The 72,089-nt window shown below is 33.0% G+C and overlaps 4 protein-coding genes and 1 pseudogene across 4 annotated transcripts; 4 read left to right on the forward strand and 1 right to left on the reverse strand.

Annotated features, from left to right (window-relative positions):
- The first annotated feature begins 12,964 nt into the window (after window positions 1-12,964).
- On the forward strand, window positions 12,965-14,510 carry LOC107148872 (olfactory receptor 9K2-like). The gene is given in 2 exon segments (XM_015493605.2): window positions 12,965-13,001; window positions 13,004-14,510. Coding segments are annotated over 2 exon segments (1,005 nt in total). The 3' UTR covers window positions 13,972-14,510.
- Window positions 14,511-22,701: 8,191 nt separating this feature from the next.
- LOC125616619 lies at window positions 22,702-23,293 on the forward strand (annotated as a pseudogene).
- A 1,986-nt stretch (window positions 23,294-25,279) lies between these two features.
- Window positions 25,280-25,735, reverse strand: LOC107148873 (SOSS complex subunit C-like). Its single transcript, XM_048802431.1, has one exon. It carries the CDS (start codon window positions 25,647-25,649, stop codon window positions 25,335-25,337), a length of 315 nt encoding a protein of 104 aa, XP_048658388.1. The 5' UTR covers window positions 25,650-25,735; the 3' UTR covers window positions 25,280-25,334.
- A 7,689-nt stretch (window positions 25,736-33,424) lies between these two features.
- On the forward strand, window positions 33,425-34,465 carry LOC107148765 (olfactory receptor 12-like). The gene has a single exon (XM_015493488.1). It carries the CDS (start codon window positions 33,425-33,427, stop codon window positions 34,463-34,465), a length of 1,041 nt encoding a protein of 346 aa, XP_015348974.1.
- Window positions 34,466-49,327: 14,862 nt separating this feature from the next.
- On the forward strand, window positions 49,328-50,276 carry LOC107148874 (olfactory receptor 12-like). Its single transcript, XM_015493606.1, is given in 2 exon segments — window positions 49,328-49,639; window positions 49,641-50,276. Coding segments are annotated over 2 exon segments (948 nt in total).
- The last annotated feature ends 21,813 nt before the right edge of the window (window positions 50,277-72,089 follow it).

A 72,089-nucleotide genomic window follows, 5' to 3' on the forward strand; every position in this document is an offset into this window, starting at 1 on the left:
ACCTTTAAACAAATGGTGGTGGGAAAATTGTATTCATAGGTAGAAGAATGAAACTAGATCTTTACCTCTGACTCTGCATAAAAGTCAACTCAATTCCCTTCCAAAGGATTTGTCACTGATATACAGAAATGCCTTTGATTTATGGGTGTTGATTTTCTATCCTGCTATGTTGCTGAATTCATTTACTAGTTCTAGAAGTTTTCTGGTGGAACTTTTTGGGTCTTCTAGGTGTAGAATCATATCATCACCAAATAGTGCTAATTTAACTTTTTCTTTTCCTATATGTATTCCTTTGATTTCTTTTGTCTAATTTCTCTGACTAGTGTTTCAAGAGCTACGTTAAATAGAAGTGGTGAAAGAGGGCATCCCTATCTTGTTCCAATTTTTAGAGAGAATGCCTTCAATTTTTCTCCATTTAGAATGCTGTTAGCCTGAGGCTTAGAGTAGATAGCCTTTAAAATGTTGAGATATGTTCTTGTTTTTCCTACTTCTTCTAGGGTTTTGAACATGAAGGGGTGCTGTATTTTGTAAACTGCTTTTTCTGCATCTGTTGAGGTGATCATATGATTCTTATCTTTGAGTCTACTGATGTGATGAATTACATTTATTGATTTCCTTATGTTGAACCAAACTTGCATCCCTGGGATGAACCCCATTTGATTGTGGTGCACTATCTTTTTGATATATATTTTTTTATTTGATTTGCCAGAATTTTATTGAGAATTTTTGCACCTATGTTCATTAGAGATATTGTTCTGAAGTTTTTTTTTTCTTTGATATGTCTTTGCCTGGTTTTTGAATCATGGTGATATTGGCCTCATAGAATCAGTTTGGAAGTGCTGCCTCTTTTTCTATTTCCTGAAATAAATTGAAGAGTATTGGTATTAGTTCTTCTTTAAAGGTCTTGTAAAACTTGGCTGTGTATCCATCTGGTCCTGGGCTTTTCTTGGTTGGTAGCCTTCTGATGGCATCTTTGATTTCGTCGCGTGACACTGGTCTGTTTAAATTGTGTATATCATCCTGATGAGGAAAACTTCCCCCTTTACAATAGCCTCAAAAAAATACTTGGGAATCAACTGAAATAGGTGAAAGATCCATACAATGAAAACTACTGAACCCTAAAGAAGGAAATCAAAGTACAGGTATGAAGACACAAATTGGTTTTAATATACTGTGTGTTCAACCAGAGATATGAAAAATTGTACTCTATATGTGTAATAAGAATTGTAATGGAGTCTGCTGTCATGTATAAATTAAAAAAATTAAATTAACAAAAAAATAGAAACTATGAGACTAAATACAAAAGGAAGGTACACAAACATAACACACTCTTTGGCATTTTTTTCCCCTGCAGGTTGTAAATTTACAATCTCAAAACTTCTGTGTGTGCATCTGGAATTGAAAAAATGAGTAAAAGTGTGGTAGATGTTGGAGGTCACCAGGTTTCTTACTGTTGGAATGAGGAATTATGGATTAGTAAAGGAAAAGTCTAGAGTGAATCATGATATGGGAATAGGAGCTGGAGACATGAGTGTGAATTTGTCGTAAGGTCAATATAGATAAAGATGGATGAATGGTGAAATAGTATTAGACACATATGTATGCATGGCTTAGCATGTGTATTTTCTAGTTGTTTGTTGAGATATCCTAGAAGCAATGCCACCCAGTAGCAACAAGCACATCTAGCATTCCAACAGTGGTTTCTAATAACATTCCTAATCAAAGAGAAATAAAGAAAACAAACAAACAAATATAAACAGGAAAAACTGCAAAACTGGCAGTTTTTTATGACCAGGCAGGGAGCATCCGAGAAAAGTCTTAAGGGTCTTGCATGTTAAAGCATAATGAAACTTTTAGCAAACACAACAGATGAGACATTTTAAAGGGATACAGGAATTAATTTGATAGAGCTTCCAATGGTCAAAGCTGCAAAACATAAAGCAATAACTTAAAGAATACAATTTGGGATTATATTTCAAGTCAAAAAATAAGTATGTGCAAGTCTATAATAAATAATGGTTGACTAAATAAATAAATGGGCAAGAAGAGACACATTTTGTCAAGTTCTCCAAATCTAAGGAAAGACCTTCCAGTCTCAAAGAGGTAGAACATCTGCCTACTTGAGTATAGGATCCCACAGTGAATTGCTTATAATATAGCATCGCCTATACTATTGCTTATAATATAATATTCTAGTATGGAAGGTGAGGGAATAACTTGATAATGGAAAAACCTTAAAAACACTCTTTCAGCCAGATGATCAAGCTAATATCATTGATAAGCCTTGTTGGTAATATATACTTACTGGTTTAGTATGATGAGTCAGTTCATCTCTCTGGCTTTCAAAACCCATACCTACACTTTATCTATGAGCAAAACATCATACAAAAACGAATGGAAGTTGGGCATGTTGGCACACACAGGTAATCCCAGTATCTTGGGAGGCTGAGGCAGGATGACTGACAGTTCAAAGTCAGTCTCAGCAATTTACTGAGGCCCTAAGCAACTCAGAGAGACCCCATCTCTAAATAAAATATATATATTTTTAAAAAGGGTTGGGGATGTGGCTTAGTGGTTAAGTGCTCCTGGGTTCAATCCTTGGTACTAAAAACAAACAAACAACAACAATAACAAATAAATGGAAAGACAGTGTATAAAATACCTGACAAGTGTTCCTCATTGTTTTTAAGATGATCAAAACAAAAAACAAAAGGAAATCTGAGAAGCTGTCAATATTTTTCAATTGGGGCTTTAAAGGTATAAATAAAAGTGGAATTCATTATGGTACATTCACTATGTACATAGTATTATTTGATCAATAATATTCTACAGTTTTTCCCTTATCTCATCCCTCATCCCTCTCCCTCAATTTATTTCCTCTACTCCACTGATCTCTCTTTTGTTTTCCTGAGAAACCTCTCCCCTCCTTATGTTGCTCTAGTTTTCACATATGAGAGAAAACATTTGACCTTTGATTTACCGGTTCTGCCTTAGTTCTCTAGGCATCTTGTTCTTCAGTCTCATCCATTTACCAACCAGTGCCATAATTTCATTCTTTTTTACGACTGAGTGAATTGTTATTGTGTGTATATATATATATATATATATATATATATATATATATATATATATANATATATATATATATATATATATATATATATATATATATATATATATATATATATAGTAAAAGATAGTGATCTAAGTTTATTCTTCTGCCTCTGTGAGATCTATCTATCTATCTATCTATCTATCTATCTATCTATCTATCTATCTATATCTTCTATTCTAGTACAAAAGTTATATATATAAATTTTCTTCCATTCATTTATCCATTTGATGGGCACCTGGGCTTGTTCTACAACTTGGGTATTGTGAACTGATCTGCTACAAACATTAATGTGGCTGTTTCACTACAGTATGCTGATTTTGTTCTTCCAGATAAATACCAAGGAGGGTGATAGCCAGGTCAAATGTGGTTCCATTCCTAGTCATTTGAGGTATCTCCATACTACTTTCCAATGTGATTATACTAATTTCCAGTTCCACCAACAATGTATGAGTGTACCTTTGCCCCCCCCCACATTCTCACCAGCAATTATTATTTATTGTCTTCATGATTATTGCCATTTTAACTGAAGTGAGATGAAGTCTTAATGTAGTTTTGTCTTGCATTTCTCTGATTGTTAGGAATATTGAACGTTTTTTTCAACTATTGACATTTGGATTTTTTCTTTTCAGAAATGTCTGTTTAGTTATTTAGCACATTTTATTGATTTTTTTGGAGGGGGTGAGTTTTTGAGTTCTTTAAATATTCTGGATACTACAAATTTACTAACTCCCTGTCAGAGGAGCAGCTGGCAAAGATTTTACATGATTCTGTAGGCTTTCTCTGTATGTTCTTGATCATTTTCTTTGCTGTGCAGAAGACTTTTATTTGCTGCCATCTCACTTATTGATTCCTGGTTTTATTTCTTGAGCTCTAGGGTTATTGGTAAGAAAGTTGGTGCCTGTGCCAAAATATTGGAATGCAGACCCGACTTTTCTTCTAGCAGTTGCAATATGTCTGGTTTAACTTCTAGATCTTTGATCCACTGTGAGCTGACTTTTGTGCAGGGTAAAAGATAGGGATCTAATTTTATTCTTCTGCCTCTGGATATCAATTTTTCCAGCACCATTTTTTAAGAAGAATATCTTTCTCCAACATATGTTTTTGCCACCTTTGTCAAAATGACTATTTCTGTGTGGGGTTTTCTCTGTGTCTTCTATTCTAGTACACTGTTCTTTATGTCTGTTTTGATGTCAATACTGTGCTTTAAAAAAAAACTATGGCTTTGTAGTATGATTTGAGGTTGGGTAATGTGATACCTACCGCCTTGTTCTTACTGCTGAGAATTGCTTTGGCTATTCTGGGTCCTTTGTATTTCCATGTGAATTTTATAACTATTTTTTTTTTCTGGGAAGAATGCCATTGGTATTTTGATAGGAATTTCAGCAAATCTGCAATTACTTTTGGTTATAGGGTCATTTTGATAATTTTAATTCTGCTTATCTAAGAACGTGGAAGGGCTTTCCATCTTCTAAGCTTTTCAAGTTTTTTCATCTGGGTTCTACAGTTTTCATTGCAGAAGTCTTTAACCATCGTGGTTTGGCTTATACCCTTGTATTATATTTGATAGATTTTTTAAGGTTATTGTGAACAGGACTGTTTTCCTGATTTATTTTTCATCAGATTAAATTTCGGAGTATAGGAAATCTATTGATTTTTGTATAATGACCTTGTATCCTGCTACTTTGTTAAACTTGCTTATCATCTCTATGTCTTCTGGTAGAGTTTTTGGATATTCTCCCTATAGGATCATGTCATCAGTGAACATAGGTAATTTGACTACCTCTTTTTCTAGTTTTAACCCTTTAATTTTCTTCTTTAGTCTGATTGCTCTGGCTCAAGTTTTCAATTGCAATATTGAATAGTAATGGTGAGAGTAGACATCTTTGCCTTGTTCCTGATTATTGAGGAAATGCTTTCAGGAATTTTTCTGTTTAGTATGATGTTGGATTTTGGTTTTTCACATAGAGCCTTCCATAAAACTATATTGTATAGGAGTGGTGATTGAAAGTCATTGTCTTGTTCCTGATTTTAGTGGAAATGCTTTCCATTTTTTCCCTTCAGTAAAATGTTGGCTTTAAGATTGTGGTAAGTAGGCTTTATAATGTTCTGGTAAATGTCTACTATACCAACTTCTTTCAATGTTTTTATCACAAATAGATGCTGGATTCTGTCAAAAGATTTTTTATGTACCTATTGACATCATCATGTGATTCTTATCCTTAAATGTATTTACATGGTAATTTACATTTATTGATTTGCACATGTTGAAACAAGTGTGCATCCCTGAAATGAAACCCATTTTTTTAATGTGTTTTCTAAGAAATTTTTAAATTTTTTCTAGTTAGTTATATATGATAGTAGAATGCATTTTGACACATTATACATAAATGGAGTATACTTCTCATTTTCTGGTTGTATGTGATGTAGGATTACACCAGTCATGTAATCATCTATACACATAGGGTAATAATGTCCAATTCATTCTACTATCATTTCTACATCCACACCCAGTCCCCTTCATTTCACTTTCCTTTGTCTGACCCAAAGTACTTCTATTCTTCCCTAGGCTTTCCCTTATTGTGAATTAGCATTCAAATATCAGAGAAAACATTCAGCCTTTGTTTTTTTGATTTGGCTTATTTCACTTAGCATAATATGCTCTAATTCCATCCATTTACTGGCAAATAGCATAATTTTATTCTTCTTTAAGGCTGAGAAAGATTCCATTATATATNATTCAACCCATTTATTGATTCTTGATTGGATCTAGGTATATTCCCTCCCTTATCTTATTGAATAATTTGAGGTCTTCTTTAAACATGGATAGAACTCAGCTGAGAAATCATCTGCTATTTTCCTGGTTTGGAAGGCTTCTCTTAAAAAATCATCTATTTAATTAATTTCAGCTCTGATCTTAATTATTTCTGATCTTCAACTGATTTTGACATCAGTTCATTTTGCTTTTCTAGTGCCTTGAGTTATAACATTAGAATATATTTTTAGGATCTTTATTAGATGCTGCAGTCTGGCTGGGCACAAAATCACAAGCCACCACACACCTTGTAGATTCAAACAGCAACTCTTTATTCTCGAACTGTTACTGGCACTTTACACACGTTCTGCACAAATCCATGTTCTGGGCCAAATCCACACACTCCACCAGGCTCTGAATCCCAAATGCTCTCTGAATCCCGCGAGAACTCAACAGAAACTCAAGGAGCGGGTGTGCCTGAGGCAGCAGGATACGCCCTATTCCCAGCAGGGTACACCTTAAACTTGGAACCGCCCTAAACCCAAGGAGCCGGATACTCCCTAATCCCAGCAGGATACACCCTAAACCTGGATCCGCCCTGGTCCTTGAGCAAGGTTACATTACATGCAATGTCACTGCAAATGACCTGGGTTATGCCATGCATCATACCTACTTGGCAATGGCTCTCAGCAATTAGAATATTTATTTAGAATCTTTATTTAGAATATTTATTAGGAACTTTCTTTCTTTTTATGTTAAATGCAGATACTTAATCTTAGTCCCATTTCTGATAGTATTTATAAAAGGTACACTCAATGTGAATAATATATTCTAGACTCAAAGAAAAAAATAAACTCTTCTTCATTATTTAATAAATATCAGTTTCTTAGGAAGTCTCTAAAATTCACTATTTTGTATTTTTTAAAAATTAAGATTCTTGATATTATATGTTGTGCAATGTACATATCAGTTGTATAACTACAACTAATATTATATGTTGTGGAAAATTAACTTTAGGTAAAATAACATTCCAAAGGTAAATGTAGATGTCAGACCACAGTGGAGAGTAGCTAACAATAGGATAGGATTTATAAATGCTGAGAGGGTGAACTAGTAGCTAGGAATTCACAGTAATTTTCTTAGAAATGAGTGGAAACCTTTAAATTTATTCTCTGAAGCCAGTATCACCCGATGCCTAAACCAGAGAAAGACATATCAAGGAATTAAAACTAAGGACTATTATCCTTGATGAGAAAAAATGAAAAAAATCCTTAAGAAAATATTCAAGCTACATTAAAAACTACCTTAAGAAGATTGTATACCACAATCAAGTAGATTTCATTCCAGGTATGCAAGGTTGGTTGAACATATGCAAATCTGTAAGTGTAATTCATGATGTAATTACAGTTAGGAACAAGAATCAGATGATGATTTCCATAGATACAGAAAAATTTTTTGGAAAATCCAGCATTTCTTTGTGACAAAAAGACTGAAATGAATTGGGAAGGCAGGAACTTCCCTAACATTGTCCAGAAAACCTAAAACCAACATTATACTGAATGGGGATAAACTGAAAGTATTTATTCTAAAATCAGCAATCAGACAAGGATGTTCACTCTCACTACTCCTATTCAATGTAATATTTATAAATCTAGCCAGAAAAACTAGGCACATGGAGGACATAAAAGTGTTACAAACAGGAATGAAAGATGTCAAATTATCACTATTTACAGAGGTTATGATTCTATAATAAGAAAATCCAAAAAGTTTCACCATGAGAATTCTAGAGCACATAAAAAACTCAGCAAAGTGGAAGGATACAAAATTAACATACAAACATCAGTAGCTTTATTACATGAAAGATGTCTCTGTTTAATAAGAGATTAAGAAAATAATTTCAAGTAAAATGGCCTCAAAATATAAAATAAAATAGAACCTGTGAATAAATATAACTAAGAAATTAAAATACCTTTACAATGAAAATTATAGTATACTAAAAAGAACAAAATTGAAGAATTCTTTAGAAGATTGAAGCATCTCCCATGTTCTTGAGTAGGCAGAATTTACATGGTTAAAATGACTATGTTCCAAAACTGATGTACATATTCAATGCAATTCCTTCAAAATACCAATGGCATTATTCACAGAACAATAAAAAAAATTCCAACTTCAGTTGGAAGAATAAATGACTCAGAATAGCCAAAACAATTCTGACCAAAAAAAGCAATGCTGAAGGCATTGCAATATCCAACTTTGTATTATATTACAGAAGTATAGTAACAAAAACAGTGTGGTACTGATCTAAAAATAGAAATAGAGATAAATGTTATAGAAGACAGATAAACTCACACAGAAATAGTCATCTGATGCTCGACAGAGGCACAAAACATACACTGGAGAAAAAACATCCCTTTTTATAGCAAATGGTGGTGGGAAAACTAAATATATGTATGCAGTAAAATGAAAACCTCTCTCTGTCTCTCTCTCTCTCTCTCTCTCTCTCTCTCTCTCCATGAAAGTCAACTCAACTTGAATCAAAGAGATAGTAATTAGACCAGAAACTCTACAACTGCTAGAAAAAAAAATCTAAGTGTCAACAGTAGAACATATAAGCAAAAGCAATGATTTTCTCAATAGGATACCTAAAACTTTATTCTGGCCACGGAACTATACAGGGAAGTGTTCCTCTGGTGAACAAACTCCCAGGGGGCTATGGGGGTAACTGGCACCCCTTTCCCACCCTTAGAATGCTCTACAGTTTCTCCTAGGTACTAGTAAGATAACTAATACACAGAATGCCTAGCTGCTGGAGCAATGTTCTTCATGAGGAAGCTCTCTGATAGAGTCTTATCAGCCTTGACCTTGATCTCAGACACTCAGCTCCTGGGAATAAAGGAATTATCTTGTTAGACAACCACAATGTATCACTGAGCCTAAAGTTGTCCACATAACAGTAACTTTATACAATGGACTTTCTTGAGAGCTCTAAAAAGCTCCTAGTATTGCACATTGCAACTTAGTATGTAACTGAGGAATAAGCTACATAATGTTGCTAAATCTGTAACCTGCCTAGTGATACAATGAACAATATGTACTAATGATGTCAATGATCTAAAGTAACCTGTGGATATAAATAAAGCTAGACGCTCACTCTTGCAGCTTTTGCTTTTGCCCCTGCACCTTGCTTCTGTCTCCTTTTATTGTCCTTATCAAACAAACAAACAAACAAAAAAAACAAAAACAAAACAAAACAAAACAAAAAAGATGAAGAAGAACAAATGGGAGGCTTTAAATTAAAAAGCTTCTGAACTGAAAATAAAACAATCAAGAGCATGAAGAGAGATCTTACAGAATCAGAGAAAATCCTTTCCAGCTACTCCCCAAAAGGAGATTAATATCTAGTATACATAAAGAACTCAAATAATTTAGCACCTAAAACACTGATAACCTAAACAGTAAGTATGCAAATGAGCTAAACAGACATTTCTGAAAAGAAATAACAGTGGCCAAAAAATATATGAAAAAAAATGTTGAATATTTTCAGGTGTTAGGGAAACAAAATCAAAAGCACACTGGTGACTTACAAGTAAGACAAAAAATTTCCCTTAAAATATATTATGAAATATAATATTTCCTTTTATATCTATTTCAATTTGTTTACCAAAAATTATGTTATGATGTTAAATTGAAAATGTGACTTTTCAATGTAGAAATTAAAATGGAAAAATCCTTTTGGTTCCTACCTAAGCATTCACACAAGGAAAGAGGAAACCTTTTGTATTATTTAAGTCCTATTATGCTCTCTCTTTTTAAAAATCTAGAGTCTCTATGGTCCTTATGGACTTGGTTCTGGAACCTAGACATGTAATAATTAACTTACATTTCCTTCTCTCCCAAAGGTGACTGTCTCCCAGAAGGCAAGAGAAATCTCAATGCTGCAATTATTGGGAAAAGTTACACTGTTATAATAAACCCAAAACCCTTAAGAACACTGAGGCTGATATTTTTGCAGATTATTAGATTCCAGATGGTTTAGGAATCTGAACCTCTACTTACATATCCACGACAATCTATTCTCCTTCCTTAAAAATATATGAGCACCTAAGAATGCAGGAGAGAAGCTATTCTGATGTTTGATTCTTGAGGTTCACTTTATGTAACTATAGAATATAGATCCTGTTATTATTTCAGTTTTGGCAGAGCATTATTAGAAAATTCACCTTGATTTTCTCCTGAGATAGACTACATAAATTCTCAAGAAATTAACTACTGAAGGAAAGCATAGTTGAAAAAATACAGATGAGAAAAATAGGTGACATTTCTGTATGACAGAAATTGAAAATTAAGATAATTAACATTCATTTGGGGGAAGAGTTTTATTTTATATAACAATCATCATTTTCCAGTACTTATAGTTGTGACACAGCAATTAATTAACTTTATGTTTACCTTTCTAGAATTAAAAAAAAAGGAAAACTTTGGACTCCTCTGCTTCATCTTTAACAGATCTGATCAACTACCAAATAACACAAGGTAAAAAGTAACTTTTAAAACACTTGAGCTTTTAGCAAATAATTAGCCACAAACTCATTGTTTGTTTGTTGGCTACTTTGGGAAGAACCTCTTTTTTTTCAGGTAAAATGTCTTAAGCCATACATTTACTAATGTTTATGATGGTATAACATTCATAGGTGATATTTATGATATGGATTTATTAAACATTTCTTTGATTCTGCATACTAATTAGATATACTTTATCTATAAGTATTTATTGATTATTTGTCATTTTCCAGACTAAGAATATTATGCTGATAGTAAATATACAATGAACAAGTTGATTTTGATATTAAGGAAATTGTTATCAGGTGAGGAATAATGAATATTTAATAGTAATATTAAAGCATGATATTTGAAAAAGTTTCATAAGAATAAACCTTGAAAATTAAAGGAATTTAGCAAAATTAAAGGAAGACAAATAAAATATACTGCTTTTCAAAAAATGATACTTCATAACTACTCAGGCTCTCTTTCACTACTAAAGTAAGCCACATCTCTCCAGACCATAAAGTATGACATAATTTAAAATCTTGTTTCTTCATGATAAAGTAATCTGCATAATTAACTTTTCTTAGGATTGGTGCATATTTTATTTTTAGTTTTTAAAACTGTAGTGAATCATGATAACACATTATGCCATTTTTCTCTTTGTCCTATTTTTTTTTCCTCAGGGAAAATATTACATTGCTCATAATTTTCTTCATTTTCTATAAACCTTAAAAAATTATCTGATTCCTTCCCTCAACATAGAATGGTTTAGCCTCAAAAGCCCATTTGCATTTTATTATTATAGAACTGCATCACTCTTGTTTCTGAAATTACAATAAAAGAAATCATGGCTACATTTATTGAATACTTTTCTGTATATGGTGTCAAATGATTTGTCTACATACATGATTTTGTATCCACAAGAAAGGTTTGAGAATTTTATTGCTCTTATCTGCCTTTTCTGTTTGAATACTCTACCCAACAAGGTACAAACAGTACTCTACCCAACAAGGTACAACACAGCACAAATGCTCTCTACACAATAAAGAACTCTCTCAAGGTCTAATTCAGGAAGTGAGAGAAGCAGAAGTAGAACCTAAATCTGTCCTAACCTAAAACCCATGCTGACCACCACAGTATTTCATTTTCTTTGCTTTCTGCATGCTCAATTATTATTCAGCTTTTAACTACACAGTAAACATTTATTGATATGTCATTGGCCAGGCACAGAATATATCATGATGACAATATATGGAGAACAAGTTATGTCCTATGTTAAGAAAGATATTGTTATGTGAGGAATAATTAATATTTAACATGAAAATATGGTGATAACATCTATTATCCTTGGGAGGTATTTTGACCCAGATGGGAGAATTAGGAAATTTATTTTAAAGATAGGAAAATTTAACATGAAAGCACCAGTAGAAGTCAGGTAAAGGAACAGAAACACTTCCTTTTAAAAGGCAATAGTTTTAATAAACCATTAAGAATGATTAGGAGAATGGATTCTGGAGACAAGTTTCTTAGCCTTGAACTACATGCTGAACCAGCAGGTGAATTTCAACAGACTTTATTTCTCTGTACCTTACCTGTAGACATGGCAATATAAAAGTATTCACCTTACATTATTATTGCATGGATTAAACAAGCTATTATGAAAACCTTAAGAAAAGTGTCTGACATATTTAAAATGCCTTATATATGTTTGCTGCTATTACTATTACCCATACAGAATGATGGATAGTCCTGAGGGGAAAGAAAAAAGTATACCATGTTCTTAATACAAGGAGTTCAAATCGATTTAAGCTGTCTAATCAATTAATGGTAGTTATGAGGATGAATCAGGATACATAAGAATGCAATTAACAATTCCCTCATATTCATATTTTGTTCAGTGTAAATTTCTAAAGTGAGTCTTCTGAGGACCTCTCTTTAAAGAACTATGAACTGTGAGCTAAGGGAATGCAAGTTTTTCTTTTAATGAAACACTATTGATGTTGCATCTGGGAGAGAGATTGTCATATTTGTAATTGGTTGTGCACACCTTTTATTTTAGTGAGTATACAAATTTAGTGGGTATAGAATTCAGTTTCCATGACCTACAAAATGCAATTGAATATCTTAAATAATTAAAAAATACAGTCACTTTATTTATATCTGTTAGTACTATACATCAAACCCACAGGTTTTCCTAAATGTGGTTACTAAAGACCCCAATATCTCCAAGTCCAGAGTACCTAAAGTGCTTCCTGAATGAAATTCATCAAATTATTGTGCTCTCTTCCTGTTACTGCTCTATGATACTGAAATTATTATCTAAACCAAAGGGGGAAATATGTAGATAGTGGTATTTGCCTATGTGAAAATTGTTTTGGTAGAATTCAATTACAGGCACAGAAAAAATATTCTACCACTCTAATAAGGGGAAAAAATTAGATTCAAAAATCATTAGGTTGAATTCTATTCAAGTCACAGTTTGTCTATGAGGATAAAATTAATAATGATTTCAGAATAATCTTGTAAATCTAAATACTGTAAGATGATTTATAATGCTAAGATCAAAGCTAAGAGTGTATTTGTTTACTTTGCTTATGCCTCTCATCAGGTGTCTTCCATGGGTGACAGGGAAACAAGCAATCACTCAGAAATGACTGACTTCATTCTCATAGGCTTCAGGGTGCGCCATGAGCTCCATCTTCTCCTCTTCCTGATATTTCTGCTTGTCTATGTCATGATCCTTCTAGGGAATGTTGGGATGATGGCCATTATCATGATTGATCCCCGGCTGAACACACCAATGTATTTCTTCCTAGGCAACCTGTCTTTTGTTGATCTCTTCTATTCATCTGTTATTGCACCCAAGGCCATGAGCACCTTCTGGTCTGAAAGCAAGTCCATCTCCTTTGCAGGCTGTGTGGCCCAGGTCTTTCTGTTTGCACTCTTCCTTGCGACAGAGGGATTTCTCCTGGCAGCCATGGCTTATGATCGCTTCATTGCCATCTGCAACCCACTCCTCTATTCTGTTCAGATGTCAACACGTCTCTGCACTCAGTTGGTGGCTGGATCGTATTTCTGTGGATGCATAACTTCAGTTCTTCAAACCAGTATGACATTTACTTTATCTTTTTGTGCTTCTCGGGCCATTGACCACTTTTATTGTGATATTCGCCCACTTCAGAGATTATCTTGTTCTGACCTTTTTGTCCACAGAATGCTCTCTTTTATCTTGTCTATCATCATTATGTTGCCAACCATCATAGTCATTATTGTTTCTTACATGTATATTGTGTCCACAGTTCTAAATATTCGCTCCACTGAGGGCCGCAAGAAAGCCTTCTCCACTTGCAGCTCCCACCTGGGAGTCGTGAGTGTGCTGTACGGGGCTGTCTTCTTCATGTACCTCATCCCTGACAGGTTTCCTGAACTGAGTAAAGTGGCTTCCTTATGTTACTCCCTAGTCACACCTATGTTGAACCCTTTGATTTATTCCCTGAGAAACAAAGATGTCAAAGAGGCTCTTAAAAAACTTCTAGAGAAGAAAAATGCTATTCTATGATTCTTATTTCTGTTCCAACAGTTGTATTGTGGCTATAACACCTCTTGTAACCAGTAATGTTATTCTCCCGATCGTGACAAAAATACTCTTAGTATCTTTTTCCAGGTGATATACCCTTGCCAAATATTACTTTTTACCCCTCTGAGACATCATTAATCCTGAAAGTCCTGGATATGGGAGATGTTGTGGATGTTAGGGAAGAATTTTTAACAAGGAACTCTTTTACTCATCTCCAATATAATTTTATTTCACCAAATCAATGTGTATGCCATAGTGTTGAACAATGTTTCCATACTTTATTATACCATCCAAACAAATCCTGGTTCTCAGAGCTCCATGACTCAGGACTCAAACAGTGAGGAAACTACTTCTCCAGAAGGTGAGAGAAAAGGAAAAACAGTCCACTGATAATCAGTATCCAACTGAATGCCTTGAACACTGGGAAGGTTGAAGCACATCAGATAAGGCCAAGAAACTGAATTGGAGCTTCAGGAGAGTGGGTGTTGGGTCTGGGGGTAAAATATAAGGGTTGAAAAGACCTATAAGTGTTGGAATTTCTTGGTGGGGGGAACCCCAGGATCAAAGGGGCAGCCTGTCTGGGGCAGAACCCAGAGGTATTGGAGCAGTAAACTGGTACATAAAAGTCATTGTCTGCCAGCCATGCACAAGGAGCTCAAAACATAAATATGTCTGTGAGAAAGGTTGTGTAAACTTTGACCAGGAGCTTTATATTTGTGAATTCCAGGCAGAAACAAACACAGGAATCCAGCCGATGCCAACTGTGAGCTCTAAATTGAGTCTAGCAAATCTGGAAATTTTTGGTATGGAGACCATTTTACCCGGGAAAAATACAGATCAGAGAGACCATAGAAAGCCCATGTCCCCCTTTCCCACTCCATTGACTTGGCAGTGAGCAGGATATGCATAGGGAGAAACCAAATAAGGCAGAGAGAAAGAGATTAGTGCTCCAAAAGCAGCTTTGCCTATGGGTAATACAGATCAGAGTTGATACAGAAAGCCCTCAGCCTCTATCTACCCCTCCAATTGAACCAGGATCCAGCAGCACACAGAATCATCAGAAAGCAGAAACTCAATGGGATAGAGTGACTGAGCTCAGTGCTTGAAAACACCCTTTGGGAAACAAAAAGCAACAGAAAAACCTCCCTCAGTATCCCTGAAAAACAGAACCCTCGAAGGACAGACTTCCTCAGCCCATGGATGGTGCCCTGTGGAGAGTAGTGGGATACAGCGCTAGATGCATGTTGATTCATTAATGCCCCAAAACCTCCTCATAAAAACACCTGGGGAAATACAGACCAAATCCCTGCCCCTGAGAGCTTCACTTGCAGTGATACATTGTGCAAATTCCAAACAAAACTCAGGAAATCAGGCTGCCAGCATCTTCCAGAGCTTTTCACACCATCCCACTGAGAAGGGAAGCTGAGAAACAGAAAGGCAGTTGGCACAGAAAGCAGACAAAAAAACCCTTTCCTTGACTGTTTTGCTATTTTATTTTGTTAAGATTTGATTTGTTTTTGAATGTGTATTGATTAACAAATGATGGACAGTTATGCATTTGTACACATACATATTTGTTTTTGTTGCTCTTTTTAGCTTTTAACATTTCCTTAAGGAAGCTTTTCTTTTCTTTTCTTTTTTTGTGCTCTGTATTTTTTCTGGAAGACTAGGTCTTTGATTAGTATATTTTTGGGTTGACTTCCTATTGACTCTCTCATAAGTCAGTTTTCCTTTGTTTCTACTTCTCTCTTTTTCTTGCCAACAGCCAAACTCTATTGTTCACTCTCTCATTCTTCCTTTAACTCTTTTACTTCTATTGTTAAAATTCTTGTTTTTAAAATATTTTTTAAGGTTTTCTCCTCTTAAAAGACATACTATGTCAACCCTGCATATGCCCTACTCACTTCTAGAATCTACAAACCTTTTTCTGCAACCCCATCTCTTCTTCTTTTCCTGTTGAAAAACTATGTTTAACTGGATTCTTTTATGTATTCATATATCCTCATTTTTTTCTCATTTCCACCATTTTATTTGAAGTCATTTATTTTTAATGGATAAATACTTCAAATACTAAGATGTTTGATTAGTGTATATAGATTTTACTTTTTTAAACTTTTATTTCTATTCTTATATTTTTATTTTATCTTTTAATTTTTTAAAAATTTTCTGTTGTTATTTTTATTATTTCCTTTTTCTCACTTATTGTTTTCCTTCAACTCTCTTTCTCTTTTTCTCTGCAAAGAGCAAACCTCTATTGTTCTCTCTTCCATTTTTTCAAAAAAATTTTACCTCTATTTTTGTTTCTCCTCATAATTTTCACATCCTATGTTTCTTCTGTTCTATCTCTGGTCATCCCGTAAAATTGGAAACCCTATATAAATTAACTGTTTTTTTTTTTACCATGGGCAATAACTGATCATATTGTTTCTGAGTATTGTAACAATCAAGATTGTAGATTTCAGTGTAAGAGCTATTTTGTATAATGCTATAAATTGTTTGCATCTGTTGTTGTTACTATCTGACTCCCCCTAAACTGTGAGGTACAAGAAATCTTCAGGGACTCTATAATTCCATTATGTAGAAACCCTACTGTCTCAAAATCAACTCTTAGATGGGTAGACATACAAACATCATGAAAAGGCAAGGGAAATTGCCTCAAAAACCCAAAATAAGTCAAAAACATAATCTATTAACAGTATAGCGAAAGAAAATTTGGAGAAGGAATTTAGAATGTTCATGGTTAAACTGATTTGTGAGGTAAAGCACAATATAATGGAGAAAATACAGGTAACAATGATCACTTTAATAAGGAGAGATCTTGAAAACAAACAAAAGAAATCCTAGAAATGAAGAAATCAATAAATCAAATAAAACATTCATTGGAAAGTATCACCAGCAGACTAGACCACCTGGAAGAAAGCTCAGTAAAGAAGACAAAATAAATAATCTTGAAAATAAAGTTGAGCATGGGTAAAATATGTTAAGAGACCTTGAACGAAACCTCCAAGAAGTATGGGATAATACAAAAAGACCAAACATAAGGTTTATCAGGATAATGAAGGCTCAGAGATACAAACCAAAGGAATACATAATCTTTTCCATGAAATAATGTCTGAAAATTTCCCAAACGTTAAGAATGAAATGGAATGTCAAATACAAGAAACTTACAGAACCCCAAATATATAAAATTACAACAAACCCACAACAAGGCACATTATTATGAAGATGACTAATGTATAGAATAAGGATAGACTTCTAAAGGCTTCCCATGAAAAAAAAACGTCAAGTAACACTTAGAGAGAAATCAATTTGGATCTCACCTTAATTTTCAACCTAGACCCTTAAAATTAGGAGGTCTTAGAATAATATATTTCTGAAAGAAAATGGAACCCAAACAAGAATACAAAACTAAGCTTTAGATTTGACAATGAAATAAAAAATCTTCCATGATAAACATGTTAAAAGAATTCACAAATAGAAAGCCTGCACTACAAAACATACTCATTAAAATATTTCATGAAGAGAAAATGAAAAATAAAAGTGAAAACCAGCAATGGGAGGAACTACATTAAAACAATAGTCAATCAAAAAAGAAGCAATTTCAAAATAAAAAACGGAAAGAATTCCAAATGACAGGAAACAACAACCATTTATAAATAATAATATTGATTGTAAATGATCTAAAGTTGTCAATCAAAAGACATAGACTTGCAGACTGGATTAAAAAACTAGAACCATTTCTATATCATCTCCATGAGATTCACTTCATAGGCAAAGACATCTGCAGGCTGAAGGCAAAAGGGTAGGAAAAAACTTACCATTCACATAGATTTCACAATCAAGCAGAGCTTTCCATCCTCATATCTGATAAAGTGGACTTCAAGTCAAAATTAATCAGAAGGGACAAATAAGGACATTTCATACTTCTTAAAGGAACTTATACATCAACAAGACATAACAATGTTTAATATTTATACCCAAACAATGAAGCATCTACATACATTAAAAAAACCCTTCATGATCTCAAGAATCAAATAGATCACAACACAACAATACTGGGTGACTTCAATATACCTCTGGCACCAGTTGAGAGATAAAAAATAAAATAGTTTTTATTTTTCAAATTAAAAAAACTAAATAAAGGGCTGGGGATGTGGCTCAAGCGGTAGCGCGTTTGCCTGGTATGCATGCAGCCCGGGTTCGATCCTCAGCACCACATACAAACAAAGATGTTCTGTCTGCCGAGAACTAAAAAATAAATATTAAAAAAAAAATTCTCTCTCTCTCTCTCTCTCCCACTCTCTCTTTAAAAAAAACTAAATAAAGAAGCCATATAAGAGAGAGAGAGAGAGAGAGAGAGAGAGAGAAGAGAGAGAGAGAGAGAATACCTTGCATTCTATCAGATCACAATGGGCTGAAATTAGAAATCAATAATAAAATTAAAAAAAATAGAAGCTATTCAAACACCTGGAGACTAAGTAATACACTATTGAATGACCAATGAAGAAATCAGAAATTAAATAAAAAATACTTAGATGTACATGAGAATAGTGACACAACCCATCAAAACCTTTAGGACACATGAAGACAGATATAAGAGGAAAGTTCAATGCATTGAGCTCATTCATTAAAAGAACATAAAATCACCTAATAAATAACCTAACTTTACACCCAGAACCCTAGAAAAAGAAGAAAGAACAAGCACCAAAAGCAGTAGAAGACAGAAAATAATAGAAATCAGAGATAGAATTGAAACAAACAAACAAACAAAAACCTCAAGAAATCAGTGAAACAAAAAGTTGGTTAGCTAACAGAGAGGAAACACAATTACTAAAATTCATGATGACAAATGAAGTATCACCGTGGACTCCACGGAAATACAGATGATAATCAGACACTACTTTGAAAATTTAAACTCCAATAAAATGTAAAATCTTGAAGAAATTAACAAATTTCTAGAGATATGACCTACCCAAATTGAGTCAAGGGGACATAGAAAATTTAAATATATCAATTTCAGGTAATGAAACTGAGGGTGACATTAGAATTTTACCAACCAAGAAAAATCCCAGGGTGAGATGGATTCCCAGCTGAGTTCTATAAGATCTTCAAAGAAGAGCTTACACCAATACTCCTCAAATTATTCCATGAAATAGAAAAGGAGGGACCTCTTCCAAACTAATTCTATGAAGCTAGTATCACCTGATACCAAAACTAGAAAAATACACATCAAGGAAAGAGAGCTTCAGACCAATATCCCTGATGAACATTGATGCAAAAATTCTCAATAAAATCTTGACAAAATGCATATAAAATATATCAAAGAGATAATGCTTCATTCTAGGATGCAAATTTGATTCAACATACAGAAATCAGTAAAATGTAATAAACCACATCAAAAGACTTAAAGACAAGAATCACATGATTATCTCAATAGATGCAGAAAAATCATTTGATAAAATACAACATCCCTTCATACTCAAAACATTAGAAAAACTAGGGATAGTTGTTGAGAGCCATGGCCCTGGTTGGTATGACGCCTGGCATTTGCCAGAGGGAATGTTTGAAAGGTGACGCCAGCGAACCATTGAGATGATGATTTGAGTTAAGCTATATATAATTGCTGTGATGCTGGATTGATTGTATTGAATATTTGACCTTTACTTTCAGGCTATGGGGCCGCTCTTGCTGCCTCAGGTCCCCACTGCTTTGGATACTTTGAAGTTCTCCTGGGGATTCCTGGAGGGTTCCAGTTGGTTGGGGAAGGTCCTGAGGAGGGATTTCCGGTTGGTGTGGTGTGTGCCTGGAAGGGCTGCGTGGGTGGCGTTGGAGGAGTTCAAGAAAAAAAGGAGTTCCTGTTTTGAACCTACAAGTGCCTTGTGGCAGCTCAGTCATTTTGTGCCCAGCCAGACTGCGGCATTGATAGTGGGAACACACCTCAACATTGTAAAAGCTGTATACACTAAACTCAAGGCAACATCATTCTAAATGGAAAAAAATTGAAATCATTCCCTTTAAAAACTGAAGCAGGCAAGGATGCCCCCTTTCATTGCTCCTATTCAACATAGTCCTCAAAACCCTAGCCAGAACAATTAGACAAAAAGAAAAGAAATTAAAGGGATCCGAAGGGAGAAAAAGAGAGCTCAAACTATCCTTATTTGCTGATGACATGATTCTATATTTAGAAGACCCAAAATCTCTACTGGAAAGCTTCTAGAAGCCATAAACAAATTCAGCAAAGTAGCAGGGTATCTAATCAACACTAATAAATCAATTTTATTTCTATACCCTGATGATGTGCCAGTTGAAAGAGAAATCACAAAAACTATCCCTTTTATAATAGCCTCAAAAAAAAAAAAAGACATTTGGGAATCAATCTAACAAAAGAGGATAAAGACCTCTGTATTGAAAATTTCAGAACACTAGGGAAGGAAATTGAATTAGACTTCAAAAAAATGGAAAGATCTCTCATGTTCCTGATAGGTAGAATTAATATTATCAAAATGCCACACTACCAAAAACACTATACAGATTTGATGCTATTCCCATTAATATCCCAATGAATTTCTTCATAAAACTGAAAAAAATATCATAAAGTTCATTTGGAAAAATAAGAGACCCAGAATAACATAATCAAAGTAATCCTTAGCAAGAAAAGTGTTGTAGGAGGCATCACAATACCAGACCTTAAAATATTTTACAGAGGTATAGTAACAAAAATGGCTTGGAATTGGCACCAAAACAGACCAAAGGAATGGAACAGAAAACACAGAGACACACTCATATAATTACAGTTATTTCATCCTAGACAAAGACACTATAAACGAACTTTGGAGACAAGATAGCCTCTTCAACAAACGGTGCAGGGAAAACTAAAAATCCATATGTATTAGAATGAAATCTAATCCCTCTCTCTCACCCTGCACAAAACTCAACTCTTAGTGGATAAAGGACCTGGGCATTCAACCAGAGACCCTGTGCCTTCTAGAAGAAAAAGTAGGACCAAATCTCCATCATGTTGGCTTCAAAAGTGACTTCCTCAATAAGACTCCAAAAGCACAAGTAACACCAAGAATCAGTAAATGGAATGATATCAAACTGAAAAGCTTCTTCATAGCAAAAGGAAATAGAGATGTGAATAGAGATTCTACAGAATTGGAGAAAATCTTTACCACCTGTACCTCAGATAGAGCATTATTCTCCAGGTTATACAAAGAATACAAAAAAACTTAACACAAGAAAAGTAAATAACCCAATAAATAAATGGGCAAAGAAATTGAATAAATACTTTACAGAATTAGAAATATGAATGGTCAAAAATATATAAAAATGTTCAACTTCTCTAGCAATTAGAGAAATGCAAATTACAACTACACTGAGATTTCATCTCACTGCAGTCAGAATGAGAATTATAAAGAATACAAGTAACAATAAATATTGGCAAGGACGTGGGGAGAAAAGTACTCTGATACACTGTTGGTAGGGCTGCAAATTGGTGCAGCCACTATGGAAAGCAGCATGGAGATTCCTTAGAAAACTTGGAATGGAACCACCATTTGACCCAATTATCCCAATCCTTGGTTTATACCCAAGAGAATTTAAAACAGCATACTACAGTGATGCAACCACATCAATGTTTATAGTCACTCAACTCACAATAGCCAAACTACAGAAACAACCTCGGTGTCCTTCAATGAATGAATGGGTAAAAAAAAGTGATATATACACAATGAAATATTACTCAGTCATAAAGAAGAATGAAATAATGGCATTTGCCAGCTGTCCGCAAAACACTCACCTAAGCATGAGGACACACATAGGTTGAATAGAAAAGGTGTGAAAAAGATAATCCATGTAACTTCATGTAAATTATAGCCAAAGAAAACAGGAGTGCCATACTTAATATCAAACAAAATGGATTTTAACTAAAAAAGTGGTATATTCTATGTGAGGATTAAAAAAGTTCGATTCATCAGGAAGATAAAACCATTATGAATATATGGGTACTCAACATCCCCGTACAAAGATATGTGAGGCAAAAAATGCAAAAAGAAAGGAGGAAAAAAAAAGAACATCACAAAAAGAGTAAGAGACTCCAATACCTCACTTTTAATAATAAATAAAAATCTAGACACAAGATCACTACTGAGGGCTGGGGTTGTGGCTCAGTGGCAGAGTGCTTGTCTAGCATGTATGGGGCACTGGGTTTGACCTGGAGCACCACATAAAAAATAAATAAATAAAGTAAAAAAAAAACAACTAACTTCTTAAAAATAATCACTAAGGTTTAGAATAACACTGTGGAGCAAATGGACCTACCACACATTTTCAAAACATTCCACCCAATAACAAAAAATCTATACCTCTTTCTAGAGCACACAAAAAAACATTTCCCAGGACAGATTACTCGTTAGGTCACAAATAAGACAATAAATTTCAGAAGATTGAACTAATGCCATGTATATTTTCTGAACAAAAGAAAGGAAAAATTCTTGAAAATGAAAATAATAAACTCTTGAGCAACAAATGCATAAGATAAAAATAAAAAGGGAAATTAGTATTTGGAGAAAAGCAAAAAAAAAAAAAAGCTAAAATTTATGGCATGCTGAAAAAAGAAGCACTGAAAAGAAAGTTTATAGGTAAAGTTTATAAAAATGTTTACAGGCTAAAGTCTACACTGTAGTAAGGTGTCTGGCGGTCTGCAAGTTGGCAGCAAGATCACCTGGGAAGATGCCAGGGGCAGTGATGGCAGAAGGCACCTTCAGTTTCAAAAAGTTGCTGAATCAGTGCAAGAACCAGGGGCTCGAGTCTCCTGGAGGAATTGCTACACCCCCAGTGTATGGGTCAGCTTTTAGATTTGTATTTGCTCCACAATGACACGAGTAATGCATGATGTCTTTGGAAAAGGATACCACCTGCTATCAAATCTGCAAATTCTGAACTTTGGGGAATTTGGTCAGTAGGACAGAGGATCTGGGAGAGAGATTTCCCTGGGATCTATATGACCATCTGTGTCCACCAGTGGCAAAAGTTAGTCCAGCCAATCATGGAAGCACTTAGACATGCTACTAGGAGATATGTACCTTCCTTGAGGATTTTTGAGGTTGTGAAAGTTATATTAGAAAAAAGGATGGCAAGCTGACTCTGTTAGGAGAATGGTTCTCCCAGAAAGCCAGTTGCAGATTCCCTGGATGTTTCCTGTAACAGGTTTATTTTTTTTCCAGAGCCTGCCCCAGTTCCACCAATCCTTAATGAACAGCAATTAGCCAGACAGACTGATTATGTGGCTCTCCTTGAAAATTGATGCACCATTCTGAGTTCAGCATCCAATTCAAATCTTATACAATGACAAATATAGAAATGTAAAATGTTCATTTTACTGGATGGATTATTAGCACCTCAGCATTCTTACTATGTAATTAAATACTATATATATATATATATGTACACACACATATATATACATACACACACACACACACTTTATGCTATATAGTTGTTAAAAGAATTCTCATGTTGTAATATTTAACAATTTGGTTGGAGCCTATTAGTATTATGCAGTTAGTTTATATTTCCTGGAGATTCATAATAACTCAAGCTCTTCTGATTTGTATAGAAGAGTGCGGAGCTTTCCAGGCACACAGCCCCATCTGCACCACTGTTTGGATAGCCACAGTGATGCGCTTGGGCTGCAGCAGTACCGTGCCCAGGACCAGAACCTGAATTCCTGGGATTGTGATTCACCCTCTTTGGAGAAAATGTTTTCTTTTATCCCAACCTATGGAGAATCATTAATAGATACAGAAATATAGCTAAGGAGCAAATAGATCTTTTTCTGAGTAAGCCAGTTTGTTAGTGTTAGTTTTCTTCCAACAGTGTGAGTACCTTAAGTTTTGGCAGTGGAGGGCTTAATGGGAGAATGCGATGTTCCTAAATATTAACTTTGGACATCTTCTTTCAGAAGAAGGGTAAGATTAAGGGTACAGTGCTTTGTGTGGGGAAGGAAGCAATTGTCATAAGTGTTCCAACTTTCCTCCATCCAATATTTTGCTTACATTTATACCGTGGTTCACGTCAGGCCTTTTGAAGACATGCTAAACAAGTCTTCCTTCTTTATGTGACAACCCTCCAAATATTTGAAGTTGTTTATTGCATTCTTAGTTCATTTATTCTGCATTTGTTCAATAAATATTTAATTGAATTCTTGAACTGTTTCATCTGAGCTGGTTTCTAGAGTTTTCACTACTTTGGTCTTTCTGTGGATACTTTCTAGTTTGTCATTGCCTCTCAAAATAAGAATTTCTTAATTCAATGGAAATGACATCCACAGTGAATCTATGTAGCAAAAATTACATAATTTATGTTTTCTTCTATTTTATTGGGTATTTCAGTTTTTCTTATCCATGGAAATTGTAAATTGCCATTATATTTAATTATGATAAGGACATCATGTTGTATTTGAAATGTGTTTTACAGCTGAAGAAATGGAAATGTAAGAAGTCAGAGTCAATAGGGAAAGTTTGATGAGGCCAGGGTTTTAACTTCCAAATGTTAAGTATACATTCTTTCTATGAGCCTTGTTTTTTTTTTCATAATTTTAAGCTTTTAATTAGATAATAAATGAACAATGAAACCATACAGACATAACATTTATGTAGTAATGCTAAATAAGACCATGTACAAATAAATGTGTAAGCCATCATATTCTTTATAATTACTTTGAATAGCACTGTCACATCATTTATAATGGCATATGTTTATGAAAGATGCTTAAGACTGGTTGGTAATTTAGTTTTATCTTGGGTTTTCTTTTAAAATAATGAGAAAATATTTATACATTTACAAACAGTACTTCTGGATGATAATGTTGACTCTAAACTTGAAAGCTACATACTACATCAATCCTGTGGACTACAAATATAAACCTAACTTATTTAATCCTATGCATTCACATTTTTCAAAAGCACCCTCATTTCTTTCAAGTTAAATACCATAAATGGTTCTTATAAGGCTATTGTGGACACAACATATTCAGTAGTTAGGGGCTGATTTTACATGACTATCCAATTTCGATTGAGAGCTAAAAGTCAAATGGCATTACAAAAAAGATAAAGTCACTAAGCAGCATAAACAAATTTTCAGGTAACCCAGCTTCTAAAGCTTTCATCATCCTAGACCCCCACTCCACTTCTTTTTGCTTTTACTTACATATTCCTTTCTTTTCAAAAAGCAAAAATATATGTAAGTTCGCCAAAATTCTGAATGTCACAGTGTGTACAGCACTGAATGAGAGGAGCTTTGGCATTGGGTATTAGAAAGTAATTTTCATTACAGATGTTTTTTTTTCATTCTGGGTCAAGGCGAGGTAAAACAGAAAGAATAAAATTTTCAAAAGCAGAGTCTTGATTTATGAAGTATCCAGATGAAAGTGCATGAGCATGCTGCAAAGCTGCCTTCTGCTGGGCTGCGATATGCTGCTGTTCTGCATGATCCTGGAAGTCCTTATTAAGAGTGGGTCTGGAGAGTGCAAGGCTAGCTCCAGGATGATTTGTTGAAGATTGGTTCTGCATAAGTAATTTTCGTTTCTCTTTGTCCAGTTCTGCCAAGATTGCAACTCTATTTGTGTTTTGAAAATCTTGTCCTGAAGGGTTTGCTGCCATTTTCCTGTTTTCTGTTTCAATTATATTCAGAGGCAACAGATTAGCACTTTACATTCACCCAGGACACCTTGGCCCTGGGGAGGCCTCTCTGCGGATTGCAGCTGTCAAGGTGGAGTGAACTTTGTTTTTAATGGCCGATTGGAATGGACCCGAAAGTTCATTAGTGGGGTTGGTTGATTAAACAATGGTGTGGAGAGTGGAGAGCAGCTCTAAAGGGCTGATGATGGGAACAGCAGAGGATACAATTGAGCAGGAGCCTCAATACTTGGTTATTTACCCAGCCTGAGGTGCTTAAGAGAAAGAAGCTCACTAAATAACACTCTCCTTAAAAAAGAAGAGATAATCATCACAGTAAATGAGGACAGATACAGACAATAAGAAAAAGCAAAGGAACAAACCACTCCAAACAGCACACAACACTTTAACAACTGATCCCATTGACACCACTTCAGAAGAAATGGTGGAGAAAGAAACAGAAAGTTCATAGTTAAAATGTCCAGTGAACTGAAAAAAAGATGTAGAAAACAAACTAATAAGAAAATATAAGAAATTAATGATCATTTCAAAAAGAGGTAGAGATTTTGACAAAGAACCAAATAAAATTCTGGAAATGGAAGACTCAATAAACCAATTTAAAAATTTGGTTGAAAGATTCATCATAAATTATACCACATACAAGAAAGATTTAAGGCCCTGACAAAGTATATAGTCTTAAAAATAAAGTCAACAATAAAGAAAAAATGTTAAGAGTCTATTACCAAAATATTCAAGAAAACTGAAATGACATTAATAGCCCAACTGTAATAATTATTGGCATAGACTAAGTCATTGAAATACAAACTAAAGGAATGTAAAACTTTCTTAATAAAATAATATCAGAAAAATTTCTAAACCTCAGAAACAAGATGGAAATACAAATATGAGAGGTATACAGAAATCCAAATAGGCAAGATCAAGAAAGATCCATTCAAGGCATAGTATAATTAAAATGGCCAATGTACCTAAGAAGGATAGAATTCTAAAAGCTACAATAGAAAATTGCAGAGCACATTTAGAGGAAAGCCTTTAGAATTTTTACTGATTACTCAGTCCAGATCCTAAAAGCCAGGAGGGCTTGAAATAATATATACCAAACCCAACAAGGTAATGGGTGCAAATACAGTTGCCGTATAACCAGAAAAGCTATACTTCACAACTGAAGAAGAAATTTTAAAAATTCCATAATAATCATAAACTAAAAGAATTTATAACCATTCAGCCAGCATTAAAAATTATTCAATAAAATGTTTCATGCAGAAGAATTAAAGAATTTAAAAATAAACATCATAACTAGTGTATGGTTGGATATCACTAGAAGAATAGTCAATAAAGGAGAATGAAGTCTCAACTAAGCATTAAAAATATGAAAATGACAGGAAATAAAAATCATCTCTAATAACACTAAATATAATGGTCTTAACTCTCCAATAAACAACATAGATTGGCAGATTAGATTAAAAAATAAGGCCCAATGATATGTTGCATAAAAGAGACTCACCTTACAGGCAAAGACATTTGCAGGTTGAAGGTGAAAGGCTAGAAAGAGATATACCAAAACAAGTAGGAGTGATTACTCTCATATCTGATAAAGTAGGCACTAAGCTAAAATTAAGCACAAGAGACAAAGAAGGTCACTTTATTTGTTCAAGGGAATTATCTAGCAAACAAATATAATAATTATAAATATTTATGTCCAAATATATATGTACCTGTACACATAAAACAAACTACTCAATATAAAGAATCAAATAGATTATGATACAATAATATGGGTGATTTCAACACACCTCTCTCATCAATACATAAGTCATCTAGACATATTAAATGAAGAGTTTTCAGAACTAAAAAATGCTATTAATCAGGGCTGGGGTTGTAGCTCAGCGGTAGAGTGCTCACTTAGCATGTGTGAGGCCCTGGGTTTGATCCTCAGCACCATGTAAACATAAATAAACAAAATACAGTTATTGTGTACAACTAAAAAAATAAATATTAAAAAAATGCTACTAATCAAATGGACCTAACATATATCTACAGAATATTTCTTCCATCAATAACTAAAATTCACTTTCTTCTTAGATATACAGGCATCTTTTTAAACAGACCATATTTTATGACAAAAAGCAAATCTTAAAAATAATAAAGAAAAGGCTGTGTGAAGTGGCCTTGGATGATGATTAGGGCATGAGGACTCCATCCTCATGAGCAGGATTAATGCATTATAAAAGAGTCAGCTTAACCCCCTCTTCTGTCTCTTGCCCTTCTATCTTCTGCCATGGGATGATGCAGTCAATGAGCTCTCACCAGATGATGGCACCTTGATATTGGACTTATCCTCCAGAATTGTGAATCAAATAATTTCTGTTTATTATAAGTTATCCAGGCTGTAGTAGTCTGTTGTGGTAGCACAAAATGAACTGAGAGACCTGGTTTCCCTAACTATTATGTTGGTATTTTTGTGCATGCATAGTTGTTCAATCTGTTACATCCTAAGAGGGATGAACACAGCAAAATCTTATTCTGACATTATGTTTTTTTCTGATAGAATTTCCTCTAGAGCTTCTCTTAATTAAAATGCTTGGTTAATATGGGAAAATATTTGGCTAATATGGGAAAATAAAGCAGTTTATGTATTTTCTTAAATCAGGGAAATATTTATTAAGGTGAATTGAGTCTTATTATATTAGAAAGGTTGAAGGAACTTTTTGCCTGATACTGATCTAATGACTCCTTACATCATTAATTAACAAGAAGAGGCTACCATTGGAAGTATGATGTAAGAACACAGCTTAATAGTTATGATCCTTGGGTTAAATAAACATAAGCAAAAAGATAGAATTATTTCCTCATCCACCAAAACAGCTTCTCTAGTATTGGGGATTCAATGCTGTTTGATCCTGGAAAAAAGGCAAAAATCACAGGAAATGTGGAACACATTGAGACAATTCAAACTCCATTTTAATGTCTGGAGGACTGGAAAGGGGAACCTTCAGGGAATGAAAAGTACTGGAGAGATAGTGAAGAAGCGTGTGAAAGAGTGAAGTTGTTTATGATTTTCAGGCCTTCATTTTGAGCTGTGCGTGCATGGGTATGATAAGGAAAAAAAAGCATGAAAAATCTGAAGAGAAAGTCAGCCACCCTGATCTTAGAAGGTTCACTGGTTATGTGGGATACACCTAAGTAGTGTCATAATGCACAGAAAATGGAAATTATATTGAGACCACTATCTTCAGAAGGCTTTTCATAACACATGGTCTAAACTCAGATTAAGTTTCTAGTAAAATAAAAATGTCAATAGCTTCTGTAGGATGAAAGCAACACTCCATAGTCTAAAAATCCTGTAGACATGTTCAGGACATAATCCCAAATTACTTGACATACAGCAAAATTGGAAAATTAGAATTTTCATGGAAAAAGGCAATGAACAGACAACTGAAAATGTCCACCACAAATTTGGTAAAAGCCAAAAGCCAAAATATTCAATAAATTCAACCCAAACCAAACAGGATAATCCTCAGAAACTTATTCTTTGACACATTATAAACGGTGGAAACCAAATGACAAAGAAAAAATATCTTGAAAGCAGACATAGCAAAATGTTGGGGCTGGGGTTTTAGCTCAATGACTGAGTGCTGGCCTAGCATGAGTGAGGCACTGGGTTCGATCCTCAGCACCACATAAAAAATAAATAAAGATATTGTGTCCATCTACAACTAAAAATATTTTTTAAAAATACAGATATTTGTTCATCTACAACTAAAACAAAACGTATCTGTCACCATTAGACTAGCATGACTGAACCATTAAGGGAAGTTCCTCAGAATGAAGGAAATGCATATAACCTAGAACTAGGATATACATAAAGGGATGAAAGGACCTGAAAATAGTTCATATGTGGTAAATATAAAATGCATTTTTATAATATAAAAATTTTATTTGAATGTGTATACCCCAAATTTAAACATTATACTGTGTATTTCTAAATGTCTGAAGAAAAAAAGTTATTGAAATATAGCAAAATCTGGAATGTACATTTTTATATTACATCATTTATCAAATAATTTGTTATTTGGTTACCATTTAACTGGAATTCTTAAGCACAAAAAATGGTATATTGCTTGAGTAGACTCTGATAGCCAAACTGTCAAAGAAAAAAGAAAACTCTTGAATGATACCAGAGGAAAATGTTAAATATAGATATTAGAGAACAACAATTCTAATAACTGTGGACTTCTCATCAGAAAATATGAAGGGCTGGAGACCATGGAACAACCTTTTAAACATGGGTAGAAAGAAGATCAAACAAAAATGCTCTATCTGGGAAAAGTGCGCTTTAGAATTGAAGGCAAAATAAAGAACTTTTCTGGAAAGAAAAGCTAAGAGAATGCATTATGCCAAATCTATGCTGTAAGAAATGCTGATGGGTTTTCTTACTTTGGCTAAAAGCAAATGTTATCAGAATAAAATAGGATCTCTAAGGATATTTTGAAAAGCACTGAAATTTTTTAAAAATATGAATAAATTTTTAAGATTCTCTCATTTTTTGAAATGCTTATGATTGTTTAATGACCAAACTGTAAAACTGTGCTTTGGAGTTTATAATTTATCTATATATACATATTGCAATTGTAGCTTAAAGACAGTGGCAATATGAATAATGCACCTATAAGGTTGTAAAGTTTCTATTGTCAACATGAAATTATGTACTACTAACACAAATAGTCTGAAAGTATATATTTAGTCCTACAGTAACCATTAAAAAACAATAGAAGTAGTGGTATCAAAAATTTAATAGTTTATTAAACAGAATTCTAAAAACTAATGAGTATTGAATGTTTCCAAATTGAGATGGTAACATTTTTTTGGTCATTGATTCATATATAGGAGATGCAGAATGGTTTTAGGATGCCATTACTATGAACTAGTTGTATTATTCATTTTTCTTTTGCAGCAGAATTTTTAAAAAGTCACTCGTCAAAAAAATTTGTACAATATCATGTTATCATATGAATGAGTGAACATGATAAGAATTAAGAAACACTGGATCTGTAAATATTTGAGGAATCTTCCAGTAATAAAAATAATCTATTTATGTTTTATTGAATTATACAGAAACAATCTACTTTCTTGCTCTGTTTGTTCCACTAAAGCTCAGTATTTGTAATAAAATTTTTCATAATCTGCATCTTCTCATTGTATATTGTTGTAAAGCAATATTCTGTTATTACAAAATATTTTATAGTGTTTTAACATGTCTACTACAAGAGACAAATTAAACTTATTCTGTTATTAGTGTGGAGCCAATACAACAAAAATATCAAAATTCTATGAAATCACACAATTTTATAGTGGAAAGGCTTGAAAAAATTTACGTCGATTTATTTTTTCCCCAAAATGCTATTTGCATAATCTTTGTGTATTCTGCTGTAGCAGCAAACAATTTTCTTATTCATTTTTTACTCCATATTCTTTATTGGTGCATAGTAATTATACATAATGGTGGGATTTATTATTATATATGTATACATGCAAACAATATGACTTGATCAACATGGTTCCCTAGCATTTTCCCTTTTCCTCCTGTGGTCCCTTCCCCTGATACCTTTCTTCTACTCTGCTGATCTCCCTTCAATTTTCATGAGCACTTGTTCATTTCCTATTGGCTATGGTTGCTTTTGCACTAAAAATGCAGTTGAGGAGGTATGACGTTAGGGTATTTCTTTCTCTTTGACTCTGCCCTTTGGAGTGTTTTCTCTCTCTCTCTCTCTCTCTCTTTTTTTTTTTATCATTTGGTGGGAAAACCCTACTGTGATTCTCACAATTATGAGGATTCTAGACTTTTTCAATAACACTTTTGTGTCTTGAATCACAGTTGGTGGTAAGACTGTCTGCTCTTTCTAGCTATGTTACTTTCCCCATTTTTTATTTCACTGCTTCTGTTGACTGTTATTTATGCTCTCTATTAGTTTTCCTGTAATACCAGCATGATAGATTTACAATACATGTATGAAATGAGTCACTAAAAGTAAGGATTATAATCCATCAAGTTTCAATATACTTTGGTATAAATTTTGAAAATAGAAGAATCAAATTTCTCATCCAATTGTGCTTGCTTTATGATTTTATTCTGTAAGGAGGTTAATTCTCATGTTCTCCAGAGAGCCCTTATAACTTTTCAAAGGTCTGATAAGTTTGCTAGTTAATAATTTTTCTCTCTTTTTTTCTTCTTTCTGCATTATGGAACAAAATATCTTACTGAGGAGAGAGAACTTTAATCCCTAGTGATTATTTTGTGGAGGGATTGCCCACTACTGTTTTTCCCTCCCCATGAGGGAATATCTCTCAGGATCCTTTTAATGTTTATTTGTTAGTTTAATCAATGACAAAGTGCAGTAACTCAAACACAATAATAAGAGATAAGCCACGATTTTTGTTAGTATTTTTTTATATTAGCAAGTTTGAGTCATGTTCTGAACAGTGAAGAAATGCAATCTGTTGCAGAAAAACTTCCTACTAAACAAAGGTTTGCTTCTTTCTTTTCATGTTTTTGTTTGTGAATATACTTAATTTCACATAAATGTAGTATTTCAAGGTAGAAATAGTATTTCATTCTTGAAAATATGTCATATTTAATTTGCTTATTGTACCTACCCTTTCTTTAAATGAGGAATAGAGAAGGGAAACTTTACATTTCTTAATTTTTTTCATTACTTCTACTAAAACCACTATCTTCTTAATGTGAGCTATGAATTTAGGGAAAACATACAGTTCTGTGGTTAATATGCCCTGCCAGAGGTAATTTTAACTTTTCTTCTCTCTTCTAAAATTCATTGGTCATATTGATAACGTTTACTTATTTTCAAGAATGCAGACTATTGGATTTAGATGAAAAATCCAATCTACCTTAAAATCATGTCAACTTTACTGAAACCACAGCAATAATGCAGTAAAAAATTACAAGTTACATTTTATAAGTTTACTATTTAGCCTATTCATTACAATTGTGGTTTATATAAGCATACTTATAAGTTTATACAATTACAAAAGACATTTTCATATTGAATTTATTGTCAGTTTCCCTTTCTATTTCATGATAGATTATTGAATAGTAAACTACTATGCTGCTTAATCTTAGTATAACACTAAGTCACTTAAATCTGTTTTTCATATCTCAGTTTATGCATTTGTAAAATTAGAATTAAAATATTTTTCCTTCTGTATCCCTCCACTGTATTTTAAGGATATTTTATAGCAATAGTAGTGAATATCCTAAATATAATGGAAGCTTGTTTAAATATACCTTTTTTCCTTTTGTACTTTTCATTTGTGGAATCTTAGGTTGTCCTGTGTGTTCTACATCCACGTGCAAAAGATTGCATTTGTAATTAACTTTCTTCTAAAAAGAAAGAAAGAGGTCTGCTCAAGTTTTAAAAATTTTCCACTTGTATCCCTATATTCAAAAAGAGTAAAGAAGGAAGAAAGGTTAAAGACAAGAAAGGAAAGAGAGAAGAGGGGAAGGGAAAGAGGAAAGAAAACGAAAGTAGGATTTTCTTGTGTTTTGGAAATATAAGTAAACCCCACAGTTTTTAGCAGTGTTGTACAACTAAGATTTATGTCACCATTATTTTCAGGTCAGTGTATATGGAAAGGTTTACCAAATTAAACTCTTCAGTAAGACTACTTTCAATAGTAATATAATTTTTATGTTCATTGGTGTTTTATGAAATATTGGGAACAATATGATAAAGCAACTTTTCTTCCATGCGTTACCATTTTTGATCACTCTATTTCTTTCAATTTCACATCCCTCCAGTTCTGTTCATATCTCAGTTTTGAAGGATGAACTGAGTAGGAACTCCTCCGAGGTGACTGAATTCATTCTGTTGGGATTCAAAACCCCTCCAGAGCTACAGATCCTCTTATTCCTCGTGTTCTTGGTGATCTATGTGGTCATCGTGGTGGGAAATGTCAGCATGATAGCGGTCATTAAGATGGACTCCAGACTTCAAACGCCTATGTATTTCTTTCTTAGAAACCTGTCCTATTTAGATGTCTGTTATTCCACAGTCATTGCTCCCAAAACTTTAGCAAACATCTTGACCAATGAGAAGAAAATTTCATACAATAGCTGCGCAGCCCAATTTTTCTTTTTTGCCTTGTTTGTCACAACTGAAGGTTTCCTTCTGGCTGCGATGGCATTTGACCGCTTCTCAGCCATATGCTCCCCTCTCCTATACCCTGTGCACATGTCCCAGAAAGTCTGTGTTCAGTTGGTAAGTGGATCCTACATCTGCGGATGCATCAACTCCATGATACAAACAGGTTTCACCTTCAGTTTGCGTTTCTGTCAAGAGAACAGACTGGACCACTTTTTCTGTGATGTCCCAGCCCTGATCAAGATCTCATGCGTTGACACCTTTGTGAATCAGATTGTGCTGTTCGTGCTCTCTGCTGTCATCATCATCACCACCACCACCGTCATCCTGGTTTCCTATGCGTACATCCTCTCCACTGTCCTCAAGATCCCCTCGACCCAGGGCAGGAGTAAGACCTTCTCCACGTGCAGCTCTCACATCACGGTGGTGAGTTTATTCTATGGATCTGTGTTCTTCATGTACGCCCAGCCCGGGGCCATCTCCTCACCACAGCAAAACAAGATTGTAGCTGTATTCTACACTCTTATAATACCAATGCTAAACCCCCTAATATACAGTCTGAGAAACAGAGATGTGAAAGATGCTATGAAAAGAATATTATGTGGGACATGGTCTTCTCTGTGATATTTGGGAAACCATTGTATATTGGACAAAAGTTGTTTTCCAGTGATTCTAGTTACTCTAGGTTTTGTAAAATGGCAATATGTCAAAGGCATTTTTATATAGAAACAAATGCCATTTTCTAAGTTTGATAAAATAATATTTCTAATAATATAGGTGCATGACATTATTTTATTTACCTCAATTACATAAAAGCTTTTACATTCTAATTTTATGATGTGCTAATATATTTTCATTTTAATTTTAAGAAGTAAATATTAGAGTTGTCACTATATAAACATTAACATAATAGTCAATCTCTGTGTGTTATTCTTTATCTTTTTTACAAGATGAAGCACATTGTGTTGATGGCAAATGGAAAGTGAAAGATATTATGTAGAATATTTTTGAGTTAAAGGGTTAATATTTCTCAAAAATCCAGACTTTATTCAAAAATACATTCTGGGGACTCTCATTCAGAGAGTTACCATGTCTCTAAAAAAGCTATCATTCAGGAAGTCTTTCTTCATATAGAAATTGGGACAATAACATTATGTAAGGTTTTATTTTCCTCTAATATAAATTATTGCATCATATAATAATGAAAGCTGATACATGAAGACAACAGATTTTTTTTTAAAATTTTTAAATTTTGGGGTACCAGGGATCAAATTCAGGGTCACTAGGCCACTGAGCCACATCCCCAACCCTGTTTTGTATTTTATTTAGAGATAGGGTCTCACTGAGTTGCTTAGCACCTCATTTTTGCTGAGGATGGCTTTGAACTTTTGATCCGCCTGCCTTAGACCCCTGAGAAACTGGGATTACAGGTGTGTGCCACGGTGCCTGACCCATGGATTGTATTTATTACCATTTTTGAATGAGGAAATTGAGGTCTCAGGAGCTTACAAAGCTTGGTGGGGTTAAACTCAACACCAGTATGGCTCCAGTATTATCCAAATTTATTATGCATATTACAATGCCTATTGAATAGTGTAAAATTGCAATTGTATATTCTAGCAATAGTCGTTCTTGAATGGAGGTATAGGGCCAGTCTTGAAGCATAATAAATTTGATCCTTTTTCTGTCATTTTTGGTATAGATATTCTGTTTATATTTTCTTTGTAACATTTTAAATAATTTTGGTATGGAGCACTATAACATTGTATGTAATTTTACTTATTGGCCTGGCAATATTTATTACATATACCTATCCCATCAAAATCAAAATTTTTAATATTATTAAAGTTTTCATATATGTTTTAATTAATAGAAAAAGTTTTTTTGATTACATAATCTAGATAGAGGCACTAACTCAAGTTTTTCCCCCCATCATTAGCTAGTTTTTCTAAAACAAAGAGAAGAAAAGATTTTTGCCCTATTTTTTCTGCTTTTATTTATTTTTTCTTTAAAGATGTATGAACACTAAATAATAATCAAGGCACTTAATTGAGTCAGGTGTATGGGTGGAGTAAGTCACTTGCTTTAAAAATATACTCTGGGTGGCATGTCACTGTTCTGGAGGGACAGAAAATTTATTTTTTAAATTTCTTTTCCTCTAAATGTGGGTTATAACCAATCCCATTGTGGCAGGATTTAAAATTCTTCTTAATTGGTATGAATGATTGGATTTAGGTAGAAGAGGAAATCTTGGACTCCCAAGACTTCATGAGTTCCCTAAATACTCTAGTTCAACTTGACACTTAACTCCAGCTAATTAAAATGAAGTGATATCATATTTTCAAATTTTATTGTTATCTCAGGAAAATACATTTCAAAAACAATTCATAATAGGATGGACTGTCAGGCTAAAGCAGCATCAAGAAATTACTGGTCTTCTTAGTAAATAGGGCCTAATTTATAACAAAATTCCTAATATATCCTAATTGTCCTTTTTTCAGTTTATGAAATTTATTGTTGTGATCATATAGTCTATATTTGTACAAACTAGATCCTAGTTTGAGTTGCTTGTGTTATTAATTTGCTTGTATTATATATATATGTATATATATATAATATGCATATAATGTATAATATATGTATATAATATATATAAATGTGTAATATAATATATGTATATTATATATATATATAATGTGTATGTATTTATATATAGTATGTATACCTATATATTTATTTAAAATTGACACATAATAATAGTATATATTTATAGTGTACAGTGTGATAATATGATAATATGTAAATAGTCTAGTCAGGATTAGCGTTTTTCTCTTTTTAGACAATGTCATTTCTTTGGGTTGGGAAGCTTTCAACACTTCCTTTCTGAATCATTATAAAATATATGTGGCATCATTGTGCACTAGAGTCACCCTACTCTGAAGTACACTAGAATATTTTATTTCTGCTATCAAACTATATTTTGGTACTTATTAATGGATACCTCAGTTGACTTCATATCTTGGCTACTCTAAGAGTGCTACAGTAAACATGGGAGTGCAGATATTTCTTTGAGATGCTGATTTCATTTTTTTAGATATATACCCAGAAGAGCATCTGAATTATATGTATTATATGTATTTTTAGTTTTATGTGGAAATTCTCAGCATTTTCCTTGATGACTATATTAATTTGCATTCTCACTGAAAATGCAGAAGAGTTTCCTCTTGCTCTACCTCTTTACCTGCACTTGTTATTTTTTATATTTTGGATTATGGCTGTTTCAACTGGATGGTCATCTTTATGCTGCTATCACGTATTTGTTGGAATGGGATTTAGTGACTGAAAGAGCTACATCTTTTTAAAAAATTTCTTAGTTAATATTACTACGTTTTATTAATGTCATAGAGTTTCTATATTTAAGAGGTGAAATTTTTAGCAAACATCTTTCTACAGATTTTAAATATTTGTTGCTATTAAATGTCTTTATTAGCTCATATTTTCTTAAAAAATTAATAGTGCATTACTAGTTTCTATTTTCTAATGAATAATCATAGGACACAGAAAACATTAAAAATTACTATATATTTATCTTGCATATGTTTAATAAACTTTCATTCTATCTTGAGGGTTTTAAAATTAAATATCAGATTTAAAGCCTATTAGGTAAACGATCAGTTTTTGAAGACTTTTTTTTTTAATCAGCACTTTCTGAAAGGATTGATATAAATTAAAAATACTTTATATATATGCCAGGTACTGTATGAAGTGCATATATATTTCTTTAATCTTCAAATCATACTTATGGTAAAGGCAACATTATATATATATATTAAGTGTGTGATTTAAATATTTCACAAGTTTATTAATTATTTCTTAGAAAAACTTAATCATGTGCTGAATTTCACATTGCCAGTAACAAAAAGGGCCAGGACTGACAAGAATACAGAACTTTCCTACTTTAAAGTCACACAGATAAAAATTATGTGGCAGTAGCTCATGAAACTTTATCCTCTCTGTGGATTGTAAAAGGAGTTATTATCTCAAATGTATTTGAGATAATATATGTATATAATATATATAAATGTATAATATAATATATGTATATAATATATATATATATATATATATATATAATGTGTATGTATTTATATATAGTATGTATACCTATATATTTATTTAAAATTGACACATAATAATAGTATATATTTATAGTGTACAGTGTGATAATATGATAATATGTATCATATTGGAATGGGATTTAGTGACTGAAAGAGCTACATCTTTTTAAAAAATTTTATTAAAATCTCCCTAACTTTATTAATGTTTTGCTTTCTTTATGTGTCACAAGCTGAATGTGCTAAAGTATTATTTGTGGATTTTTGGTCATCTTTGCTATAATAATTCTTTGCTTCACTATATTACTTAATATATATAATTTACTTATGTATTTTATTACTATACATGCATTTCTATATTACTATAAATGCATTAGACTTTATTGAATATCAATATGATACTTATGATAATTTAAAATATTATATTGTATATTTTATTAAAACTTTGATATTTAATTTTTAATATGATATTTTATATCTGTACCTGTTTCAAACTCAACTCTTCTGCCCTCTGCCACTCCACACAACAGACATTTTATTCTTAAATGGAAGGCATTCCTCTTGTTTAACTAATTCTAATGATATGTTGTTTTCTTCAACCTTCTACCCTTACTACCTTAGTTCTCTGCTCCTTTTTTTGTATGCTACTATTAAAATAATGATTACATTGCTTTCATCTTTGAGTGTTATAAGCCTAAATCATACACTTGTGTTCAAATATAGAAATTTATCCTTTGTTTGAATCTCTTTAAACTCTTTAAAACTCAAGAGGAAAAGGAAAATGTATTCAATTTATCCATTATCTATCTTATGCTTTAATTTTCAACTTTTTTTTTTTGTACTGGGTATTGAACCCAGGGTTGTTCCACCACTGAGCTACATCATCGACCCTTTTTATTTTTTTATATTGAGTTACCCAGACTGGCCTCAGAATTTGTGATCCTCCTACCTCAGCCTCACAAGTACCTGGGATTATAGGAGTGCACCATCACACCCAGTTTCATTTTTAGTTTTTTAATGTAACATCTTATAACTGTGACTTATAAATTGAGCTTTTCCTCTTTGGGCAGAAAGGGAATTTTCTCTAAAAGAGGATAATATATCTGTTAACATTCATTGTTTTCTCCTCTAAATGAGAACAGTATATTATTTTCATTCATTGTTATAGTCTATAATTTTTGTTTACTTTTGTCAGTTTTAGTATTTTCTTTTTCTTTCTGTGTTCCTTTTATGTTGCTGTATGCTGTTACTGAGAAAATAATATTTTTTCATTGACTCAGTCTTTGAGAAGTAAAAGCCCATATTCCATCACTTGTGTCTTTGTTTACCAATTAACAGCCACATATTCACCTTTTAACTTTGAAGACTCAACATATGATCATAACTCATCTTTTATGAATAATAGGTGTTTTGAGTCTTGAAAAATTATGCTTTTAAGTTGTTCTTTTACTAATGAGTGATGTGAGCACATAATAATATTTTTTCTAGAAAATTTTATAATATCATTTAATAGATGAGAAATATGAAGTCATCAAAATTTTATAGCTACTTAAATATTTATGCTCCATATGTCCACGTATAGAAAAACATTACTTTAAATACTAAAGGTCAAATTACACTTAATAGAATTGTGCTTCCCTATGCTCTTCCATTCTTTCTATTGTGCTTTTTAAAAGTGTTGTATTTATTTATTTCTGTTTCTTGCAATAGCAGGTGAATGTCTCCTTAGTAAACACTATGTCTTATTTTCACTGGATATTTTTGGTTGTTAATAATCTCTTTCTGATTCAATTAAATTTTTTCTTTCCTGTAAACAGATTAACACTGGTGTGTGTGTGTGTGTGTGTGTGTGTGTGTGTATGTGTGTGTGTGTGTGAGAGAGAGAGAGAGAGAGAGAGAGAGAGAGAGAGAGAGAGAGAGAAGAAAGAGAATGAGAATGAATGCANGAGAGAGAGAGAGAGAGAGAGAGAGAGAGAGAGAGAGAGAGAGAATAAGAGAGAGACAGAGAGAGAAAGACAGAGAGAGACAGATTATAAAATACGACCAGGTTAGAAAACAAATAGAACGTCTAGAAACTAAATTAAAGTTTAAGACTCAACATTAAAATTTACAGTGTAACTTTTAGTTGAAAAATGAAATACAGGTGAAGTATAACTGAGGAAAGAATTAGAATCTTTACAAAAACCCAGCAAAAAGAGACAGAGAAATGACACAGGATTAAGGTCATGGACACTGGTGATGGTGTGAGAGAGTCTGCAGTAGGTCCACCTGATATCACAGAATCAAAGAAAGAGTGTAGGTGGATGAAATGCTCCCAAACAACACACAGTAAATAAATATATCTAGGAAGGTACCAGAGTTAAATGTACAGTACTAAAGACAAAAAGAAGCAGCCAGAAGGAAAGAAAAAAGATAAAAAGCAAAACAGATGGCTGAGTTCTCAAAGGAAACATATTTTCTTAGAAAACACTGATATGATAGCATTAATGCCCCAAGACAAAATAACTAAAGCCTAACATTGTACATGGGTGTGTGTGGCCTTGAGTATTAAGAAGTGCAAAAAAGAGTTGATTTCAAGTAAGTAAATAAATCCTGGGAAACTTTATGACCAACCATCCTTTTCCAATGCAATCCCAGGTACTTGGAGGGAGGGTTATAGTAAAAGGTAAATGTGAATGCAAGAATAAATGCTTTGTAAAAATGATAAAGTTATATATATATATGTATATACACACACACACTCACATATAATATAAAATTGAATATACTGAATCATAAAGTGTTTCTTAAGTTTAGAAGATGGCGTTTGAAATGACATCATTCCCATTGGAAACATAATATTCCAACTTGATTTACACCCTTGCCAAGAGCAAGTATCAATCATACTTTAAAAATTTTGTGCATAGTCATGATCATGATATTGAGTCACTTCATGGTAGACTTTTCATTTTTCTGATTTTATAGAGTGTTTTTTTTCTGTATCTACTGAGATGATCTAATAGTATTTTATCCTTTCATAGTATTAGTGCAGTGAACTGTATTAGTAGATTTTTCAAGAAATAGTCCTGAGATTGTAATCAATTTTGTCATAATGTACTATGTTATTCAGATACTCACAAATACAAATTCCCAATGTTTTAAAATGCTGCTTTAATATGACATGATAAAAATGATCAAAAATTATTACTTTCCTAAAAGAATCTTATTGTTATGAAGTGAACGGTGGGGTTTCAGATATACAGAACCGCTTGGGATTTCTGGGTCCCTAGAAGCAAACCTGCAGTTTTCTGCCATCTGGTGGCTGTTATTCACTGTAACCAAATCTAAGATGAAGATTGGATGCTGTGACAGAACACAAAACTTTACCACAAAGTGTGAATTCAGACGATTTCCAAGTTACTTGGCTTTCCATCCCCATCCCTTTGTCCTGAGCAAGGCAGTTTGGTTGAAAATTACAGGAATTGTGGGGGCCCTTCTCTACCTCCTTGTTTCCCAAAAAAGTTGTGCAGAATCGTCAGCCTTGTTTTTCTTTTCCTTGTTTTGCTTTTTTTTCCTCACTAAAAATAAATCCTGTAAGATTTTACCCCCAGAAAAAGAATGAAGAGAAGATGGAAAATATTTGCCAATTATATTCTATGTGGATTATCCAGAGTTGGCACTTTCGCAGAGTTTTACTGAATTGCATTTGGGATTGTGCCCACATTCATCATCAACACAGAATGTTATTTGATTTCCTCATTCTAACCATGACACATTTTGGATTCAAGCTAAAACATTAACACATAACGACTTTCTACTCCTTTTTATTCTGAAGAGGAGATTATAGAACGTGGAAACTATCCCCTCTTTGAGGGCTGGAACTGAGAAGAGATGTCATCTGGACAAGTTTATTGAGGGAAGAGTGTTGACTATTGATTCAATTGTGATTGGTTGACTGAAGTGGTGACCATCAAAATATTAACAGCTTGATCAGGAATTGATATTTACAAACATGTCAATAAACAAATCAGTATTATAAAATAGTGCTTTTTATGTTAATAAACTTCTTAATGAGTGATAAACATTTTAGCACAAATCATTTAACCAAATCATTTTAGGAGTTTCCCTGTAATCTACTAATTTTTACAAATTGTTGGGGATATTTTTGGATTGACTTGCTATCATCAAGTGCTGTCTGAGCCACAATTTGATGCAAAAGGACTGGCCTAGGCCAAACTGTTACAAAAGTTGTGCCATTAAGTTGAAAATCATCACATGGCGTGGTGTTTGAAAAACACTTTTTTTTCCCCCCACAAAACTGTTCATAGTGCTGAATTTTCTCCAGGCTTCTGCTATATTAATCTCAGTATTTAACTTTATCTGGCTTCTTTAATGCTCTCTGATATGTTTCCATAACACCAATAATTATGTTATTCAATAAGTCACAAAATCATTTTTGCAATGGCAATTAGATGTTTTAAATTTATTAATCTTTGTTTACCTTCAATTAGAAAAAGTACACAAATATATCTTTGGCCAAATTTCTGTCTCCATTAGAAAAGTTCACTATATTTTAAAAATTCTTATCTAATTTTTCTCTATATACTTTGCTTTTCTTCAAAATCTGCTTAATTTTTATCATATCATCAAGTTATCAAATATAATTTTTGTTTATATTAGTAATTTTAATTTATTATTTGTAAAATTACTATGTATTTTCTCCTTTTGCAATGAAAGTCTACTATCAGAGTACTTCAGAGAAATGGAATAATTAGGATATACAACTAGGAAGAGATTTATTATGTAGAATTGTCTTATTTAAATCAGTGAGGTTGTCTTGAAAATATTTATTATTAAAACTAGTTTTTTAGGGCTGGGGCTGTAGCTCAGTGGCAGAACACTTGCCTAGTATGTGTGAGGCACTGGGTTCAATCCTCAGCACCACATAAAAATAAACAAATAAAATGAAGGCATTCTGTCCATACACAACAACAACAACAACAAAAATTAAAAAAGAAAAAAAAGCTAGGATTTTAGCATGAACTATAAATATTTTAGTTATTTTTATAAATTAGTGAAATTCACAGAAACTAGTTACTTAAATTTTAAGATAAAAAGCTTAGGCTTTTAATAATAATTGAAGTCATTCTATGATTTTTATATTTAAAAAAATTTCTCTTTTTAGTAGATAAACATTTTAATTAATTTGGAATATAGCTGGGTTAGAATATTTCACAACACTATTATTTTCATCACATTAATTTCTATTTTAGTATTTACTGTATAAACTATATAATTAAGATGACAGATTTGCTATTTTCATCTATATTAATGCATTTTAATAAAATATTTATTTTTTAGATTAGCATTTTTTTTTGACAAATGGAGAGATGATTTATTGGAAAAAGAACTATCTGTTCAACAAGTAGTACTGGAACATTTGAAAATCTCTATGCAAAAAAAAAAAAAAAAATCCAGACACAGGCTTTATGTCTTTCACAAAATATAATTCAAAATAAATTTAAGAGCTAAATATAAAACACAAAAGTATAAGTCTTCTAGAAGAAAACAGGAGAAAATCTGTATGACCATGGGTATGTTGATGAGTTTTTATATTCAAAATCAAAAGCACGATCTGTGAATGAAAAATTGATAATTTAAATTTTATTGAAGTTACAAATGACTCCTCAAAGATACTGTAAAAAAATGATAAGATACGCCATAGACAAGGAGGAAATATTTGTAAATTCTGATAAAGGGCTTGTTACTCAGATATGTATGTCTATACCTATATAAAAATAAATGAGCTGATAATATGTATTTATAAAAAATATAATAATATGTTCCCTAACTTTAAAAAATTTGAATAATGTAAACATCATCACTTTTTCTTATACTCTAATTCTCATATTTTTCATCTTAACACATACAAAATTTTTGTTTTTATTCAGCTATTTTAACATAGCCAATCTAGAACTATACTTCTGACTATTGTTGTTCTTCATACAATTAAAATCCTACTGTGATTCCCATATTGAGTGACTAAACTACTGTACTTGCTGACACATTCTTGTTTAATATTAATTGACTCAAATTTTATAATCTGGAGCACATTAGTATTGTAATATATCTTAGAAATATTAACTTAATACTCAAATATGACATATGTTGGAAGCATATTCATTCTACTTCAGAAAAAAAAATAAGTGTGAGAGCCTATAGAAAAGAGTCTTAAAGAGATCTTAATTTACAAATAAAATATTTAATGGGACCACTGTTTGTTATCCTAAGTTATGTGACAATCAAGCTAGCTAGTAAGTAAGAATATATTGGTAGATGATGAATTAGCATTGAAAAAAAAGAGCTTGCACTCATGTTTCTAGAAATAATTTTACATTTGCTTATTACTTTAGGAAAGAATAATTAAATTAGCATTTTTAATTACTCTATTGAGTAAAACTTATTTATGAGATTTATTTTCCTGTTTTTACCCCTTGATGAAGATATAATTACTTTATCTCAAACATGGTATGTGTGCATATCTATATGTATACCTGTATCTTCAGATATCTATAGTTTATCATATGCCTATGTATGACATTTATATATGTACCATTATCTATAATACTGAATAGCTAAGTGTGTATTTCCAAATAATAAAGGCACTTTCTCACATGACTACAATGAAAACAAAAAAATAGTGAAATTAACATTTATATATGCTACCATATAGTACATAGATACCATTTAAATTTTACTGATTGATTTGATAAATTTATTAGTAGAAAAAATACTTTTTCCCTTGTATCCTTTTCTTTTTTGTTCAGCATCTGATTCAGTATCATACATTACATTTACCTGTCATACCTCTTTAATCTCCTTCAATATGGAACTTTTTCTTAGTCTTTCTTTTTCTTTCTCATTTTTGACATTTTGAAATGTTAGTCAATTTAAGTCTAATGTTTCTTGTTGGGCAAGATTCAGGTTCTGTATTTGGATCAGGAATACCATAGAAGTGGTACTTCTTTATCATTAGTATATAATATCATAATGATTTTTCTCCTTATGATGATGTTAAATATGTTATGATATTTTTATCTTTTTTTTCTTTTGTATTGGGGAATGAACTTAGAGGTACTTCATCACTGAGCCACATCTCCAGTACGTTTTATTTTTTAAATTTTGAGGCAGGTTATTGCTAAGTTGCTGAGGTTGGACTGAAACTTGAGATCCTATGCCTCAGCCTCCTGAGTCACTGGGATTATAGGTGTGTACTACCATTCCCACCAGTGATGTTAATTTTGGTCATTTTGTTAATATGATGTCTACCGACTTCTCCAATTATATAATTGATTAGTAAGTATGTTAGTTAATACTTAACCAATATATATTTTATTGGTAGGTATTTTTAAACCATGTGGTATTGTTTCTTTTAACACTTGTACCTGTTATTTTTAGATAATTGATGACTCTCAAATTAATCATTTATTACTTTGAGGGTTGCCAAATGATGGTTTTGTTATTGCACCATTTTTTCCATGTAAATTATTTTTAACATTTTTATAGTAAAGTTATCCTTTTATTCCTTCATTCATTATTAATTTATTCACAAATAGATAAAGCATAGCATACCACAGAAAATATTGAGTGTAAGTGGCAAAGACAGACCTCTTGCCTTTTTTCCTAATCTTAATGGGAGATCTTTTGTTTTCCACCATTAAGGATAATACTACTGATCTGGATACATGGCTCAGTGGTACAACATTTGCCTGGTATGTAAGAGACTCTGGATTCCGTTCCCAGCACCAGGTGCAGGGAAGGTTGATAATTTTTTTCATAGATGCCCTCTATCAGGCTGAGGATAACTGCTGAGTTGTTATTGGGAATGAATGTATGTTTTTGTCAAATGATTTTTTTCTAGACTTATTGTTTTTCAACTTATGTAGATGGTTAATACAGTAAATCCCATTGCTTTATTTTTGTATGTTAATTCAGCTTTGCACCCTGGTGTAAATTATACTTGGTTAGAGTATTTCATTTTTTTGATCCTTTGTTGGATTTAATTTTCTGAAATTTTGTTAAAACATTTTTTCTCTATGTTCAAAATAGATATTGTCCTGTAATCTTCTTTCCTTATTATTTTCCTGATTGGTTTATCAACATTAAACTGGCTTTATAAGATGAGGAAGTATTCTTCATCTTAATTTTATGGTAAATTTATATGGTATTGTTATGCTTTTACTCCAATGTTAAGAAGGATCTTTATAATTCATAAGGTAACTTTGAGTGAGAAAATTGTTGCTCTTCCTATAGCAATAAGGCCTATTTCACTTGTCTCCAAACTTTTACATAGGGACTGACTTTATTAGAGACATTTGGGAATCTTCAGAAATAAACAAATCTTTCCCTACACTCTTCTCACTTATAGGCATTTTTCAATATTCAGATTAATTAAGGATAAGGTGTGACCCAGGAATCTGTATAAAAAGCAAGTGAAACCTCCCACTCTCAAGGTGATTTGGAAGTATAGGGAAGTTGTGCCAATACTTCCTATACTTAACTCCAGAGCCTTCTTAATTTTTCAGAAAGACTGCACATTTATTTATATATCTTGTCTGACTTACCCTCTTGGTTTTAATAATAATTGAATGGCTAGATGAGAGGACATAGAGAAGTTTTGGAAGATAACATGTTGGAAGGAGTTTCAGTTCTGCCTTTGAGAAATATAAGAGTAAACTTCTTCTGACATTCAAACTGAAGACCCAATGTAGGATTCTCTTGCTTCTAATTAGTGTAAAGCACATGAGAGTTGGAAATAAATAGGTCTACTTTTTGAATGTACTTAGATGCTTGAACAAATCTGTACATACTGTAAACCAATTTTGTCATGAATTATACTTTCCTCAAAGCCTACTTTAAAAGAACAATAAACTTTTAAAATACTTCAATGAGTCTTTATTTGGAATAAGCTGGATCTCAAGTAAGGTAACTGTGTTTTAAAAATCATATTCTTTTCATTTTAGTATTTGGTAGTTAATATTGGTTTCTAGCAGTATCTTTTATTTTGTTTTTAGAATTTGGGATGAAGTTTACATAGCAGATGATGAGCCATTTAAAATGTACAATTTAGTGGCATTTCTTCCACTAAACATTTTCTGTTGTATGCTATATAGATTGGCATTTCTTCCATAGATTCCACAATTTATAGTTGTGCTATTGTGAAACCATCATATGTGTGTGTGTGTGTGTGTGTGCACGCACGTGTGTGGTTGTTTTTTTTTTAGAATTTTTTATTTTATTTGTTCTTTTTAGATATACATGACAGTAGAATGTATTTTGGCATACTATACATACATGGAGTATAACTTATTCTAATTAGGATCCTATTCCTGTGGTTGTACATATTATGGAGCAACCCTGCTTGTGTATTCAAACACAAGGCTAGGCAATTTATGTCCGGTTAATTCTACTGTCCTTCCTATCTGCCCCCTCCTTCATTCCCCCTTGTCTAATCCAATGGACTTCTATTCTTCCTTTCCCCATACTCCATTGTTGTGGGTTAGAATCCACATGTCAGAGACAATATTCAGCCTTTGTTTTTTTAAAGATATTTTTTAGCTACACACAGACACATTATTTTTTATTTTGTTTATTCATTTTTATGTGGCGTTGAGGATCAAACCCAGTGACTAACATGTGCGAGGCAAGTGCTCTGCCACTGAGCCACAACTCTGGTCCCTCAGTCTTTGTTTTTTTTCGGAAGATATTTTCTTAGCAAAAATTTCTTCTTTGTTCTGCACACTCTCTCATGTATCAATTATTTATTCAGCATTTTCTATTTCCGACGTGCTGTATATTTCATTTAGCTTGTATGATCATTTAATTTAATCCTTATGGAAATTCTATGGAGCCAACTTTTTAAGTCATATTTTGTTAATGAGAAAACATGCTCATGGAATTTAATCAATTGTTTAAGATGATTCAGTTAGTAAGAGATGGAGCATGAAATAAAATTCAGATTGATGTGAATTACAACTCCATACTTCTAACCCAGAAAACATTTTGATTTCATAAGAAATTAATAATAGAAGCTAAATAAATATCATTCCTTCTGACTTTATGGGACTTCCTATTTTATGAAAATATTTAGTTAAAAATATGTATCTTCAAAGATGTAATGAGTTCCTTGAAGGAAGGGAAACTTTTTGTTAGTTCAAAAATTAAAAATAGTAATGAAATCACAGAATTATAACATCAAATTTATTTTTCATCCTGGATTTAACATTTTAGATATTAAAATATTAACATTATTAGCATATTATCTATGTGCCTTTTAGCATTTGATGTTAAGCATTAATACTTATAGAAAAGCAAATCAGAGCCTATGCAATACTGAGTTTTGGCCCTACTTATTTATAGTAATATCTTGTATTTTATTAACAATATATACAGGGAAAAATCACATCTTGTAGGGGAAGTTAATTTTATACTTCAACTGAAGTGCTTCTATATAAACAAAATAATTCATTATTTTAAGACTGTCAAAAGTTGTCTTAGAGCTTGTCAAAAAGGAAACTCTCAGAATCCAGAGATTAGCTGTTTGTAGTAGGAGAGAGAAGTTGAGTTGTGTGTGGTTAGTAAAGGCGATCAAATTTAATATATCATTTGGATGACATTCAAGATTGGTGCTGCATTCTACTGTATAAAATCATGATACCATATTTCCTAAGTTTTTAAATATAGCAGAATATTTTAAGAGATCCAAATTAAATTACATTCTGTGGTGGGGAAGGGAGTTCACTCAATTTCTCATTTCTAAATTAAAATAACTTTATGTGTTTGCATATTTGTTTACTTGACTAATATTTATGTTTTTAGGAAGTTTGAGTCATTGTAAATATTGTTTTTCATATTCCCTTTCACTTAATCCTCACAATAATCCTTTATAGTAGCTATTATTAGTCTTTCCACGTGACAGGAGGACTTTTGACTCATCCAAAGCATTAAGTAGTTATTAAGTAGTTATCTTAGATTCTTTTAGACTCAAAGAGATAAAACTAGGGCTTAGGCCATCACAGTCAATGTCGTAAAATAACTGGGTCACATCACTACCTGAAACATCCTTTGCCCATCCACATTTCTCATATAACACTGACACTGAATTTAGTAGAACCAACCTAAACAACCTCACTTTGGTTGCACATAGGGCACTTCCAAATGTGAAACTATTTTGTCAGATACTCTGCCAATAAATCTCAATTAGCATATTTAAACAGCACATTTAAAAATATTAGCATAAGTTTTTCAAAGGGAACTTCAGGAACCAAGAGTTGATCAACACTTTCCACAGGTTTATCATAATGCTTTCATTTTTCTCAGATAGGTCTCAGCAATGAAGAGTGAGCCAAGTAGGAATTACTCAGAATTGACAGAGTTTATTCTCCTCGGATTCAGGACATCTCCGGAAGTACAGGTTTTCTTATTCTTACTGTTCTTGCTTATCTATCTGGTAATTGTATTGGGAAACATCAGCATGTTAATCGTTATTAAAATCGACTACAGACTTCATACACCTATGTATTTCTTTCTTAGAAATCTATCTTACTTAGATCTCTGCTACTCCACAGTCATTGCACCCAAAACTCTGGCTACTTTCTTGTCCAAAGAAAAGAAAATTTCCTACAACGGGTGTGCGACACAGTTCTTTTTTCTTTGCCCTTTTTGTTGGGACTGAAGGTTTCCTTCTGGCTGTGATGGCATATGATCGCTTCTCAGCCATTTGCTCGCCTTTCCTCTGTACTGTGCGGATGTCTCAGCAGGCTTGTGTCCGCTTGGTGCTTGGATCCTACATCTGCGGATGCATCAACTCCATGATACAAACAGGTTTCACCTTCAGTTTGCGTTTCTGTCAAGAGAACAGACTGGACCACTTTTTCTGTGATGTCCCAGCCCTGATCAAGATCTCATGCGTTGACACCTTTGTGAATCAGATTGTGCTGTTCGTGCTCTCTGCTGTCATCATCATCACCACCACCACTGTCATCCTGGTTTCCTATGGGTACATCCTCTCCACTGTCCTCAAGATCCCCTCGACCCAGGGCAGGAGTAAGACCTTCTCCACGTGCAGCTCTCACATCACGGTGGTGAGTTTATTCTATGGATCTGTGTTCTTCATGTACGCCCAGCCTGGGGCCGTCTCCTCACCAGAGAAAAGCAAGATTATAGCTGTATTCTATACTCTTATCATTCCTATGTTGAATCCTCTGATTTATAGTCTAAGGAATAGGGAAGTGAAAAATGCTCTGAAAAGGATATTGTTGAGAAAAATGCCTTTTCATTAACTTTAAGCCATCTATAAAACTGTAGAGTCTACTAAAAAACAATATTAGCAATAATTTATTATTAAGCAGTTTGAATGAATGGCATCTAAAAGTTTTGGAGGTAAACATTTATTTTCATTTTTCAATTGTCCATAGGGCTTTTAAAATTGAATTTAAAAATCAATAGGTATTTAATATTTCTACATAATTATTTTATAGTGTGATATCTAAGTATTACATAGATTCAAAACTAAAATACAGTAATACCAAATTAATACACATATTAAATTGATTAATAAAATATATGTATTTGTATGTTATGAACATCTACATTTCATCTGTCTATCAAGAGGAAAAGAGACACTATAGAATGTTCTATGTTCTTTGATCATTATTGTTTGGCATAGTCCAATCTTTGCAAATCAGAATTAGAAGAGCTATGTAAGTTATTGTCTTTGCCAAATAATCACACAAAAGAGTAGTGCCAATTTTACATTAGTAATATTGTTAAGTCATTCAAATATTAAAGATCCCATTAAGAAGAAAAAAATAAGTTAATGTGGGGGCTGTTGTAAAGCTATATTGTCATCAAGGTCTTAATAGATCTTAGTTAAATGGTCAGTATTACTTACACTTATTTAGTTTCTTTTTATGTTCCCGTATCATTTTCACAATTTGTATATTAATTTAAAATCCTTATTTTTTTCTAGATTTGAAAACTTATTGCCACAGAGTTACAATAACTGAATCCTTTCCATCTCTGTGGTTCTACATGTATTCTGTTTTTAATTCTGATAGTTTCATCCTGGTTTTGCCCCTTAGTTAGACTTGCCTCAGATTTGACTTTCTGTCATTAGAAATTTGAGTTTCATGTCATATAATTATAATGCACTAATTATAAACAATAATAATAGAAGTGCTGTCAGTAAAAGAGGGCAAAGGGATTGGGAGAAGGAGTAAAAAAGGGAAGGGAAGGGAAGTTATCAGAGAATGTGATCAAACATATGTGCATGTTCAAATATGGAATACCGAATCTCACTATTATGTATAATTATTATGCATGAATAAAAGTAAAATTTTAAGAAGTATTTTATGGTGTGACATCTTGTTATTACAGAGTCTTTGTGCTTTATTTTGCTTAAGAATATTCAAAATTGCAACATAAAACATTACAAATTAATATATATATATATATATATATATATATATATATATATATATATTAANTATATATATATTAAATTTATTAGTATAATATTGCATGTACGTCTGCATACCCTTGTAATTTATTTTTCTAAGATCTTCTGGTCATTTTCTGAATTTATGTGCTGAATGCTTAGTGATATTATTTTCAGTTTTTATTTTAATGAATTATGTTTTATAATCTTTTTAGAGTTTTCAGTGTAATTTATTTTAATTTTTACTATTATATAAATTAATTTTTTATAAACATTATATTCTCTTTTAACCAAGCTTTACTTAGATGTGGTTTCTTGTTTCAATAGTTTACTTATTTAGTCAATCTCTTCTCTTGTTGACTTTTAGTTTTATTATAATAAATTCAGAGAATTGAAACACAAAACACCTTTTGGGTAAATTATTATACCAGGTAGACATTGAAGGTTTATTATTAGAAAATACGTGGTCGTATTTATGATATTAAAATATTTTAGAAGGATTGTCTCAGTAGCTACAGATAGAGCATTTGATAAATTTTAACACCATTCTGTGAGGAAACAAACGTATGCAAACTGAATGGGCACATATTCTAAACAGGTAAGTATTAGAAATATTTACCTTAAAATTAGGAAAGAGACAAAAATACCCATTACCCTTGATGCATTTTCATATTCTATCAGAAATCTAAAAGTGCAATATGATAATAAGTAGAAATTAAACATACAAGGGATCAGATGTGGGATTAAACTATCATTTACATGACCATTTAGGGAAGAGCTTATGACAATGTCTGGGTTAATGTACAAAAGTCATTTTCATATCTATACAATAGCAGCTAAAAGATTATAATATTTAATTTAAAGATTTTACCATTTGTTGCTGTTTAAAGCTTATCAAAATTTTAGGAATAATTTAGCAAAATATTTGTAGAAACCCTATGTGGAAAATTATAAAATTCATTAGTTCATGTTATTGCATATATTGTTCAAAAATTAGAGCATCAACCATGTTGAAAATATATATACATATGAATATATTAAATTAAGATAATTTTGCCTATCAAAGGATGCTTTATAGGAAGTAAAAGTACAAAATACAACATGAAAGAATCTGTTCACAGCTCATGCAACCAATAAGATTAAATACTGAACTTCTATAAGTTTATAATAAAGACACAGCCAATCAGCATAAAATAGTACATTTGGGAATGAAAAATAAATTCTGATGTAATTTAAGTTTCCTTAATAACTCTTGATGTTCAACATATAATTATAGGAAGTTTATATATTTATTTTGATGGCATGTATATTCAAATTGCCTTTGTCAAATTTCACTGCATTGATCATTGTTATTTACTGAGATTTTTAAATTTGTTTGTTTGTTTTTTTTATGGTACGTTGGATTGAACACAGTGGTGCTTAACCACCGAGACACATCTATACCCCTATTTAAAATTTTTTTTTTTTGAAACTGGGTTTCGCTAAGTTGCTCAGGGCTTGCTAAGTTGCTGAGGCTGACTGTGAACTTGTGATACTCTTGCCTCAGCCTCCCAAACTGCAGGGATTACAGGTGTGTGCCACTGTGCCCAGCCTGGATGATACTTTTAATAAGGATACATGATTTGCAAATGTTTTATCTGGCTGTGTTAGCTTTGATTATTTTATTTATTTATTTTTTGGTGATGTTGGTGTTTGAACCCAGGGTCTCACATTGCCAAGAAAATACTCTACCACTAGGCCACGTACCCAGCCCTCTTTTAATTACTTTAATATCTTTCAAAAATAAGTTCATAATTTTAATAAAGTCTAATTTATAATTTTTCCTTTATCGATTGCTCTGTGACTTTTATCTAAGAAATTATTTCATATTTTCTCCTATGATTGCAAAAAAATTCATAGTTTTAGGTTTTGCATTTATATCTTTGTTACATTTTGAGTTTACTTTTAAATGTGGTTTGAGGTATGAATAAATTTTTACAGGAAGACCTAGAAAGTTTCTTCACCATGCTTAGCTACACAAGAACTCAGAAGTTGTAAAGAAAAATAATAATAAAGACATAGAGACAAGGTGCAGAGGCAGGAAGTGGCTCCTTGTCCAAGTGGTCACATTTATTTATACCAATAGGTTACTTTAGGTCATTAGTACCATAACTACACTATTGTTTAGAGTATCAGTAAGGTTGCTTATTTTGCAGTTACATCCAACAGTCACAATATCCAATGTCTAGAGCTTTGTGCAGCTGTTAAGAAAATCCATTGTATAAAGTTACTGGTGCAGTAGACAGATTTAGGTTCAATAAAACATTGTGGATTTCTAACAAGAGTCCCTATATTTCCAGAAGCTGTGTGCCTGATATGAAGGTCAAAGCTAATAAGACTCTAACACAGAGTTTCCTTGTGAAGGACATTGCTATAGCAGCTAAGTATCCTATGTCTTTGCACAGGATTTTCTCAGCATCCAGGCATTCCTTGTCTTTGCACAGAAACTTCCTAGCCACCAATCATGCCACAATTATGAAGTTTATAAGAGAGCCCAATCCTAACATAGAACCCTTATAAGAAGTCATTGCTGGTTGGTTCCAGGGGCTCAACTACTGCATGATCTGGTAGCAGACCTTGGGATCATCCATGCTGTGCTGGTTCTGCAGGACTACAGGATATAATGTTAAGAGATCATGGAGGGAAGACATAGGAGGAGAGGAAAAGTGTAGCAGTGTTGGAGTGCTGACAGGATGTCCCTGAGAGAAGGATGTGTGAAGCTGTGAAAATGAAGCCAAAGCCAGAAATTGAGATGCCAGCAACATGAACTGTCTGCCAAAAAAAGTTGTTGATTGTGGACAGAGCCAGGCTAAAAGAGAGCCCATATACACTGCAAGTGGAAAAACCAGAGGCAGGGATGCCTTAAGCCTGTTGGAAATAGCCTCTCATAGCCACGTGTCCTGGATGCTATATGCAGCATTACAGGACTCGTTTTCCCAGCTGGGTTTGGGTCTTTTTTGACCTCATTCCTCCTTTCTATGTCCCTATTCCTCTCTTTAGAAATTGTAATGTTTACTTTGTCCCTGTATATTGTATATATGTAACTTGTTTTTTATTTTTCCGGGAGCTCACAGCAACATTTGCCTTGAAACTCAGAGGAGACTTTGGACTTGGACTCTGGGACAATGCCAAAAGATGATGGGACTCTTGGAGATGAACTAAATGCACTTTGCATTGTGAAATGAACATGAGCTTTTGGGAGCCAGGAGTTAAATGTTATATGGTTTGATTGTGAGGTGTTCCCTAAAAGCTCCTGTTAATGCAGAAATAATTAGAGGTAAAGTGATTGCATTATGAGAGCTGTAACCTAATCAGTCCATACTTTGAATGGACTGACTGAATGGTAACTGTAGACAGGTGGAACCTGGTTGAAGGAAATGGGTCACTGCGGGGTATGCCCTGGAATGCTATATCTTTCCTTTGGCCCTTTCCCTATCCCCCATCCCCCTTGCTTCCTGATTCCACCATGAGTTGAGCAGCTTTCCTCTGCTGAACTCTTCCTTCATGATGTGGTGCCTTAGCTTAGGCCCAGAGCAATGGAATCAACTGTCTGTAGACTAGTATCTCTGAAACTATGAACCCCAAATAAACTTGTCCTCCTCTAAGTTGTTCTTGTTGGGTATTTTGGTTATAGTGATGAAAAGCTAACTAAATTTTCATAACAGTTATTTATCAAATATAACTTTTGCAAATAGTTTCTCCTAGCCTGTGGTTTATCATTTTATTCTCCTTTTTTTTTTCTGGTTTTCAGTGTATAGGACTTAACACATTTGGATTTATTACTAAATATTTGATATTTCAATGCTATTAAACTCTTGAAAAATGGAACACACTTTTATCAAATATCCAGAAAACTGAATTAGAAGTAATATATATCCAATCATTCTGAGGTCTGCAATACTTTGATAGTTTATCCATCTTTTATGAACATAGAGGTAGACATTCTTAGTCGAATTTTGGAAATCAAATCCACAATATATAAAAGGAAACATCTGTGCCACTACATTGTATGAATCAATTTAAATCACGAGGTTACACTAGAGTCAGAATATGGAGAAGTAAACTTTATCTCTTTGTAAGGAGAAGCTGGAAAATATCAAGGTGATATTTGCAATTAATGACAAGGTAGTATCTCCCTCTTGTAGGGTGTTAAATGACAAGTTTGAAGAGCAAGCATCACTGAGGAATGCAAACTGTACAACCCTTGCACCTTTTACCTCAATACTTTAGTTTATTGAAGGAGAAGTAAACAACTTACTGAGGCCACATTTATTTAGCAATTTATAAACTCATATTTTTTAAGAACTGTGTTTTCAAGTATGCAATTCCTATCTGGATCTTTCTCCCACATGTTGGTGCTGGATGGTTACTTCTCACACAAGAAGATTTGAGCCTTATTTACCAGGAAGTATAAAACAGAGAATTTCTAGACTTGGAACATAATATAGAGAAGATGAATGGGTTTTATAGCAAAAATTAAATGAATATGAAAAGAATATGAATATGGTATTTATTTAATTCATTTCATATGTAAGATGTCCCAGGGCTCCACCCACACTTGTTGACCAGAATAATGGCTGTTGAATTCCCACCCATTACTCAGGAACTCATGGTCTGAAGCAGACCAGGTACCCGAGCTGTAAGTAAGCTTCTCTTCTTATCAGAAAGATTTTTACAAAAAAATATCAGCAGAGTTTCTGCAGAGAGCATTGTGATTTGAAGCTTCATTTTCTTATAAATGCTAGTTTGCATACAAAATCCATGATAGAGTTAGAGTCTGCAATCAAGCTTGTTGTGCAAAAAATATATCATCTCTGTTTTCTTGGTAAAACGTCTGTCTGGCCTAAGAATATGGGACAAAGTGTATGTTTCCTCCTAATATCATGCAACCTTCCCACTGATTATAAATCTAAAAGAATTTTCAAACATGAGGTCTAAAGTTTTTTACGCATGATTTCCTCTGGAACAACGCAGCTAAAATAAACCTGCTTTCCTCAAATTCTTCCACAAAATAGATAAGATGTCCAGCCTTATCTATCCTACATCAAAAGGGAAGATTTAAATATGCTGAAATTGAGAATTTAATAATAAGTGATGTAGCCATATTACAGTAAATTCACAAAGTATTAAAAAATGCATGCCATATGAAGAGAGGAAATGTGCACTTTAGTCTTTCCAAAGAATTTTCAATAAGCAATTTATTGAATATTTGAGGAAAGCATTAGAGATGAAGAATAGAGACACCAACAAATGAAAGGCAGCAAATAGAAATACATGAAGAAATTATGTAATATAGTAGGGTCTCTTGCAAGTGTTGAATTTTGCCATTATAGCAAAAAACAACAACAAAAAAGGTGACTTAAACAAATGAATGAGCATGATGGGATGTATACAAAACTTTAAGGACACTGAAATTTTAAATTCATATAATTTTCATGTCATAAAATATGCTTCTTTTGATTTTTCCCAACCATTTAAATGTAAATTTAAAGGTAAAAACCACATTTTTTTGTTTGTTTTACACCTAGCAGGACATGAATAAACTTGTGACTAGTCAGATTTGGCCCTTGAGCTAGATTTCTGGTTCCTGATTTAAGCAGTCAGTTGTCTTTAGAGCAATTTAAAAATTAGAAAAATAAGCTTTCATTTTACTCTTATTTATTTGATTTTTGAAACTTTCATTTTTTTCTGTAGTTTTAGACTTATAGTGTATTGCTTCTTTCCAAAATATTTTCTTAAATGTATTTCTTATAGTGGGCAATGAATCCTTTGGTTTTTGTCTGAAAGTCTTTCTCTTTTTATGTTTGAAAAATATTTTCAATGGGCATAGAATTCTGGGTTGGCAGATTTTTTTTTCTTGTAGCAGTTTAGAGATGTTATTCCAGTGCTGCCTTGCTTGCATGGCTTCTGATGGGAAACCTTCTGTAATTCTTATTTTATCCTTAATTTTGTAGGCAATGCCCTTCTCCACTTCTCTGAAGTCTTCATGGCTTTCTCTTCATCTTTGTTTAACATTTGAGTGCCTTATATAAGTGAAATCATATAGTTTTTAATTTGTATGTTGAATATTATTCTCTTATCAGAATTATGATTTGCAAATATTTCCTCAGTGCTTTGTTTTATATTTATACTCTACTGCTAGTGTCTTTTGACACATGAAAATTTAAAATTTTTATTAAGTCTAATTTGTTAATTTTATCTTTTGTTACATGTCCAAGGAATTGTCACATTCAAACGTTGTGATAGTTTTGACATGCATTTTCTCTAAGAGTTTTACAGTTTTAATCTTACATTTAGTCTATGGAACCATTTTGAGTTAATTTTTGCATATGTGTTAGTTAAGAGTGCAACTTTACTCTTTTGCATGTGGATATATTTTCCTAGCATCATTAATTGAAAAGAATATCTTGACTCCCAATGAATGGTCTTGGAACCATTGAAAAAAAATCACTTGACTGTTTACATGAGGGTTCTAGACTATTATTATGTTCCATTGGTCTATGTCTGTCTTTATTCCAATCTGACAGTCTTTTAATTTTACCCCAAATCAATACTTATCATTATTGATTTTATTTAGTTTCTTGACATTTATTTATTTTAAGCAGGTTTTTGTTATAGATTTTGTTTAAAATTATTTTTATTATTGCATTTTAATTTTGTAGAATAATAGATTTCATTGTGGCATATTCTTACATGCAAATAATTTTGATTATATCTACACTTTCATTACCCTCTCATTTTCTCCTCTATCTTTCCTCCTCTTTTCAAACAGTCTCCCTGCTAATTTCATGTGATCTCATTTTATCAAACTAAATTCTACATATGGAGGAAATCATGCTTGTCCTTCTGTGCCAGTCTTAACATTATAATATCCATTTCCATGAATTTTCTTGCAAGTGACATGATCTTATTCTTCTTTGTGGCTGAATAATATACTCCTGTGTGGGGAAAATATATATATATATATATATATATATATATATATATATATATATATATATNTCAATATGCCACACAACTTTTTTTCTTTTTTGTCAAAATTAATATGGATGTTTTACTCAGATCTTTAAATTGCTTTTACTTAATACAAATGTTCTTTCACTAGTGATGAGACTACATCCTAATAAACCTATTGTATATTTAAAACATATTGAGTAAAAATTGTATTTTATATATCTAATTTGCTGAACGTCATGATTTAGCACTGTAATACCTGTACAGTACCCTTTGTTTACCCTCATGATTGCTTGGTTTACTGGAAGTCAAGTATGCTGTCACTGGGAGAGTATCATATTGCATATTGCTAGCCTAGGAAAAGATAAAAATTCAAATTTCAAAGTATAGTGACATTGAAAAAAAATCAAAATCCCTAATGCCATAATTGAGTAGTCATTAAATTAAACCTTCTTAAGTTGGGGAATTCTCTGTATGTGTATTCCAACATGGATACTTCAAAATGTAACTGAGAACTCTGTTCTCCTTTCTATGTTACAGTGCAAAGACTGGGTTTTATGAGTTGCATGTCCACTTCTTAACCCCTAGTATTTAAGAATGTGACTACCTTCAGCCTTAAGCCTTTAAAGAAGTTATCAAGTTTAAATAAGGTCAAAAGGGTGGGCCTAGGCCTGGGTTTGTGGCTCAGTGGTGGAGTGTTCACCTAGCATGTGTGAGACACGAGATTCTATCCTCAATACCACATATAAATAGATAAAATAAAGGTATTGTGTCCATCTACAACTAATATGTGTGTGAGTGTGTGTGTGTGTGTGTGTGTTTAGGGTGGGACCTAGCCCACTATCCCTATAAGATCACTAATCATATTGGATTATTCATATTGGATTAATCATATTGGATTATTAATTATTGGATATATATAAAGGGTGGGACTTAATCCAATATGATTAGTGATCTTATAGGAATAGTGGGTAGGATACAAGCGTACACACAAGGAAGACAATGTGATGGGCAAAGACAAGACTGGCCAAGGAGAGGGACTCCAGAAGAAACACTACTAACACCTTGAACTTGGATTTCTAGCATCCAAAATTGAGAAAAAAACATTTATTTTTTGGTTAAGCTACCAGTCTATGGTATTTCATTCTAGCATTTCCAGGAAAGAAATACAAATGTTTTCTACCTCTTCTTTTGAGATTATTGAATATACTGTGTATTGTTAACCCAACCATACTGGTTGTGTTATCTTCCCATGAATGTGTACAGTCTTGTGATTTACAAATTTACCTCAATTCACCAAGAAAAAAGAAAAAGTGTCTTTTTTCTGGCTCTGTTAAAATGCTCATATCCTGTCATAGAAACATCTGGTACCAAATATTTTTTAAAATCTTTCTGGCCTGCCAACTTTTCCATTTTTGTGTGCTTATGCTCATTTATTTCAAAACCGTTTGTTTTTAATTTTCAGAGATTTGTGATTAAATATTTTTGCCTAATGTGGTTCTTTTCAGAGTGAGTGTGAAGCTAGCCAAGAATTTTCTATTTTTTTTTTATAATTTTAAATTGAAATGAGTTCATTACTTTTTTTGGTACTTTTAAAGTTTTCTTTGATTTAATTATTACATATTGTATTATTATCCTCATTTTAAATAGTAGAAGCAGAGAACATACAGTAAGATTTAAATACAAATAAATTGCGCATGCCATGCACAGTAAAATTTCATTATACCACTATCTTTACATAAAATTATTATTTTTGCTAAATTTAATAGCAAATATTGGTTAATGTACCTTTTTACTAATATCTTATGAAAAGCATATTTTGAAACATCTGCTTTTTCAAATATCTCCAAAGAGAGTGAACTCATTTTTCTTTTCCTCTCCAGTAAACAGAGATGTTCAAAATCATTTGTCTGACCTTAGAATTACACTTACACTAGTAGATTTAATAAATGTTTTTCTCTTGTCAGTACTGATGACAATGTTTCTCCCAGTCAAAATCATTTTTTACAGTAAGGGCTGACCCAAGATCTTTCTCCTTTTGCTCCTTCTACCTTCACAACTTATTCAAAGTTACAGGCACCATTTCTCACTTGCAGACCAGAGCAGCTCTGTGAGGGAAGAGTATATCCTGTTCAGTTTATTTCAGTCATTGTATTTTTAGGTTTCCTGCTCTCCAAGTGTTTGCAATTTAACCAAAATGGTATGTCAATCTGGGTGTGAGATTAGCACAGAGTCTTTATAAAAAGAATCATCAACTACATTCACAGGCTCAACCAATAAAAGGGCAATATCCTTATTACACATGCAGCTTCAGATGGTGTTCAGATGTTGGAGAAACACTCTTGGAATTCCTGAGTTACATGAAAGCAGTGAGTTGGCCTTTTTTGTGTGAGTAGATGTTGTCCTCTTTATTATTATTTAAAGACATAGTATTTAGAAACATTTTGGTCAATAAAGCAAGTCTAGAATAGCTGAGAAAAATTGTCCACACTTTTAATATATATATATATATATATATATATATATATATATATATATATATATGAAAAATTTTCATTAATCCGTTGTATTCAGTTTCCCCAAAGGCATCCAGGAGCTGAAAAGAATGTGTATTCTACTGTTGTTGGGTGAAATATCCTGTAGTTGTTCGTTAAATTTATTTGATCTATACTGGGGTTTAACTCTGATATTTGTTGATTTTTTTATTCTGGATGGCCTATCTACTTGTGAAAGTGATGTACAGAAGTCTCCCACTTCTATTGTATTGGGGGTCTATCTGTTCCTTTGACTAGTGTTTGTTTTATGAAATTTGGTTCATGAATGTATATTTACAATTATTATATCATCGTGGTGGATTGTTTCCTTTACCAGTGCACAGGAAACTTTTTCTTTTCCCACTAATTTTGGTTTAAAATCAGCTTTGTCACATATGAGTATAACTACTTTTTCTTGCTTTTGGATTTCATTTGCATGGAATATAATTTTCTACCTTTTCTGTTCAGTCTAGGTTTGTCTTTGCCATTAAGATGTATTTATTTCAGAGAAGTTAAGTCTTGGTTTTGAATCCAATCCAGCAGTCTGTATCTTTTAATTTGAGAATTGGGACTATTTACATTCAGGATTATTATTAAAAGGTATGTTCTGCCATTTTGTTATTTTTCTAATGTTTGGCTAATTTCTATTTTTCATTTTCATATTTACTCTTTTAGTGACATTTATTCTTTCCTGATGTCTTGAGGGTATTTTGTTTTATTTTCCTTTTCTATGTATAGATTCCATTAAGTATCTTCTGAAATGCTGGTTTAGTGATCATGTATTCTTTTAGTTCATGCTTATCTTGGAAGGTGTTCATTTCTCTTTTAGTTTGAAAGGTAGCTATGCTAAATACAGCTATATAGACTGGCAATTATTTTCTTTCAGGACTTGATATATATCATTTCATGCCCTTCTGATGGTTAGAGTTTCCTCTGAGAAATATAGTGTTATTTTGATGCTTTTGTTTTTTAATGGATTTGATGCTTCTTTTGAAACTGTTGAAGATTTTTTTCTTATTTTTTTGACAATTTAACTACAGTATGTCATGGAAGGTCTCTCTTCTGGTCTTGTCTATTTGGAGTTCTAAATTCCTCCAATGCTAGAATGTCCATCTTATTCCCAATATTTGGAAAATTTCTGCAATGATTTCACTGAAGAGTTTATATATGCCATTAGCCTAACTTACTTCTTCCTCAAGACATATGACTATTCTGTTAGGTGTTTAATGTTGTCCCTGGTATCTTATATATTTTGTTCATAGTTTTAATTTATTTTCTTTATTACCATCTGAATGTTCAAGTTTATCTGCCTTGTTTTTTTTAAAAAGAATATTTGTTTTTTAGTTATAGATGGGCACAATATCTTTATTTATTTATCTTATGTGGTGCTGAGGACCAAGCCTAGTACCTTGCGTATGCTAGGCAAACGCTCTACCTCTGATCCACAACCCCAGCCACACCTGCCTTGTCTTTAAGCCCTGAAATTCTTTCTTCTACTTGATCCAGTCTATTGGTTAGGCTTTTTTGCTGAGTTTTTAATTTTACTTATTGAGGTTTTTATTCCCAAGATGATTGTTTTATTCCAAAATTTTTTTCTTTTAATTGAATTCCTTATATATATCTTTTTATTGTCTTCCCTAATTTGTTGAGTTGTTTTTCCTATTCTCTTGTATTTATTGATCTTTTCCAAATAATCATTCTTTTGAATTACATGTATTCAGTATTCCATCTACTTCAACATGTTTGGAATCAGTTGCTTATGAATTATAAACATTAGGAAGAATCATTGTGTTTTAGTTTGCACATTTATTGCATTCTCTTTTTTTTAGAGAGAGATAGAGAACTTTTTAATATTTATTTTTCAGTTTTCGGCAGACACAACATCTTTATTTTATGTGGTGCTGAGGATTGAACCCAGTGCCCTGCGCGTGCTAGGCGAGCGTGTTACCACTTGAGCCACATCCCCAGCCCAACATTCTTATGTCAACATTTGTGTATGTTGTCTTCCACTTTTATTAGTGGGCCTTTGTAGGGCCCAACTTTTTTTTTTTTTTTTTTTTTTTTTTTTTAGGACATGTCCTGAGATATTGGATTGTGGTTCAAGGATCAAGGTATTTCCAAGTTGGTTTCATGTTATAGCTTTGCTGCTATTTCTTTGGTGGTGACTAGTGTACTTTGACACATTGTGTACTGTGTCAGAGCCTGTGATTCCTTCTTTCTTGAAATTCTCACAAAAATGGGGTCCTTCAAGTGGGTTAGGAAATTATATTGTAGAAAGCAGAATATATGGGATATTCCTTCTATGAATAATCCTCTAGTCTTGTCAACATTGTATGTTCTGAGAGGATATGGGAGCCTCCTATACTGAGGCCCCTCAGAGTGTAGTATACACAGTCTTTTTTTTTCTGTTGCTGCTGTAGTAGCAGATATCTGGGGATGTGCCTTTAGTTGAGCCCACCTGTGGCTACTTGGGGTCTGGTTGTTGGGTGTTTTTATCTTACCTTTTCTTTCAAAATACAGGTACTATCGAAATTATGACTATATTGCTTTCCTTCTTTTTTATTGCCATTATCAACATATGTTTTATATATAAAAATGTTAAAGATTAGATTATCTATAGATTTATTTTTTGAGGTTGCTATTATTTCTGCAGGACAGCTTGCTATGTATATAGTTCTTGGCTCAGTTTTCCTCCTCTTCATTATGATGTATTTTGGTTTCTATAGTCTAATGAAAATTAATTTTATCTTTTTTCTTTAATATTTCATGTTTTCTTTTACTTTTGTTTGATTGCTTTCAAAAATTTTCTTAATATTTGGCTTTCAGTAATTTGATTATGTTGTATCTAGAAATGGGTTTGTTTTTGTTTATTCTTATTTCAGGTTTCTTTTAGCATCTTGAGTTCATAAATTAATATTTTTTCTGATTTGGAGGTATTTGACCTTTTCTAATTATATTTTTCTGCCTTTTTCTTTCTACTCTTTCTGAGGTTCTTATCTTGAAATTATAAAATATTGAAACTTCTTTTTGTAATTATTTGATAACATCAACTAATAAAAATGTATGTATCCTATGACTAAGACTTCTGCTCCTTTTCATTAAGCCAACAAATGTGTACATGCCTATTCACAAAATGTATATACAGATTGTTAAGAGCTGCCCAATTTGTGACACATAAATCTCATCAAGAAAAGAATGGGTAAATAAACTTTTACATATATATAAAGTATATTATCAATGAGGAAAAATGAACTATAGGTACAATGCAATATGGATGAGTTTCACTCATGGATGTTGAAGATAGATATAAAAGAGAACTCAAAATTCTTTCAATTTATATAAAATTAAAAGCAAAAATCTCATTATTAATAAAATGAAAGTGGACAATTTCTATAAAAAGATATGGAATGATTTATGGATAATTGTTAATTGAGTAAAAGAAAGTTGAAAAATAATACATGGGGTTTGCAGAAGTACTCCAAATAACTTTTTTGTTGATAGATCATTTATAAAATAATCTGTAAATATGGCAACTCATTTTTCTTGAGAGTTCCCAGCTAGTAATACAGCAACTAGCTACTCTGCCCTAACAAGTCATGAAAGGGACCTGGACATATGTTTATGATCTTCCTTACATGGGATACCTCTTTTACCTGGAAGATGGTCCACTGCCTAGTTGTCTACTCATGGCCAGGAATCTCTACCACAGGGGACAAGTATATGCTGGCAGATATTTTTGAGGTTCTTGTCTGATCTGCGTCTAGTTTATACCTGCCTGATCATTGGTCAATACTGGGATTCCTCATTTATATTTTCCCTGAAATCACCAGAAAAACCTGGTGTGGGATAGTCCTTGTTTCTTTCAATGGAAGTCACAAATTTAATTCACCATCACAGTAGGTAATAACTCAAAGATTTATTTCTTACAGATCCTAATCAGGAGAAGCACCATGAGTCAGGATGGTACCTCTACTGTAGGATCATGCAGGATGAGAATGAAGAGGAGAGAGAGAGAGAGAGAGAGAGAGAGAGAGAGAGAGAGAGAAGAAGAAGAAGAAGAAGAAGAAGAAGAAGAAGAAGAAGAAGAAGAAGAAGAGAGAAGAGAGAGAAGAGAGAGAAGAAAGAAGATCATTAGGCAACTAGCAATATTTATTGGAGATTAATAGTGTGGGTCACTTTAAGTTTAAGGGCAAATGCCTGAATGGGATTGTGTCAAGGGTGACTGAGCCCTGCCTCTGGTATTAAAAAGTTAAATATATTTAAATGAATACTAAAGCAACATAAAATTATAATAATTCACTACACCACCACCTTCAAATAATTAAGTGATTATTTTCTGCCAAAATACATTCTCCTACATAATCACAAATACATTTGACCCTTGAAAAATGAAATATCTACAAAATTATTGTAGCTCTACAGTATATAACATAATTAATTCTATGCAGTTATGATTTAATAGCACATCTTTATAATTGTTTACACTTCTCTCAACTATGACTGGTATCATGTGAGGTCTGTAATTGTTAGTGTGTATAAGTTTTGATAACTTTTATAATATATATTATAGTAGTAAACAATAAAAATACTATTATCCTAATATACTTTGTATATTCATGTCATTACTTTTTCTTTTCTTTTTTTTTTTTTTGATAGTTTTAGACTTTGCAGCTGTAAGTTTTTCAATTTGTTGTGACATCCTCCCTCCCTCCACAAATCCCTGTGTAAATTGATGCAGGCAGTTCAAACTTGTTTTGTCAAGGGTTGTTGTGTTTTGCATATGAGGTCCCCGCCCAATGCTCATGTGTTAGACAATGCAAGAATGTTCAGAGGTGATTTAATTGAATTGTTAGAGTTGTAACCTAATCAGTGGATTAGTCCACTGATATGGATTGACTGGGTGGTGACTTGAGGCAGGTGGAGTGTGGCTGCAGGAGTGGGGTGTCACTGGAGATATGTTTTTGGGGCTTTTATTTTTTCCCTGGTGTGCAGAGCTCTCTGTCCTTTCTGATTGCCATGTCCTGAGCTGCTTTCCTACTTCACGCCCTTCTGTCATGATGTTCTGTTTCACCTTGGGCCCAGAGCTATGGAGTCAACTATCTGTGCATGCTGATCTCTAAAAGCAAGAGGCAAATAAACTTTCTCTCCTCTATGTTGTTGTTGTCAAGTTTTTTGGTTACAATGATGAAAAAGTTGACTGAAACAAGGGTCAAGTGTACAATCATCAAAATTAGGAAATCAGTGTTATTACATTATTCTCATTAAACCTCAAACCCTATTCTAGTTGCACCAGTTTTCCCAATAATGTTTTTTTTATATCAAAAGAGTCCATATTAGAAGCAGACTGCATTCGGTTGTCATGTTTTCCAAACCCTTTAAGTTTGGTATGGTTTCTTTGTCTTTTTAATTCTTATGACAGACATTTTTGAAGATTACTGACCAGGTACTTTATAGAATATTTATATTTTTTTTTCTGAAGTGTCCTTATGATTAAATTCACCTTTTACATTCTTTGCAGAAATATCTCAGGTACCTTTTCACATATCCTGGCATCTGGTACATAATTCATTCTGCCATGTTTCTTATAAATTTCACTCAATTACTTAATGAAAATGTTTCTGCTAGGATTACCCTATACAAAGTTAAGCATCATAATTTTAAGCACTTAAGTCCAGACAGAATTAATAAAACAGATCAGGGAGGACTAATATCTTTTTTTATTCAGATGGTCATGACATTATCATATTGAACTCCATTGTCTTAAAGTCTGCCAGTGGAAGCCCCTCTAGCTGGCTTCTAAAATGAGTGGTAACTTAATAATGATGCAAATAATTAAATAAATTCATGTGTATGTGTACATACACACATGCATTCGTACATAAATACATAAATAAATACATAGAAAAATTTAATGAGGAATGAGGTATTTTCAAGATAAAATATTCACTAGCACATAACATTATTATTGAGAAAAATATTGACAAAATGTAAAAAAAAATCTTACTTCAGTCTCTGTCATAATTTTTGTTGTGTTCAATAGCTTTTATTGCTGTGATCAAAATACTTGACAAGAACAACTAGAGAAAACAAAATTCATTTTGAGTTTTTGGTTTCAGAAGTTTCAGTCCATGATTGACCAACTCTGATGCTCTGGGACTGAGGTAAGGTGAAACATCATGGTGGAAGGGCATCATGGAGGAAAGCTGCTCATAGCTGAGAAGGAAAGAGAAGGAGAGAGGGAGGGGGGAGAGAGAGATAGAGATAGAGATAGAGAGGAAGAGAGGAATGATCCAGGGACATATATATTTCAATATCTTGTCCTTTATAACCTAATTCCTCCAATTAAATCCTACCTCCCAGGAGCTCATTCAGCTATCAATGGACTAATCCAGCAAATGGATTAATCTCCTGCTGAGGTCATAACTCTAATCATTACCAAAACACTTTCTACCTCTGAATCTTGCTGAATTGAGGACCTTGCTAACATATGAGATTTTGGGGGATATTTCAGAACCAAAACATAACAGTGACTATCCTATATCACTGTGGGATATGTCATCTTGGTAACTGTTATAGTTTGGATATGAGTTGTCTTCTCCAAAGCTCCCATTAATGCAGGAATATTCAGAGATGAAATGGTTAGATTATAAGATCCATAACCTAATCAGTCCTTCTTAATTGGAATAGACTGAGTGATTACTGTAGGAAAGTGGGGCATGGCTGGAGGAGATGGGTCATGGGGGACACACCCTGCCAGTAGGCATCTTCCCTATGGTCCCTGTCCCCACTCCGCTTCATTGCTGCTATGAGGTAAAAGCTTCCCTCTGCCCTGACCTTCCACCATGATGTTCTGTTTCATCTTGAGCCATGTTTGAATCAGCTTTTTCAGTGCTGTTACCAAAAGACCTGACAAGAACAGCATAGAGGGAGAAAAGTTTATTTGGCTCACAGTTTCAGAGGTCTCAGTCCATTGTTTCAGAAGTCTGGAGTCCATTGCTCTTCCAAAGTGAAGTGGAACACTTGGCATCATGTGCTGGGCTTCATATCTAGCATCTGGAGCACATGGTATCATGACATTCTCTTCAAAGGACTTCTGTCACTCCCATCCCTATGGTCTTGCTGATTGTAGTCGACATGGCTTTTCTCTTGGCTTCTTTCTGACCAATCCCTGCAGCTTTCCTCTGCAGAAATCTCATGACACTGGCATCTTTTCAACTTCCTTTTTGTATCTTCACATAGTGACCTCTCAGGGGCTGAACTCAGGGACTCCAGCCCTGAGGTACTTTGCCTGGCCTCCCAGAACTTCCTTTGAAATTTTGGTGGAAGCCTCCATAACCACCTCACTCCAGCATCTGAAATCCTGCACAACCAGCCAAAAATGGTTGACACCAAGGTCTGCTGCCATCTTGGGCAGTAGCCAAGCCTCCTGGGACCCTGGGTATAGCAGCCTCTGAGTGCCTAGGCACCTGAGCCTGGTAAAACAACTTTATAGGCTCCCCAACAAGCAAGCCAGGTGCCCTCATTATTTCTTCTCAGAGGTATTTTTACTTTTACACCATTGTGCCTGAGATAATATGTTCTTGGCAATTCCTGAGATGCCCTCACGCCATCCTTTCTATGTTTTCTGGGTAAAGTACTTAGCAGCATGTCTTAGAGGCTGTAATCTCTTTAACAACCATAACTTCCTGAGCCCTACTTTTACGCATACTTTCCTGGTACAATTTTGTTTTTCAAATCTTTCTGTTTCTGATTATCACTGTGTACTTAGTTAAAAGCTTCTAGCAACATCCATGCCACCCCTGAATGCTGTGATGTTTGAAACTTTCTCTGCTAGATTAATTAATTCACTCCCCCTTTAAGTACATCCTCTGAGAAAGTGTCAGAATACAGGAAAAATGTAGACAATTCCTCTTCCCCTAAGAATGTAACATAAATGGCCGCTAGTTCAATTTCCGATAGAGTCCTCCTCCTCTGAAACCTCATAAGCCTAGTATTTATTGTCTATTGTTTTATTGGAATTTTGGTTTTCCAAACTCCCACCAGATTTTGGCTTGTATCTTGAACTGTCTCAAAATTCCTCCCACAAACTCCAAAAAGCTCTGAAATTTTTTGAGCCACGTGGTCAGGTTAGTCAGAGTTGCACCTTCTTCTTGGTACCAAATTTCGGTTCTAGTCAGCATTCTTCTTCTTCTTCTTCTCCTTCTCCTCCTCCTCCTCCTCCTCCTNCCCACCTGAATTATTCTTAAAGGATATACATATGCATAATAGATTTGTGGGATCCTGCCTTTTGTCTCTTTTTCAGCTTCCTAGCTAGAGATGCTAGCACAAGCACTCCTACCATGATGTTCTGTTTCATCTTGAGCCATGTTTGAATCAGCTTTTTCAGTGCTGTTACCAAAAGACCTGACAAGAACAACGTTAAGGGGGGAAAGTGTATCTAGGGTTCTTGATTTCAGATATTCAGTGCATGGATGGTGACTCCATAGTTCTAGGCAGAATGTCATGGCAGAAGGGCATGAAGGAGGAAAGAAGCTCAGGACATAGCAACAAGGAAGCAGATGTTCACTCACCAGGGACAAAATATAAATTCCACTTTCAGTGACCTACCTACGTCTTCCAGCCACAACCCCTGTCTATTGTTAAGACCAGATTGTGTTAAGACTCCCATTAGCCAATAATATCACCTCTGAAAATTCTTGCATTGTTGAACACACAAACTTTTGAGCTTTTGGGAGACACAACATATTGAAACCATAATGGACCAAAAGCAATGGAGTTAACTATCTGTGAACTGAGACCTCTGAAACCATGAATTCCAAATAAACTTTCCTTTCTCTAAATTGCTCTTGTTGGGTATTTTAGTAACAGTGGTAGAAAAGCTGACTAAAATGTTGACCATTCTTTTCAACTTTGGTACCCTGTCTTCTATCTGCAATATAAGATAACTAGATTCAGTGCAATTTGGGACTATGTATATATACTTATGAAAAATAAATGGGTCATGAATGACAAGCATCGCAATTTCTTGTACTTGTTGTCATTATTATCCTTCTCTTAAATTCAACATTTAGTGTAATTTAATTTTTTAAAATAAAATTATTTAAAATTAATAATATTTTCAGTATTGGCATAGTTTCATTTTATAATTTTTTGCATACTACCATAGAAAATTATTTTATAAGTATCTAAAATTCTGGGTTTTATTTGCTATTGAATTTAAGAGCCTTCTAGAAGATTTTGTTTGCTTTCATTTTCAAATTTGTTAGTTGTCTTTCTTCTTCTTCTTCTTCTTCTTTTTCTTTTGTGGTTATTTTCTATTTTACTATAGTTTGTTTTTGAAACTTAATTTTACTCCATATTTTTATTTCATAATGTTATTCTTTGCTTAATATCTGATTAAATTAATAATTTTGTATGGATATTTTGAGGAAAAATGTGCTTTATTTGTTTGTATAAAATATTCTGGTGACAAAGCATTTATTGAAGTTTATTATTACTTATATGCTAAGAGCCAAGTATATGATGCATGGCATTTTTGGTCGAAAGGTGACGCCAGCTAGCCATTGAGATGATATGATTATGTTAAGATTTGCATTCATATGGATATTGGACTCCTGCTGTTCACCTAGGCCGGCTACGGGACTCCTGGAGAGTTCCCATTGGTTGGGGAAGTACAGTAGGAGGGAGTTCCGGGGGAGGAGCACTCTCTGCGGTTCGGGGAGGAGGCCACGTGGGTGGATCGAAAATCTTCCCGGGCGCGTACCGGACATTGGCGGCAGTTTCAAAAAATAAAGTTTGTTCCTGCTTGAGTGGCTCGTGATTTTGTGCCCAGCCAGACTGCGGCACTTATATTTCTAATCAATTTTTCCACTTGTTCTGATGTCAATGAGAGGTATATAGGAATATTATCTAATGTATTCAATTTCTCCTTATAGTTTTAAAATAAACTAGCACATATTTTGTCATGCTGTTCATAATAATAATTTTGATTGCTATTTCATTATTATGGATTGAAACAAGAAACAGTATAAAGAAGAAAAACATGATAATTTAAAAAAAATATTTAAAATATTTTTAAAAATCACTGAATAATGATGACTTGTTCTTTCAAGGAAGATTGTAAGACTACACTGAACAATTTAAGGGAACTGACACATCTTTTATTTTTTATATTTGTTTTATTCTAAAAATTATGATAGATATTTGTGCATGAATTGAACATGGTTCAACTTGGGAAATGGAATAAAAAATAGCGTATGTGTTAGTTTGAATTGATTCTTATTTAGTCTTTAGACTGTCATAGAAGGCTACTGTTAAAACTGTAAAAATGAGAACTTCACACAATGTAAAATCATTAGCTCACCTCCACATTTATTGGTACAAATTCATCACTGCATTTCATTTCTATATTTTTTTCACAATATTTTGCCCATATTTAAATTAGGTAAGAGAGAAATATTTCTTATTGACTAGTTTAATTCTAAGAATTTGTGAAATTTAGTATGGCATTTCTTAATTTTTATTTTCTATTTTTTGGGGAAGAAAGTCTTATGTTAATTTTGGAAGAGGACACAATCCCTTTAAGTTTCTTTTATCTCCTAAAGTGGTTAGGGTGGCTTCTGGAGTGAGTAGTCAATAGAAATTTACATCTTTAATGCAGCAAACCCTGGAGACAAAGCAAAACTTCCAAAGCACTCCTCTATTGTTGCCATTAATTATCTGTACCACAGAGAATATTTATACAAATATTTTTAATTAATGATGAAGTCATTCTCAAGGTAGTATGTTTGGAGCCAGTTCTACTTTGATAGTTTCCAAATAGTGTGATTCCCACTGGATGCTTAAACTAATGATCCATTGCCCAGTCAAGTGTGTTAGTTAGAGAAAACTATGAGATAGTTTGTGTCTTTGAGAAGGTTAATGTGAGAGGGGACCCCATTGGTCTCAAGGCACAATTGAATGTAAGGAAGCTAATTTCCCAAACTTACAAAATGATCTGGTCTTGCTATAATTAGTTATAGGTTGTACCAGGGTAACTAGATGATTCCCAATGGTGGAGTGAAACTTTTATATCCTGCTGTGAATTACCTTAAATAAACCCTGTGAAAAATATCTCAAAATCTTAATCA

This window comes from Marmota marmota, unplaced genomic scaffold (assembly GCF_001458135.2).
Source record: "Marmota marmota marmota unplaced genomic scaffold, marMar, whole genome shotgun sequence".
In the NCBI taxonomy this organism is placed as follows: Eukaryota; Metazoa; Chordata; class Mammalia; order Rodentia; family Sciuridae; genus Marmota; species Marmota marmota.

Bases quoted from the DNA above. Each gene is read 5' to 3' on its own strand.
- LOC107148873 (XM_048802431.1), bottom strand. From the start codon at position 25,649: ATGGCAGCAAACCCTTCAGGACAAGATTTTCAAAACACAAATAGAGTT.
- LOC107148765 (XM_015493488.1), top strand. From the start codon at position 33,425: ATGATAAAGCAACTTTTCTTCCATGCGTTACCATTTTTGATCACTCTA.